General features: G+C 39.1%; 1 protein-coding gene across 1 annotated transcript; it reads right to left on the bottom strand.

Annotated features, from left to right (window-relative positions):
* Nucleotides 1–7,838: 7,838 nt before the first annotated feature.
* On the bottom strand, nt 7,839–37,417 carry SLCO1A2 (solute carrier organic anion transporter family member 1A2; the record flags this gene model as incomplete). Its single annotated transcript, XM_079773828.1, has 14 exons — nt 37,336–37,417; nt 36,866–36,984; nt 34,929–35,070; nt 32,589–32,721; nt 28,847–28,947; nt 25,263–25,409; nt 21,892–21,990; nt 21,011–21,229; nt 17,335–17,499; nt 15,651–15,846; nt 13,886–14,051; nt 12,789–12,961; nt 8,508–8,572; nt 7,839–7,960 (listed from the first exon to the last, which is right to left on the bottom strand). Exons 2-14 carry the CDS (start codon nt 36,920–36,922, stop codon nt 7,839–7,841), a joined length of 1,785 nt encoding a protein of 594 aa, XP_079629954.1. The 5' UTR covers nt 36,923–36,984; nt 37,336–37,417.
* Nucleotides 37,418–72,089: the final 34,672 nt, after the last annotated feature.

Here is a 72,089-nt window from a genome sequence, read left to right on the forward strand (position 1 = left end):
TCTTCACTATTGTAAATAAGGTTGTAATGAACATGTAGGTGCATATATTCTTTTGAAATAGTGTTTTGGGTTTCTTTGGATATAATCCCAGAAACAGAATCGCTGTGTCATAAGGCAGTTCCATTTTTAGTTTTTTGAGGAACGTTCCACACTGTTTTCCATAGTGGCTACACCAATCTGCATTCCCACCAACAGTGCACAAGGTTTCCCTTTTCACCACATCCTCACAACACTTGTTGCTTATTGATTTATTGATGATAGCCTGACAGGTGTAAGGTAACATCTCCTTGTGGTTTTAATTTGCATTTCTCTGATGATTAGTGGCATTAACCATCTTTTCATATGTCTATTGGCCATCAATATGTCCTCTTTGAAGAAGTGTCTATTCAAGTCCTCTGCCCATTTTAAATAGTATTGTTTGGTTTATTTTGGTGTTGAATTGTATGAATTCTTCATGAATTTCATACAACCCCTTATCCGATGTATCATTGGCAAATGTTTTCCCATTCAGTAGACTGTCTTTCATTTTGTTGGTAATTTCTTTGCTGTGCAAAAACTTTTTCGTTTGATGTAGTCCCATTTTTTTATTTTTTTATTTTGTTTTCCTTGTCCAAAAAGATATGTCATAAAAAAATATTGCTAAGAGAAATGTTTGAGGCAACCACTTTTAAGCAATTTAAAAAAATATATGTGTATACCAATTTTATACTAATTTATCAAATTTAAAATATATTTTAACTTTAGGCTATAACATATGAAGAATGAATATTACCTCTCTCTCCTTCCCTTTATATTTCTTTTCCCAATTTATGTGGGTTTTTGAAGTTATTAATTTTTAAGATTCTGTAAATATTGGTTGCATTTATAATTATGATATATTATTAAGATGATATATTAAACTATTAAGATGATATATTAAACTATTTCTAATTCCATTAAACAAGATTTCTCACAATATTAGACAAGAAAATTAGTGACCCTAGATTTCCCATTACCTGTTTTTCTCCTGTTTCTCTTTTCTACTCTGTCGGCCATTCATTACCTCTGCCTTGTATGTGGTAGTACAAGTGATCAAAATAAGAACTGGCCTACCAAGGCCTCATGAATTCTAACAGAGGTCATGGGGGATTACAAAGCACTCCAACACTCACTTTTGCTGATTTTATTTCTTCCACCAAGAATGGTCAAGAGAGAACCCTGGGCTCACAGAGTAAAATGCCATCTTTCCTAACAGGGGATAAGAGTGAGCATGTGGTACTGGGTTCTAAAATAATGTCTCTCTGGACCTACTATTCTCCCCTGAGGGTGTTCAACTAGGCGAACTGTAAAGACTCAGCTTTAGAGAAAGCTGTCTATCACTTTATCAATAGAAGTCAAGATACTCAAGATATTCTGATACTGAAGTAACTTTCTGCTTCTCCAGCTTGCCTCTATAACAAGGAGTCATGAAAGAGCCCAGTGATGATCCCTCCGAATTTTGACACTCACCAACACTGTCTGCCTTGAAATTCATCAGAACTGATCTCATTATGCCAGTCACCCCAAAAGCTCCAGAATTCCAAGTTATCTCTCATTTCCTTTCTTCTAATTTTCATGCATAATTTCCAGGCACCTCCAATTATCTACCTTTTCCTCTCAAACGCCATTTCCTGAAACTTTCTCTCTTTCACTTTGTCTTCTGGTACTTAGAATCCCAAAACTATCTATATTCTCAAAATCATAAATGAGCCTTCTGGTCACCACTGCACCCTAACCCAAATCCAAGTTTCTTCTGGGATGTTGCTTACCCCAAAAAACTTTTTATGTGGTACCTGTTTACTTTTTCTCACAACTCTCTGGATGTGTGGTAAGTTCTTGCTCCTCTTTTAGCTTCCAGGTCATTCTCTCCACTTCCTTCCCTCCAGAAAAAGCAGCTCCAAAATTAATGTCATCAGGTTTTAACCCTCAGCTGGATCTAATTGCTGCAGTCATACCTACCCTGAGTTCCACTGCTCATTTCCAATGGTTTTAGCTCCTCTCTCATATTTCCACACTGTCCTTGTCTTGAATCATGGTTATTTTTAATACACCTAGAGATGAAGTCTCAAACTTCACAAGTCCAAAAATTAACTCTTACTTCTTCCCCACAAACCTTTTCTACCCAGTCTTTCTCATCTCAGTTGCTTTTTCCTCATGTGGAACATCCAATTGTTCAGGAAATCATGTCTGTCTAAAAAAATGTCTGTAGACAGTCTTTCAAGTAACTGGCCTCTATTTTGTCCAGCTACCAACTTACATTCTTCAAACTTTCAACCATAGGCTTCTACCTACATTCAGGGGCCTTCTAAGTGAATTCTGGATTACAGCTTCTACCAGTCTAGAAACTCTCCCATTCCCTTTATAGTTCACATAAGTAACCATAGTATATTGAGACCCTCTTCTCCCGTTCTTCTTTTCCACATTCTTCTCACCATTGGGGACTTATATCATTTTTATATATTGCCTCTAATTTCAATGTGATGAAGAATAAGGAGGAAGATATAGCAGTAGATACACATGGATATTCATTATTAACCCCATTAACCCTATCTCCATTATTATCCATAAGGCTCTTGTGTTATATCTTCTATAAATTATAAAGTAATACTGTGAGTATGTTTAGTTTTTGTTTGTTTTATAGAGTAGATTCAGTTTTAAACGTGCATCTTGAATTTTATTAACTTCAGTTTCGTAAGAAAAGCTACTTTTTAAAAGTTTCATTCTCTAAGATGTTTTATAGAAAATTAGTGCTTGTACACTAACTTAGGACATTGTGAATGGCATAAGCATTGGTCTAAGGAGGGCTCCTGAATCTGAGAAAGTGTTTCTTTGACAATATCTTCACTTCAGTCTTTAAGGACTAGTGTCTTTCTAATATGACCCTTTCATTCTTTGGCTCAGACACTTGTTTTTAAGAAAGAGTAACCTGGTTTGAATTGCTGAAAATAAAATTCCAACAATATTTGCTCCATGATTTTTAATAACCTGATTCAGTTTGTCAGTTTGCTGAACAAACTGAGCAAATATATGGCATGAATAATAAAGCAGGGAATGGGTTGAAAGCATGTGATGGCACATTGATGAGTAAACTATTTTCAAAGTCATGTCTAGAATAAATAGTAGTTAAAGAATAATTTATAAATAAAAGAAGACAACATAGGCTTCTTTCAGTTGAAAGCAATAAATTTGAATAAAATACTTAAATATTCACATAAGCAGGATGAGAATTCCAGTCTCTAACCCCAATACCAAAGCAGATACTCAATGGAATTAAGTAGATTTTCATAACAGGGAATTTTTAGAATCATTTGGAAAAGACAATGTAGGAAATATATTCTTAATGTATGTAAGTTAAAAGAGAAATTGCTGTTTTAACATAAATGTAAAGTTGGCTGTAGGCCTGGCCGGGTGGCTCAGTTGGTAGGAATGTCATCCAGTACACCAAAAGGTTGTGGGTTTGATTCCCAGTCAGGGCACACACCTAGGTTGTGGGTTTGATCACAGGGAGGCAACTGATCAATGTTTCTCACTTTGATGTTTCTACCTCTCTCTCTCTCTCTCTCTCTCTCTCTCTCTCTCTCTCTCTCTCCCTCCCTCCCCCTTCCTATCTAAAGAAATTAATAGAAATATATTCTTAGGCCAGGATTAACAAATTTTTTTAAAATAATAAAGCTCTAATCTCCAGTTCTTAGGGTTGTTATAAATGTCCATCTAAGGAAAACCTCAAGTGCCATTGATGGCTCAGAAATACCATCAGTAAACTTTTTATTTTTTACCCTAAGTAAAAAAAACTTTTTTAGGTTCTTAGACAAGAAAAGGTTACCTACAGTACCTTTATTGGTTTTTACAAACAATTAAGTTATAGTGTGTTCTCCAACTCTGGGAGGATATTACATTTTAGTTTTCAATACATCATTATTCAAAACTTTGGAAGTTTGGTCCATTTCTTGGCACTCAGTCCCTGTAACCTTTGCCTCTATAGGCACAGTTCCTGAAGTGGTATTTTCACCAGGTAGACGATGCTTTCTCAAAATAATTAGGATAAAAATGGCTGGAATATAGCTTAATCCTCTTAATGATGCTGGCAATCCAAGGTAGAGGTGTCTGTCAAAAAACAAAAGTTGAAACATATTAAATTTTATATAGACAGTATGGTGAATACAAACTAGTTTTGTAGATCTTTAATTATCGATATTTTATTCCCATAAGAACAATAGCAGCTAATTGTTTTGCATGTTGATCATACATACGCAACTTTGCTGAACTCACTTATTAATTTTTGTTAAAATGGTTTTCTTTAGAATTTTTCATCCAGAAAATCCAATTTTTTTTCTTTTTTTCTGCTCTTTCAGTACTATTTTTATTTGTTTACATTGACTAGACACTCCAACTTAAATTGAATACTGACAGTGATTGCACTTCTGGTCCAGTGTTTAATAAAAATACTCCCAAAGAATCGCCATTATCAACAGATCATCAAAGATTTGTAAAGCTTGCCTTAAAAACATCTGAACTTAGTGCTTTTAGAGATGGGAATTTTGATTGATTCAGTTTAAATAGCTATAAAATATTCATGTTTTTATATATTTATAGTAAAATTTTGGTAATATATATTTGTTTAGAAAATTCTCATTCAATATGTTTCCAACTTGTTATATCAAAAACCCATAAGTAACTGTGCTTATATTCCCTTTTTCATTTTTAATCCTCACTGGAAGATATTTTTTATTGATTTGAGAGAAAGAGAGCAAAAATGGGTGGGGGGACATTGATGTGAGAGAGAAACATCGATTAATTGCCTCCTGTACATGCTCTGACTTGGAATCGAACTCAAAACCTAGATATGTGCCTTCACCAGGAATCGAACCTGCAACTCTCTGATGAATGAGATGATGCTTCAACCAACTAAGCCACCTGGCCAGGGCCCTTTTTCATTCATAATACTGTTTATTTGTGTTACCTCTCTTTATTTGTCTTTCCAGATTAACTGCCATTATTATATTTTAAACTTTTCAAAAACACAGCTTTTATTTTTTTGTTACATCTATGATATGTAGCCTATTAGTTTCTGCTTTGTATTTTCATCTTTCTACTTGTAAAATGTTATTTTATTATGAAACATTTCAAGAATACAGGAAAAAATTAAACAAGTCTTAACTCACTACCAAGGTTTTTTAAATTAATAAATTTTGTTACTTTTATTTCAGACTGATTTAGCAGAAAATACTAATACATTTAAGTCCTCTGTGTACCCTATAATCCTAATGCTTTCTAACCCATCCCAGATATAACATTATGTTGAATATTATTAATTTTGTTCCTCATTTATTTTTAAAGTTTTACAAAGTATATATGTATACATTCATGATTTATACAATTATTTTATGTGTTTTTTACATTTTAAATAATTGGCATAATACTGCCCCACTAGGAGAACTTAATTCAAATTTAAACCAAATTCTGATATCCAAATGAGAAAGAACACAAAATAGGAAGAGAAAAATGGAAGAGTTTTGTTCAAAAACTGGTTAATATCATGTGTTTTGTTCAAAATCAGATTTTGATTAACAAAAAAAATAAGCCTTTAAGAGACATGAAGAATATTGTGACAGTGAAATTTAATGAGAGAGAACAAGTATCACTTTGGAGATCAGAGGTAGTTGGTGAAAGGAAGTAAGGATTCAAGCTAGTAAGATGCTAAAATGATGGAGGATGAAATGGGACACTTTAGATCAGCGATTTTCAACTGTGTGCCGCAAGAATTTTTAAAACATGCAATTCCTGACTATTTAGTCAAGGGCACTGACCTCTCTTCCCTTAAATTTTCAAATAATAAATTACAACAATCAATACAACAATAGCTATCCAGTGTGAATGAATCAAAATTATCTTTTCTTTTGTCAAACTGGCAAAAAATATATATATTTTTGGTGTGCCACATAATTTTAGTAATTAGTTTATATGTGCCATGAGATGAAAAGGATTGAAAATTGCTGCTTTAGAGAATAAAATAATTTAGATAGGTAACTTATGTATAGCCATTACCTTCAATAATGTATTGACTGCAAACAATTAAACAAACAACATTTTAAAAGGCTAGGTTAAGGAAATCATCCATGTTTATATTTATCAAGTACTTTGAAAATATTGAGAAAATGAAATTCTAGCACATAAATTAAAAGTGGGGATATAGTATCAATATCTATTCTGGAAACAAAACAAAAAGTAGACTAGTCACTTGGCAAAGAAAATATTAGATATTAGAGGCCTGGTGCACGAATTCGTGCACCAGTGAGGTCCCTTGGCCTGGCCTACAGGATCAGGCTGAAACCAGCTCTTCAACATCCCCTGAGGGGTCCCGAATTGCGAGAGGGTGCAGGCCAGGCCAAGGGACCCCACCAGTGCACAATCAGGGCCAGGGAGGGATGCGGGAGATTGGCCAGCCAGGGAGGGACCACAGGAGGACTCCAGGGCATGTCCAGACCGTTTTGCTCAGTCCTGATTGGACAGACCCCAGCAGCAAGCTAACCTACCGGTCGGAGCATCTGCCCCCTGGTGGTCAGTGCACATCATAGTAAGTGGTTGAGCGGCCTTAGCATATCATTAGCATTCTAGTTGCCTGGTGCACAAAATTCGTGCACGGGGAGGGGAGTGTTCCACAGCCTGGCCTGCACCCTCTCCAATCTGGTATCCCTCAAAGGATGTCGTACTGCCAGTTTACAGGGATCAGGCCTAAACCGGCAGTCGGACATCCCTCTCACAATCCGGGACTGCTGACTCCAGCTGCTCACCTGTCTGCCTGCCTGCCTGATTGCCCCTAACCACTCTGCCTGCCGGCCTGCTTGCCCCCAACTGCCGCCCACCGCTGGCCTGCTTGCCCCCAAATGCACCCCACAAGCCTGATCACCCCCAACTGCCCCCCCTGCTGGCCTGCTCACCCCCGCCTCCCCTCCCCACTGGCCTGCTCACCTCCACACCCCCTCCCCACTGGCCTGCTCACCCCGAACTGCCCCCCTGCTGGCCTGCTCACTCCAAACTGCCCCCCACTGTCCTGATCACCTCCAACTGACCCCTACTGATGGCCTGCTCACCTCCAACTGGCCCCCTGCTGGTCTGCTTACCCCCAACGGCCCCGCCCCCCACCAACCTGATCACCCACAACTGCTGTCCCATCCTGGCCTGATGACTCCCAGCGACCCAAGCTCCCAGCCCCTCCTTTTTTTCTTTCTTTTTTTTTTCCAGTGCCTCCTTAAGCAGAGGCCAGGGCTAGCTGGAAGCAAGTATCTGGGATTTATTTATCTTCTATAATTGAAACTTTATAGCCTTGAGCGGAGGCCAGGGCCAGCCAGAGCAGGTGGGAAGCTTGGCTTCCTCCATCGCCGGGGGCAACCCAAGACTCCTGCTCGCTCCAGCTCTGTGGCTGCTGCTATTTTTGTTGGGATTTATTTATCTTCTATAATTGAAACTTTGTAGCCTTGATCGGAGGCCAGGCCTTGCCAGGGCAGGTGGGAAGCTTGGCTTCCTCCATTGCAGGGCAACCCAAGCCTCCTGCTCACTCCAGCTCCATGGTCACCTCCATCTTAGTTGGGTTAATTTGCATACTCGCTCCTGATTGGCTGGTGGGTGTGGCTGGTGGGCGTAGCAGAGGTACGGTCAATTTGCATGTTTCTCTTTTATTAGTGTAGATTACGCTTTGATTGGTTGAACGGCTGATCAGACGACCAGAGACTTAGCATATGAGGCTTTTATTATATAGGATGATTGGTGTCATTTTATGCAGTCTATCCTAAGAAAACAATTCTTTTAAAAAATTATTATCTTTACCTGAAGTTGGTGGAATCATATATCCTGCATGCTCCTGACTCACCACATTTAAAAGTTGCCCAGTGTAAACATGTGGAGTCCATTAAAGCTCCAAAATATATAGGTGCAGGGATTCCAGCTACAATAAAAGAGAGAAAGAAAACTCTATTAAGAAGGTAAGAATTAAGATACATTATATTGTTTGAGAGAATTTTAATTTCCTCTATTTGAAGAACCAACAAAATTAACAATATCTAAATTTAATACTTGACTTTATTTTAGAGAGATTAGAAATTACTTTTACCCTTAAAGTTTCTAGATTATAAAGGATAAGTAATCTTGTGGACAAATGCAACACAAAACTATTGATAGAAAAAAACATTGAATTCATTATTATATTTTTTCTTCAATGTTTTGGGTCAATCATATGTACATTTTATTTTAACATAGCATTTCCTGTTCATTTGATTTTCAAATCCAATAGATGAAAAGTAGAATTAAGTTTAAATAGGACTTTTTTTAAGTAAAAGAAGGAAGTTCTCTAGTTCTTCTTGCACTTCATTCTTATACTAATTACAGAGTGCTATCTAAAGCAAAAGGGATACTTGCTAGACTCTTGCTCTGAGAGAGTGATTTAATTTACTTAGTATTCTGATATAATATTGGGAAAAAATGACTATTTTTACCAAATACTCTTGTGGAAAATGCATGCAATCCTACACCAAGAGACTTCTCTTCAGGCTTAATACACCTAAAAGAGAAATGAATTCACAAATAAAATAATGAGATTTAAAACTACCATATGCAATGGTGGAATATTACTCAGCAATAAAAAATGACTGAAATGTTGCCATTTGCAACAACATAGATGGACCTAGAGGGTATTATGTTAAGTGAAGTAAGTCAGACAGAGAAAGACAAGTACTCTATGTTTTCACTTATATGTGAAATCTAAAAAAATAATACAAATGAATAAACAAATCAAAGCAGAAGCAGACCCATAGATGCAGAGAACAATGTGATGGTTGCCAAAAGGGAGGGGTTGTGGATTGTGTGAAATGTTTTAAAAATAAAGCAACTTTTGGCCTGGTCAGGGTGGCTCAGTGGTTGAGCATAGACCTATGAACCAGGAGGACACAGTTCAATTCCCAGTCAGGGCACATGCCCCCATGTGAGCTAAATTCCCAGTGGGAAGCACGTGCAGAAGGCAGCCAATCAATGATTCTCTCTCATCATTGATGTTTCTATCTCTCTCTCTCTCCCTTCTTCTCTAAAATCAATAAAAATATTTAAAAAGAAATAAAATAAAGCCATTTTTTTAAATAAATAAAATAAAATGATTAATTTCTTTTTTCTTAACTTTTATTTATTGATATGAGAAAGAGAGAGAGAGATCGATTTGTTGTTCCACTTATTTATGCATTCAAGTGTTGACTCTTGTATGTGCCTTGATTAAAGATCTAACCCACAACCTTGTCTTATTTTAGCAATGATGCTCTAACCAAGTAAGCTACCTGGCCAGATACTACTATCATAATTTCTTAAAAGAACTGTTTGTGTGCTAGTAACACACTGAGCATTAGAATTCCCTTGCATGCTCTAGTCTTGGTTATTCAAGGCCTGATTATCCAGTTTGTAGACTATACAGTAAGTAGCCTCACTTCTGGTTCTTGGCATTTTACCCAAAACTTTTTCCTCATTCATTTCTATCAGAAAGTTGTCAAAGGAGAAAATATTCCATATCAGTTCATTTCTATCCTCTCATTGAAGTAATAGTTCTTGATTCTAATGATTCAACCTTTAGCCTAAAACAAGAACAATGCAAACCTAGCTATTTTTAAATTATTTGTATTGGAGGAAACCAAGATGGTGGCATAGGTAAACACCTAAACTGCTGCCTCGCACAATAATTTCAAAACTACAACTAAAAGACAAAACGTCTATCACCCAGAACCACAGGAAAGCTGGCTGAGTGGAAGTTCTACAACTAGAAGGAAAGAGAAAAGAGCATTGAGACGTGCACAAGTGCTGAAAAGCTGAGGTACAGAGGCACGTGAATCGGGCTGGCAGCGGATGTCGGGGTGTGCTGCTTCTTTCAAACCAAAGGGAGACAAGCTCCCGATTACACTGAACTCCAGTTTCTGGGGAGACGCTGGGGACCCAAAATCCAACGGGGATAAGCTGGACTGTCTGCCATCGGGTCAGAAAGTGAGGGTGACTTTCTTGCAGAGGTGCGCACAGCAATCATTGTTTACTGCGCTGGGGCACGGGACGCGGGGACTTGGAAACATGGAGATGCAGAGATGGCTGACTGGCAGCAATCGCTGTTTGCCACACACTAGCCTAGTGACTCCCTGAGACCCCGCCCCACACAATCTACAAACCCACCCAAGCTCCACGTAGCGGCTTTTGCATATAAATGGCCTGCCCTATCGCAGCTTAACCTAACAAACTTCAGATCTAGTCAGACAGCTCCAAAACCTCCAAACCCCAAGCAAAGAAGAGAAAACTGTAGTTCTCGCTGTAGCTCCTGCTGGGTGGCCTCAGACAGTAGCTGACCTGCACCCCATTGGAGATCCAGAAGCTAGTGTATCTAGTGGTCAGTGTGAGATGACACCAGATTTCAACTACTCACATCCATAAGTGACACATTCAAGAGGCAGACTCAGTGAGCACCAAAGCCCCACTGAAGCAAGTCCTGCCCCATAAGCGTGTCTCCAGCACAGCAGTTCTTCCATTATAGACACAGCAGGTCCTCACAGCCAATTGGCCTGGAGGTCGGTTCCTCCCAGTGTACCAACAGCAATCAAGGCTTAACTACATCAAGACTTTGCACTCAGCCCACAAAGGGGTGCACCAAGAGTGTCCACCTCAGGTGATAGGGGAGGCTGAACTACTGGGCCCTATAAGTCACCTACCACAGAAAACCACTCCATCAACACAGGGAAGCAGCAAAATGCAGAGACAAAGAAACATGTCACGAATGAAAGAAATGGAGGAAAGCAAACTACTGAACATAGAGTTCAAAACCACATTTATAAGGTTACTCAAGAATCTTCTAAAAACCACCGAGAAACTTGATGAGACCTCCGAGGAGCTTAGAGAGACCTTCAAGGAGCTTAATGAGAATGCCAAAAAAATGGAAAAGGACCAGTCAGAAATTAAGCATACACTGTCTGAAATAAAGAATATACAGAAATTCAACTGTAGATCAAAGGACCCCAAGAATCAAACCAAAGATCTGAAATATGAGGAAACAAAAAACACCCAACCAGAAAAACAAAAAGAAAAAAGAATCCAAAAATATGAAGATAGTGTAAGGAGCCTCTGGGACAACTTCAAGCATACCAACATCCGAATTATTCGGGTGCCAGAAGAGGAGAGAGAGCAAAATATTAAATACCTACTAGAAGAAATAATGACAGAAAACTTTCCCTACCTGGTGAAAGAAATAGACTTACAAGTCCAGAAAGCGCAGAAAACCCCAAACAAGAGGAATCCAAAGAGGACCACACCAAGACACATCATAATTAAAATGCCAAGGGCAAAAGACAAAGAGAGAATCTTGAAAGCAGCAAGAGAAAAACAGTTAATTACCTACAAGGGAGTACCCATACGACTGTCAGCTGATTTCTCAACAGAAACTATGCAGGCCAGAAGGGAGTGGCAAGAAATATTCAAAATGATGAACAGCAAGAACCTACAACCAAGATTACTCTACCCAGCAAAGCTATCATTCAGAATTGAAGGTCAGATAAAGAGCTTCACAGACAAGAAAAAGCTAAAGAAGTTCATCACCACCAAACCAGGATTATATGAAATGCTGAAGGGTATTCTTTAAGAGAGGAAGAAGAAGAAAAAGGTAAAGATAAAAATTATGAACAACAAAATGACGACAAATACATACCTACCAACAAGTGAATCTAAAAGTCAAGTGAATAAAAAAATCTGATGAACAGAATGGACTGATGAATATATTAGAATCAGGGACATAGAAAGGGAGTGGACTGACAATTCTCAGGGGGAAGTAGGTGTGAGGGGTGCGGGAAGAGATTGGACAAAAATCTTACACCTATGGATGAAGACAGTGGCGGGGGGTAAGGGCATGGGGTGGGGTGGGGAATCAGGTGGAGGGGAGCTATGGGGAGGGGAAAGAGGAACACCTGTAATAATCTGAACAATAAAGATTTATTTAAAAAATAAATAAAATAAAATAAAATAAAATAAAATAAAATAAAATAAAATAAAATAAATAAATAAATAATTTGTGTTAGCAAAATACAGGAAAGCCAATAATTTACACAAGTAAATGCAAGGAGGAAAGAAAGAATAAAAATTTTCCAAGGAAAGTGATGAAAAACTCCAAAGCAAACATATGTTAAGTGATTTGGTATAATTTCAAGAGTCACACTGATTTCTTTTTCTCTCGAGAAATTCTCCCACCTTTTCACTGTCGCCTGAAATGCCTGTAAGTAGAAATGAAGACTATAATTCCCCAGTGCCACTGTTTGCGCCTCACTCGTTTCAGCATCGGCAGTGCTACCTGCTCAAAGAATTCACATGGAGAGCTCCTCTGTATTCCATTTCCTTCTCTGATTAAATCAAGGCTAAGAAAATAAAAGCCGCTTTCTTCACAAAAGGATGCAATACATTTTTAGCAAAAGCATCATCTTATTGGTATTTTCTTGTAACCTTACGACATAGATGTGTCTTTTTTTGTGTGTTAAACAATGAGAATTTCTTAGAAATAAGGAATAAAAGAAACTGAGGGAAACGTCAACAGATGAACATGTGTAGGGCTATCTTTAAAATTTCACAAAATTCAATAATGCTTTAATGCAAAACTCTTAATGAGTGACATATTAAAGCATTGAATTCTTGGGCCATGAGCTCCAACTGGCTTTCTGAGAAAGTTACCTTAATAAATGACCAGAAAGGAATCTAAATAAAGAAAATAATTTGTGTACCTCAGGAGAACCATATATCCAGGTATGGCAGATAAAGAGTAAATGAAACTGCTGACTGACGACAAGATTAAAAAGTACTGGAGCATCATGGAACAGTCATGTCCTTTGTCACACAGCCCAAGAACTGCAGATGAATTTCCTAAGGTTTGAATGCAGCTACAGTTATGGAACACCTGTCAAAAAGTAATACATTATCCTCTTTAAGGAAGAAAAATCTTAAACACAGATCTCAAGTATTTTCTACATCCCCCATTGGATCAAAATGGAGACTGTATATTCCCTTTATTCTCATCTCCTTTATAGTGTCTCTCAGGATCATAACAAAAAGTGAAACATAGAAGGGTAGTTTCAGAAACGTGGCATTTCTCTCTAAATATATGGAGTACATTTGCAATAGTTCACCTATCCTGAAGTCATGCTTTTTAAAAAGACATACTGTTTTGTCACAATACTAAGTATGAGAAACAAAACTTGTTCCAGAATGCTCAGTTGAAATATTTAGATAATTAAGATAAGTAAAGCTTTGTTTTAAAAAAAATATAGTTTATTTCAAAAACAGAGTAAAGTTCATTCTTTTTGGAATTCTTGTATGTTTCCAAGTTTTAATAAGACTCAAAATTTATGTTTACTATTATCACCAGCCAACATTTTTAGGCAAGAAAACAAGCCTAAATCCATCTTACAAAGCTCTCAGGATGTGGAACACATAGAAAACATGTGCATACGTATGCACAGAAAAAAACTCCAGCAAAACCATTGGCTGGATACTTGAGATCAAGCTGTCAACTTTATCTCAATGATAAAAATATTTCAGCCCAGAGTATTTTTAAAACAAATTATCTGAGTAATAATGTCAACTGCTATAAAATTAAAGATCAGTGCTCAGATACTCTAAAATAAGACCTAGGAAGTAAAAGGTAAATCAAGTGAGCATATGAAAAAAATGTTTATTTTTTCCTACAAAATAATTTGGTTTTGAAGACAGACTATAATTGTACTTTTATCAAATGTGGGCCCAGTTCACAGTTGGAAAGTGTCAATACAGTTCATAAATCAAAATTTCTGTTAAAAAAAAAAAAGCCAATAGGTTATGTTACCATGTTCAGTCCTGTTCCAACAAATGTCTCACAACCAGCAAGACAAGCTGACATATATGACAGACCATTGCTTCCACACACGGGGTCCCATGTTTTAGTGGGACAGTGACAATCCATGTTGCAATCATCAAGGATGACATTTCCAATGTGTAAATCTTGTTGCATTCTGAAATGATTTAAAATAATACCATGAATATTGAAAGACTACTAGACCATTTTCTCTTTCTTTTTATCATCTCAGTCCACAGTTAAATTTTTTCTTCCCCAAAATAGAAACAGAAAACTTCCAACCATCAGTGTGAGGCCTGGGTATTATAGATAGGGCATAAAAGACAGCTGCTTCAGTGACCACACAGCCACTTTTTCAATGATTTATTTTACATAAACATACAGTCAATGAACAAGAATTAGTTGAGTGCCTACCACATGGGAGGTGTTTTTCCAAGTATTATTAGAACTCAAAAATAAAGTTGCCCTAATCCCTATGGTTGATCCACATCATGGAAAGTAACAAGAGAGATCATATTCCATTAATGCAATCTCAAGAGCTCACTTTAAGGTCAAAATCCGGCCCTTCTCACTGTGGCTCAGTTAGTTGAATGTCATCCCATGCACCAAAAGGTCACTGGCCCAGGTTATGGGTTCGGGTGCATATGGGAGGCCACCAATAAATGTTTCTCTCTCTCTCCCTTTCTTTTCCTCTCTCTCTAAAACCAATAAAAACATACTTTTAACAAAATCTGTAAGTCCAACATATACTATAGATAATACATTTAGCTCCAGAAACATAACTACAAAATATGTGTAAACAAATATATTCTTCTAGTATAAAAGTGCATCAGGAACAACCAGTGCTGCCATCTTGATGACCACCCATCCTACAGGGAACCTGGGCCCATCCTAATACCTCACTAAGGCAGGGAGTCAAGCTGGTAGCCCTGCTCTACAGTTAAGTGTAGCTTCTGACCCCACATAACCAATAACCCTGAGCATCCTCAAAGCCCAGCATAACACTGCCAGACCATGAAGCCAAGCCTACAGCACTGCGCAGCCTCAGAGCCCAGCCGACAGGCCTACCCAATGCCTTAACACAATCAGCAGCCTTACTCAGTCATGGAATCTAGCCAATGACCCCGCTTAATCATGCAGCATATCCTACAGCCTCACTTCAGTGAGAGAAAGTGGACTGTGACCCTGCTCGTTCAGGGATCACTGTTTCTAGCACACCCAACGTTCCTATAGGCCCAGAGAACCCTCAAAATACAAATCTAAAACTACTGAACAATAATACATAACTATACAAATGAAATACATGAATTTATATGAGTTATTGCATCATGTATCAGGATTGGGTTAAGCTCAATTTAAGCTTATTGTGGAAACATAAAAGTGATTGAGGCTGTATGCTCAACCCTTAATTTTACCCACTTATGAGAGTGTAAAATATTTAGATAACATATCCCAATGCAACCTAAAACTATAGGTAGTTTCTTTTGATATTACTTTAGTATCTAGGAGGATACTACAAAGACCTACACATAGACACACATGCAATCATAAACTCACCAACCCTGTGATATATTCCCAACCTCTTTATTAAACCTGGAACCTGAATACATTTGGTTGTAATTGACAGATGAAGGAAAGGTGAAAGACCATAGATTGCTACCATTAGCAAATGGTCTGGTCGTGGATAATCATTGGAGAAAATATGTTATTAACTATTCAAGTGTATAACATTCTTTAGTAAAAAAAAAAAGCATACCCTTTATAATCGGTGGTTATGCCAGCAACTGAAGAATTATCACAGATCATGAAAAAACACGAAAAGTAGAGAAGAAAGTCAATGAAAGATAACCAAAATGCTATGTGGGCAGCTTGTTTGACAGTAATTTTGAACTTTTTCATCATTAATCCGCCGAATATATATCCAATGCATATTGGAGGTAAGTTGTAAATACCTATAAATGCAAGAAATGTTATTTACAATGTGACTTAGCAAAGGAACAAATATGATATTATTTTTATCTAACTATAGACTGCAGAAAAGATATCTAGCACGTCTTACACAAGAAACCATTTAGGTCCATTTCACAGTAAGTATGGCTGATTGAATTTTATCCCTACTTAGTTACATGCTATCTACAGAGAGCTTTTTAAATACCCCTCAATGTCAAAGTATATTTTGAAGATCTATTATCATTCATTTAATTGATAACAAGAGGATATAAATGTTTTGTAGGATCCAGGTAGGAGTGGCAAGTCAAAGTTGACAGACCAGTAATTTATTGCTTTCCATTTTGGGGGTTTCAATATAATATAAATCATATAAATAATATAAATATAAATATAAATAAATATATATATTTATATTTATATTTATATTATTTATATGATTTTGCTGTTGTTTATTCCTACTTTGATTAAGAATTTGGCACAGTTTAAGGTACTTTAAAAGATTACTGCCTGTGATTGTCAAGTATATTTACAATCTTAGTATCTTGCTGCTACTCCTCCCTCCACACAAGGAAAAAAAGAAGAAAAAGGAAGAGACAGCCTTGGGTTGCATTCTTACATGCCAGGATCTGCTCACTGAATTACACCCTTGGAAGAGATTGTTAAAAATCTATTCCAGAGCCCCACACCAGAAATTCAGTATGTCTGATTCAGTATGTCTAAGGTGGGCACCAGGTATCTGAACTTTTAACTAACACTCTAGGATCAGTGGTCTGTAAACTCATTAGTCAACAGAGCCAAAATCAGCAGTACAACGATTGAAATTTCTTTTGAGAGCCAAATTTTTTAAACTTAAACTTCTTCTAACGCCACTTCTTCAAAATAGACTCTCCCAGGCCGTGGTATTTTGTGGAAGAGCCACACTCAAGGGGCCAAAAAGCCGCATGTGGCTCGCGAGCCGCAGTTTGCCAACCACGGCTCTAGGTTATGTGGATGCAGTTAATTTAGGGAATTTACTTTCAAAACTGTAAAGAGATTCTTAGAGAAACCTAAACGGGGAGAGGGGAGGGTGGTGTAGTCTATGTGGTCACAAGAAAATCAGAATATATGGGCTGCAGAGACACCTGAAACCACCAGGGGGACCAGGGGAACCATGAAATTCATGATCGGGAGCCAAGAGTAAAATCTGAGAGTAAAACATTGACTCCTAATGAATTCACTCTCTTCCTTTTTTTTTTCTTCATTAATGGATTGCCTATCTGAAAATTGTAACTAATTTGTGCATCCTCGAGATTTTCAGAAATATTTTGAATTTGTGTCTGGAGAGAGAGAGCAGAAAAGAGAACCTACCCTTTGTTGATTTCATTGGAGAGAAGACAGAAATATCCTAACATATTTTAATTTAGGCGTTTCCTAGACCCATCATCACTCTGTTTACCATTTCAGGGGGGAGGAGGGGAGTGGGCTACTAATGCTGAGAAGGACAAACATACCAATTAGAAAGATTGCATCTGAAGTTGACTTCCCATATTGCTGTTCCACATATTTAGGCATGAAGAACATCATATTAACAAATGCATTGAACTGTACCACACTTATTAGCATAAAAAGCATGTAAACTGGGTTGCAAAAAAGACTTTTCATGAATGGTAAAAAATCTGAAAGGGAAGAGAGACAACAGTGTCAAACTAACTTGTTTCTGCATTTTCTGATAGACTTTTTCTGAAACATCAACTTCCCCTCCAAACTGCTTTCCTGTTTTATAATGCACACATTGTTAACTCTTTTTACCTCTTAGAAGCTGAAGTTATGCCATTGTTTTTGACAGCTTCTGCAAGTCAGTGACACAGCTTACTAGATAGGTATCATAGCACAATAGTTTTGTCTTCGCTAAGTTACTATTGTGTCTTAAGGAAAAACTGCAATGTGACCAAAATATTGTCTTTCATTTTATCCTTCTCTTTTTCCTTCTAATTAATATCCTCTCTTCTCTAGAGATCATCTGGAATGAAAGATATTTGTCCTATTCTCTAATGTCTGGAAGAAAATCAATTTGATAAAGAAGTTCACACTCTAATATTGATATTATCATTCCTAAACATCTATACTAATAATGGAGGAATATGCAAATTGTCCAGGACACCGTCACAGTAACAACTGAACAGCAGGCTGCATGCAGCGACAAGGCCGGCAAGGGGTTTAGTGAAGGACGACCAAACGACTAAATAACAGGCTGCATGGAGTGACCAGGCCAGCAGGGGGGTTAGTGATGGACAACCAAATGACTGAACAGCAGGCTGCATGAGGCGACCAGGCCAGCAGAAGGGTTAGTGAGGGATGACCAAATGACTGAATAGCAGACTGCGTGGGGTGACCAGGCCGGCAGGGGTTTAGTGAGGGACAACCAAATGACTGAACAGCAGGCTGTGTGGGGCAACCAGGCTGGCAGGGGGGGGGGTAGTTGGGGGTGACCAGGCCATTGGGGGGGGGGTGCAGTTGGGGCGGCCAGGCCAACAGGCAGAGGCGGTAAGTGAGCAGTTAGGAGCCAGCAGTCCCAGGTTGTGAGAGGGATGTTCGACTGCCTGTTTAGGCCTGTTCCCCGGGATTGGGCCTAAACCAGCAGTTGGACATCCCCTGAGGGGTCCCAGATTAGCAAGGGTGCAGGTTGAGCTTAGGGCACCCCCCCATGCACAAATTTTGTGCACCGGGCCTCTAGTTTAAAATAAATATGTATGTATTTGGGAGTTCATGGAATATAAATTTTCTCAGGTACCAGGTATTTTTCTGCTTTTTCAGAACATCAGTTTTGGTGGTTCAGCCAATGGTTTACAACAAAATGTGCTTAAAAACAACGTGGCTATCTTTTAAAACCCACTCCCTGAGATCTGATTCATTGGGTACATACCAAGGAAAAAGTATATAATTTAACCAAAACTTTTCCCTGTTTGTGTTCACTGCCAAAACTCAGAGCCAAATTTTTCCCATCTCTAGCAAATTCTCTGGGTCACACTGCTGCCACTTGGGGTCACTGTCTCACAGTTTCTTTTCACTTTCCCTGTCTTCAATTTCTCTGTCTTGATTACCTTCCTTATTCTGTATTATCCTGGTTTGCTTAATAAGCTACCTAAATCCATTCTGGAACAAAGTATCAATAAAAAAGCAAATTGAAATAAGAGGAAGCATAGCTCCATGAAAAGAGATGAATTCTAGTGGTAGAATTCATATCCTATCTAATAAAGAAGGAATATGCAAATTGACTGTCACACCATCAAAAAGATGGTGGCATCCATAGCCACAAGATGGCAGTGCCCAGTCCCCTCAGCCTCGCCGGAGTCCCACAGTCCTTTCAGCCCAGCCAGGGTGCAGGAGGCACATGGTGCAGCCGGACCCGCCTTTAGCCACCCAGCTGCTCAGGGCCAGCCCAAGGTGCAGGCAAGCCTTGGATGTTGGCTGCCCAGCCACCTAGGGCCAGCCTGAGGCATAGACAAGCCTCGGATGTTGGCTGCCCAGCCACCTAGGGCCAGCCTGAGGTGCAGACAAGCCTCGGATGTCAGCTGCCCAGCTGCCTAGGGCCACCCAAGGTTCAGGTAACCAGGGCCGGCCGAGGCTTACGCTGCCAGCAGTGGCAGCAGCAGACATGTGATGGGGCATCGCCTTCCCCTGATCACCAGGTCACTTCCCGCCCCCGAGGGCTCCCGGACTGTGAGAGGGGGCAGGCCAGGCTGTAGAAGTAGCAACCTCAACAAATAATACTAATACTAATACTAATACTAATACTACTAATAATAATAATAATGTGCCTGGACTCCTTTTACCTTCACACAACAACTCTATAATTATAACTACAATTATTATTTCTATTTTACAGATAAGAAAACAACCCTTCCCTGCCTTCCAAATGAATATTCTCTAAAAATTCCAAGACCCAGGCCATACTAATTAAATGTTTATACTAATTAAATCAGTCCTCTTGGGAATAATACAAAATTTCCAGGCATCAATGTTAAAAATTTCCCAGGTGATTCTAATACGTGGAAAAATTTTAAAATATAAATACTTAGACTCTTTTAACTTAGTTCCCCATAGAAATGCCTTCTGTAAATTATACTTTAAACTTTTACTGATAATCTATACCAAAGGGAGGAGGAGGTGGAGGAGGAGGAGGAGGAGGAGGAGGAGGAGGAGGAGGAGGAGGAGGAGGAGGAGGAGGAGGAGGGAGGAAAAGAAGAAGGAGGAGGAGGAATAGAGGAGGAGAAGGAGAAGGAGAAGGAGAAGGAGAAGGAGAAGGAGAAGGAGAAGGAGAAGGAGAAGGAGAAGGAGAAGGAGAAGGAGAAGGAGAAGGAGAAGGAGGGCAGTTACATGAAATATACTCCTACATTTGCTAGGAAATAACTATATAACTATGGGTTCAATATTGCCTAAATCATAACATATGACAATTATTTCTTTTTTTACAATTTGTTACTCAGGGAAGATTTTCTCCTTAATAACTACTATTCTTCCCTTTATCAAATATAAACAATTATATATCTTATTTTCTTTTTCTTTTTCTGCCTTAATTTCCAGGAAGCTCATAGCTAAGGTAATATCTTTGGATTCAGGACTGTAAACTTATTTGGAATAAGTGTATATTTTTCCTCCTTTTGTTCTTAGATTTAATTTCTTTTTTTAAACATATGTATTTTTTATTTCAGAGATGAAGGGAGAGGGAGAAAGAGATAGAAACATCAATGATGAGATAGAATTATCAATCAACTGCTTCCTGTACACTCCCCACTAGAGTTTAAGCCAGCAACCCAGACATGTGCCCTGACCGGGAATCAACCATAGGTCCACGCTCAACCACTGAGCCACACCAGCCAGGCTTAATTTCTTTTTTTAAAATTTGACCTTCAAGGCAAAACTAAATAAATAAGTTTGTTGAGTTCCCAGATTGATAAAGAATTTTATATAAATACTTATCTGAGATAATTCAGCTTCCACATTATATTACTTATTTCCAAGTAGTAGCACAGGAAGAATCAGACTAGTTAGACATTATTGACTGCTGACTGTTAATGGCAAATTGTCCTAATGTAGCCTAGCATGTTATAGTGCTAGACTCAAATAGAGACACATCTATATAAAACGAAAAGTAAATTATATAGTATTTAAATTTTTTATATTTGCCTTTAGTGATTCCACCGTTTTCCTTCTTGACTTCTTTTTGTTTCTCTTCTTTGTCATTTTTTACAATGTCAGCATTATCCTTTGATCCTTCCTTTGCAAGCGTTTTGGGCAAAAAGAAAAAAGGAATGGCAGTGAGCACATTCACTCCTGCACAAATCAAAATGCCAAACCACCATGCACCAACCCAACGAGTATCAATTGGAGTGATAGTCAGCTCATCTGTAAAAAAAATATACACATTTTTTATTAGCTTTAGTCATTTCTATGTGAACTACAGAAAAAAATTAAAATTACTGTTCTCAGGTTCTATCCAAGTATAGTTTGTATACAATTCAAATATTCATAAAAGTTGTCTGACAATGGACACAGACACTGGGATGGGAATGGCTGGCGGGGGGGGGGGGGCAAGTGGGGAAAAAGGAGACATATGTAAAACTTTAGACAATAAAAAAAATTGTCTGACAATGCATAGTGTTACAATAATGTCTAGCAATAAATTTGTTTGGAGATATGTTCTATCATGTAAGAAATTTATAATTATGTACTTATTAAATAACCATAAGGTCTAATTATCCAAAATGTTTGCTTGATTAAAGGAAATTCAAATCTATATGCTGAAATATTTTAAAAACAAGAAATATGGTCGTGGTGCAGAAGAAAGCATTGAATTTTGTGTCAGAAGATCAGAATTTTATCTTGCTCTCCTGCTCACTGGTATGAATTATTTAAAGATTTATTTAAACTCCTCTACTTTAGTTTAAACTCCTGGACAATAGTGAATCTATCTAATTGAAGGTCAAGTAAAGCAACAATAAACATGGTAGCATACCTGAAGTGGCTTTGTGTACTCTAGACACTATGACTAGATGTTACTGAATTACCTGTGTTTACAGATCCGGTGTCAACATAAACATTTGCACAGAATGACGCTAACAAAAGTCCAAACAAAGGACCAATGATAGCGCCTGTTTCTACAAACCCTAAAAATAAAAGAAAATATAAAGTTATAGTATAGTTATATATCCACATAAGGAGTTCTAATTCCACGAAGAGTCTCAAAACTGAATTGTTTTTGCTTTAGATATTTTTGCCTTAGATAGTCAATTTTCAAGTAACTTAAGTGGGTGTCCATGTAAGTAACAAGATTGATTCTGTAAGCATTGAAGAAGAAGCCTTATAATTTAAAGCCACTTTCTCTAAGCCTCCAAATTCACTTTTGCCAGGTCACAGGTAAAGACTTGCTAGAGCAGCATAGGGTGGGATCATGCTATCATTGAAGCCACAGACAGAGTAAGATTATTTTGAGGCTTTCCATAGCCACATTTTTAGAGGAATTCTAACACAATTCCATGTGATGTTAAATTTCCTATGGCATCTTCCTCATAAAAGCTTTACTCCCAGATCTCCCACTTGAAATTTTCTCTGGCTTTGTCCTCACTATTATTGACACTTCACTTTTATTAGGATCTCCTTTCTTACCCTTCGCATTCTTATCTATTTCCAACAGTCCTCATAACTTCTCGCTCATCTGAAATTTCATCACCAGTTTCTCATAACTTGTCCACAATTCAGAATCTATGCTGTACCCTCCCTGCTCATTGAAAATCCAGACATGAGCTGCTTCTACTATCTTTCTTTACTTCAACATGTGCTTGCTCATTGTCTCTGCCTTCTCTGCCGTTCTATAGGCTAGTTCACCCTATGTACACTCGACGTCTTGACATCAACACCTTCTATCTTCTCTGAGGTCTTGCTCAACCAAATACTTCTTTTGTGCTTGTTCACACTCTGATATCTACTGATATCTGCAATACCTCTAATGCACCCTGCTCTCTTTCTTTTCACTACACTCTGCCTCTCCTTCCTTACCAAGCAATCGCTCTACTCAAATCCTTCCACATTCTACTCAAAACAATCTCAGGTGGTAGCACCAATAATCTCTTCACCACTTATCCAGTGTCCTTTTCTAGCCCTCATCTTCCTAAGTCTCCATTTACTATTTGACATTGCTGGCCAACTTCTCTTTGAGTTTCCTCCTAAGGCTTTCTCAAAACTATACATTTATTGTTTTACTTTTCCCTCTACGACTACTCCTTCCTTGATTTTTCTTCCTCTCACAATTCTATTAAGAAGAAGTGTTCCCTAGTATTTTATTCTAGGACCTCTGGTTATATATAGCTTCACCTAGCAACCACACTTCTCCCTCTCAGTTTCATTTATTGTCTCAGTATAGATAATTCTCAAACTGTATTGCTAGCTTATATGTTCTCTCCTAAACTCCAGAACCCTACATGGAACTCTTTTCTTGATGTATAGCTAATTGAGTTATAGTTATTTAATTATATGCACACACATATTTATTTATTTATTTTTCAAATTAATTTAATTTTTTAAAAATTTCATTACACAGACATATTTATCAAATTTAATTGATTTATAATTACACAAGTTATTTATTTACTAAACTTTATATGGACCATGTCTTATTTATCTTAATATGTATAAAGATTGTCACAATTATTTCTATACATTAAACACCCTAGTATTTGTTGAATACAGAAATACATATTATAACAAGGTGTTTGTTAATTTATTGCAGGTAACTATTTGTATTCTTTCTTCTTTCCTTTTTTTTTTTTTTTTTTTAGTGATTGCATTGGAAAACAGGTGTGGAATTACTGAGCGAGAGAGAGAGAGATTTCAGAGGTCAAGGAGTTTTTGTTGTTATTAATCCTCACCCGAGGATATTTTTCCCCATTGATTTTTTTAGGAAGAGTGGAAGGGAAGGGGCGAGACAGAGAGAGAGAGAAATATTTATGTGAGAGAGACACGTTGATTGGTTGTAGGAGTCTGCAACTGAGGTACATGCTCTTGATCAGAATTGAACCCAAGACCCTTCAGTCTGCATGCAGACACTCTAACCACTGAGAAAACTGGCCAGGGCCATTTGTATTCTTTCAATGAGATATATGAAGGGATCTGAAAAGATTAAACAGAAAAACACTAGGAAAGGTTATTGTGAAATCAGTGAGTCATCAAAAGCTACCCAAAGTTATTTGGGGTAATGATTCCTAAATGTTTTAATTTATTTTGATTAAATAATTCTGTTTCATCTTCTCTCACCTTCTTTGACTTTTCTGGTTTTTAAAAGGTCTAATACATTAATAGAAAAATGTCACTGTACTCAAAGTTATGATTTTTATAAATAACAGATGAAATAACTAAAGAATATAAGCAAGTTATGCATAATAAATTAAAAATATTTAGGGGATCAGAAAATAACACAAGATGGTGAATCTTAATTTGGCTATAGTGGAAGGTGACATTGATTGATTTTAGAAAAGAAAATTTCAAGAAACAACCAAATGTACAAAGACAGACAAATTATGAAAAAGCATAACTAGTGTGGAGAGATTGTGATGAAGTGAAACTATATAGGAAACTAAATAAATAGAGTACAGAGCTATGAATAATAAGTGAAGACATCAGATTTAGCTAATAAAGAGCTAGTATGTTTCATGAACATGGTAGAGAAAATATGATTAAAGCACTGTTTGAGAAAAATTATACTGCAAGAATGTTTATGAAAAAAATAAAATAGTAGAAAGAAAATGACCAATGAAGAAGTTACAATAATCTACATGAAGTAATGAGACCTGAGCAAAAATAGACATAATGGCCCAGCTGATGTTGCTCAGTGGTTGAGTGTCAACCTAAGAACTAGTGGGTCATAGTTCAATTCCAGTCAGGGCACATGCCCAGGTTCTGAGCTCAATCCCCAGTGGTGGGGTGTGTAGGAGGCAGCTGATGAATGATTTTCTCTCATCATTGATGTTTCTCTCCCTCTACCTTTCTCTCTGAAATCAATAAAAAACAGATTTTTTTAAAAAAATAGGCATAATGAAAACAGTGAGGAAAGTTTTTAATATGAGGGGCATTTTAAAGAAACCATTGGTGAATCTCTTCACAGATTGGATATAGAGGGGAGCCAAGGAAAAGAAGGAGTCAAAGAGAACTCCAGGGACACTAGATTAGTGGTATTTTCAACAGCAAAGAACAGATTTAGCAAAGTGGTTTATTGGGAGTTAGCATGTAATTGTTCCATTGACCAAACTCTTACTGATGACTACCTGTGCCACAATACTTTTTTCATCATTCTGGAAATCAATAAGAGTCCAAATAAATAACTAATACCCACCCACAAGGAACTTAATTATGCTGTAAAGAAGCTAAGGCATATTTTCAAACTCACCAATATATAAAGGAGAGTTTTCAGATTTGGCAAAATCTTCTATGTAGGAAATACCCAAAGGCATGATGGGAGTTTCACCAATTCCACGTATCATATTTCCTACTAGTACATACACCCACATTAATGATTTAACTTCCTTCACACACTCTGCATTAAAAAGAAAAAACATATTGCATTAGTGTTTTGATAGTAAAATATCTATACTAATAAAAGCCTAGGTGGCTCACCCTCGTGTCATCACAAGATGGCCACCCCCATGTCGTCACAAGATCAAGGGAGGGCAATTGGGGGCCATCAGGCCAGCAGAGGAGGGCAGTTGGGGCAAGATCAGGCCAGCAGGGGAGGGCAGTTAGGGGTGACCAGCCCTGCAGGTTAGGGCAGTTGGAGGAGAATGGGCCAGCAGGGGAGGGCAGTTTGGGGCCATCAGGCTGGCAGGCGAGGGCAGTTGGGGGCAATCTGGCTGGCAGGGGAGGGCAGTTGGGGGCTATTGGGCTGGCAGGGGAGCAGTTAGATGTCAATCAGCTGGCAGGGGGCGGTTAGGGGGTGACCAGGCTGGCAGGCAGAAACAGTTAGGGGCAATCAGGCAGGCAGGCAGGGGAGCGGTTAGGAGCCAGCAGTCCCAGATTGTGAGAGGGATGTCTGACTGCTGGCATCCCCCAAGGGGTCCCAGATTGGAGAGGGTGCAGGCTGAGCTGAGGGACACCCCTTCCAGTGCACAAATTTCATGCACTGGGCCTCTAGTCTATATAAATAAAAGCCTAAGAGACCTTTACAACCGAACGACCAGTCGACCAGTCACTATGACATGCACTGACCAGCAGGGGGCAGATGCTCAACACAGAAGCTACCCCCTGGTGGTCAGTGTGCTCCCACAGACAATCTCCCACAGTCCCTCCCCCCGGCCGGCCCTGATCGGCCCTGATCGGGACTGGGTGAGACGGCCCCAATAGGCCCCGATCACCAGCCAGGTCGAGCGACCCCACCTGAGCACAAATTCGTGCACCAGGCCTCTAGTTAAGCTATAAGTATAGATGTAATTCTAAGATTCTGGTAAACATTTCATAGTTCTTATGCGACATGGCACCTTATAAATGATTTATATATTACTATGCTAGCAATAACTCACTGGGCCATCTCTCTTGCATTTTCTGAGAGTAGTGAGGTATGGCCAAGTGTAAGTTGTATGCTGGAGCCATTTCTTACTGAACTGAAAGAGAGCTCTTGATGAGTATTATACCCACCTCTTCCCAATCCAATGCTTAATGACAACACATTGATAGTTTGATAGGAGCATTTACAGCACAGAAATTGGCAAATACTAGAAGTCAGAACTATTTTCCCTCAGTTTGCCAACAACTACACCTCTAGTTAGCTGCTATGACTGCTACTCCATTTCTATAATAACTCTAGGGAGAGAAAAAGAAAAAAAAAAAAAACCACACACACACACACAAACCCAGCAGGCCGCAACCTGTGAATCAGAGGTCATGGTTTAATTCCCGGTCAGGGCATATGCCCGGGTTATAGGCTCTATCACCAGTGTGGGGCATGCAGGAGGCAGCCAATCAATGATTCTCTCTCATCATTGATGTTTCTATCTCTCTCTCTCCCTCTCCCTTCCTCTCTGAAATCAATAAAAATATATTTTAAAAAAACACAAATACATCTCCCTAGAATTGACACTATACTTATAAGATTTAAATAAGAGTCTCACTGAAGTTTGAATTCTGCACAGCTATGATTACTTTATAGACACTAAAAATACTTAACTAGGTAGTAATCACATTTTCTCCATAGAATCTACTGTATACTGTAACCACCAAATAAGGTTTGACAAAAAGAAATTTACCCGAATTCTTGGAGCAGAAGCTACTTAGTAGAATAACAAAAACTAGGCCAAAGGGAACTGAAAGGGAGGAAGGCAAGTCTCTGAAGACTTAGCCATTTCTGTTCTAAACCAAAATAGCTGTCAAGGAGAAACTCTATAGAGTCATGTTTTCAGGCAAGTGAATTATAACATTCTCATTTACTATAAACTGGCCAGCTGCTGCCACAGCTGTGAGTCCTGAGCACAGCTGGGTCTGGAAATTTCTTTTGAGGTCTATCTCTCAGTTATTTCTAGTCCAGAAAATTACAGTCTTCATTTCTGAGTATTTATATTTTTTTTCTGTGTTGAGTACAGTGATTTGTGGACAAAACTGAAAATAACAGGTAATCAAAGAATCAATGCACTTTACTGGAGATTCACCAAACTGGGAAGTTTTTACTTATCTTCTACAATGTAAATTTTTTAAAATAAAAAGAAATAGGAAATAAGACCTAAGTCAGCCTTTGGCAGAAGCCAGCTCAAGAAGAGAGCAAGGGCCACTGTTGATGTCACTATTTTCTTTTGTTTCTCCAGGTGGTTCCTTTGGCTTAGGGTTTCTGAGACAGTTTTCTTACACTCCTTGAAACTATTTTGGGTCCTTCTGATTCCATGCTGGCAGTGAAATTCCAAGCTTTGGGGACCATTGTAACTCCCACTGATATGAATCAACCGAGTCACCTCCAGATTAAGTATCACGAGACTACATAGGTCCCTTAGTATATGAAGGGCCAGAGACCTGCATATTTGAGCATGGGATTATGGGGAAGCTAGAAGAAGCACCACTACTGTAAAAAAAGAAAAACAAAGACAAGTTCCTAGTTCAGAAAAAAGAAAACAGAGTAAATGAGAACTATGGCATAATTGCTGCTTTCTCTGGTCTGCTATAGAAGATCAGTGATATAACACAGACCTTTAAAACTTTGTTTCTATCTCTATTTTCTATCATTGCATAGAACAAATTATATAAATCCATTCTTCTAAGATGTTTTCCTCTGTGGAATTAACTCTGCAGTGGCTCTTGAATGGATGTCTCTGACTTATTTTTAAATAACCATTTTAAAGAATAGACAAAGAGTGTTAATATGTATATTCAAATATATAGGAGTAACTAGAGGCCTGGTGCACAAAATTCGTGCACAGGGGAGGGGGAGGAGAGAGTCTCTCAGCCCAGCCTGCATCCTCTCACAATCCAGGACCGCTGGCTCCTAACCACTTGCCTGCCTGCCTGCCTGAGAGCCCCTAACCACTCTACCTGCCTTCCTGATCACTCCTAACTGCTCGCCTGCCTGCCTGATCACCCCTAACTGCCTCTGCCTGCCTGCCTGATCACCTCTAACCACTCACCTGCCTGCCTGATCGCCCCTAACTGCCTCTGCCTTGGCCTCCACCCACCGTGGCAGCCGCCTCTGCTTCATCCCTGCCACCTTGGCTTCATCTGGAAGGTCATCAGGAAGGACATCCAGAATGACATCAGGAAGGTCATTTGGCTGTCCAGTCTAATTAGCATATTACACTTTTATTATTATAGATATGCTCCATTATTAGCCATTCCTCTTCCCCTCTGGGATCCCCTCCAAAATCCCTGAACAATGAAAATATCTTTTGTTCATTTTACTTAGTTATTTAATCAAACCCAATAACTCATTCAAAACCCCTCAGTAACATGTGTTCAGTTTTCAAATTCAATGAACAGAAACAATAAAATGAAGTCAACAACCTGATGGATCTTCTGTTGGTCTGAAAATCTGGGTTTCATTTTCATTACACAAGAAACTGTTTGAGGACAAATTGCCTAAAACTGTAGATTCATATTCATATCTGTATGAACACAGGAAAACATGTTTATGTTAGAAACTAATAAAGGCAATGTGAACATTATGCAGTTTAATTCCTGCTTCACTTAAGATACAGTATCCAAATTTAGTAAAGAACTCTTTTCATCTTTGCCACGTAATCATAAATTCATATCATCAAAAAACTTGCCACTCACTATAAATGTGTAATCCCTTGACAGCTAGCTTTCAGTTATTTGCATGTGAATGATCTACCTTTCAGATTACCTAACATCAAGTTTCTGTAGTTTGTAGGTGATCATTTCCTGGAAACAATTACTGTGGGATACGGGACAAAAACTAATAAAAATAATAGACTCTAGACTTGACAAAATATAATTAAGAAGCAAAGGCTTTGTGGGAGGGGAGGGACACAACATAGCAAAACAAGTCTCCAACTTTGGATTCTCTGAGGTTTGCTCATAAGAAATATACCCCCACTTTCTGAGAATCTAAACAATAATTCCTGCATGGGTTCATTAACCCCTAAGAGAAACAAAACCTTTGCCCATTATAATGAGAGACCGTAGGAGAAACTCAAACACTTGACAGCACAATGTAATGACCTTTACTCTTCTCATAAGAGCAAAGGGATTAATAGACTGTGATCATTAACATTAGGCAAATTACCGTAAGCTCAGCATACCCTGTCAGAATATAAATTATCCTAAATTGTGAAAGTATGGAGGAAAATATGACCAACAAAATCTCTCTTTGTTAAGAATAATGGTGGAAAGACTTGCCCTCTGAGTTTCAAAAGAACTAGGGTATTAAAACACCTTCCACTTAGAACAATTGCCTAGTCATGCCCATGAGTTTAACTGTGAACTGTGGACAAATGCTCCTGTCTCCATACCTGTGATGCCATGAGACATGCCAACTTCAAACAAAATAATACCTTTGGAAGAGGGTAGAAAGAAATGTAAATGTAAACATAACTTGGCATTGAGTTGGAGAGGACAAGAAATAAAAAGTCAGTAAAAACTCTTTGCCTGGAAACTTCTGATCCTTACAGAAATACCTGAGAAGACGAAATGTCTTTTTCCTGTAACTTATCCACTTAACACCTAATAACTCATTCAAAATCCAGTGAATGGATTTTAAAATAGAAAAGAAAAGGACATAACACCACAGGGATAAAAAGAATGAAAGATTTGACAAGAAGATTTTGAAAGTGGGAAAACATATAAGTGAGTGGTCACTGAATTAGTAGATATCAAAAACACAACCCTAAGTAAGTGCCTGCAGGGGAGCAACCAAATGTGTGCCACATATTCCTGGAAAGTTCCAGGCAAGATATAAGACATTTCTAAATTGAAATTGGAGTAGGCATGATCCAAAAACAAGAGGATTGATTTACAGTGTATATAAGGAGCAGTTAACCCCTTACAAACATCCTCTGCCATTCCAATTGAAATGGTCTTTGATTCTAGAGTGTTTGAACAAGCACATTGAGAATAAGAAGGCTATACTAAAAACTAAGGGTAGAAGCCGAAACCGGTTTGGCTCAGTGGATAGAGCGTTGGCCTGTGGACTCAAAGGTCCCGGGTTCGATTCCAGTCAAGGGCATTTACTTTGGTTGCGAGCACATCCCCAGTAGGGGGTGTGCAAGAGGCAGCTGATCGATGTTTCTCTCTCATCGATGTTTCTAACTCTCTATCCCTCTCTCTTCCTCTCTGTAAAAAATCAATAAAATATATTATAAAAACTAAGGGTAGTAGATGTGTTTAAAATGTTCATACTGAAAAGTAAGATTCTCACTCCCACCTGGGTGGTAACCAAGCTTCTACCTCCTAGGCAACAGATTGGAGAATCCCTGTCAAAAATAACTGACAGGTTATGGCTATTCTGAGCCATCTAAAACATAGCCAGTCCCTATATAATCACCATACAAAGAAGTCCTCTATTAATCATGTCCTACACATTTATAGAGAACTTCCAGTTAGTTTGTTGTTGTTATACCACTCTCTGATATATGAACAAAAAGCCAAGAACCACCAGATATATGAGAAAACCCTCTATCAGTAAAGACAGAGTCAAAACAAATAAAACCTGTACACTAGGAGGAAACAGAGACAATAAAGACAGATAAAGGAAATTTAGATGGGAAAAGACATTGCACTTTTTTAAAGAAAATAAAATGTTCCTTAAAAAGATACATTCAAAACACAAGAGTCCTTGGAAATTAAAAATGTGATAGCAAAAACTAGAAACCCACTCAAAGTTCTACAAAAAGAAAAATAGAGGGGTAGAGGAAATATTACCAAAGAAATAATACAAGTAACTTTTCCAAATGTCTAGAGCGAAGGCATCTAGCACAATGAAGGAAAAGGATTTACACTAAGTATCATGAATCCAGACTTTGGAGCTTAAGAGAAAATCCCAAAAGATCCCAGAGAAGGGAAACTGATCACAAGAGTGAGAACGGCACAGAATTCTCAACAGTAACACTGGAAGCTAGAAAGCATTGGAATAATACCTTCAAATTTTCTAGGGCAAATATTTCCAATCTAGAATTTTACACCAGCCAAACTATCAATCAAGGGTGAGTAGAATAAGAATTACTTCCCTTAAACACTTTTTCAGAAACCTCTTAGATAATATTTTCCACAAAAAGAAGTAAAAGTAAAAAGGAAAGCAGAAGATGTGATACCCAAGAAATAAGTAACTGAATAGAGGAAAGAGGCAAAGCAAATTTCCAAGGATTATGATGAGGAAAAATTTCAAGGAAGTCGCCATGTCCCAGGCCTAGAGGTTCCTATTTGGATTGTAGATGATGAGTATGTGGTGACAGGAGAGATTCTCTAAGATGAAAATGAAACCATCTGATATGTATGAGTATATTGAGAAGATGCTCTACCAGTGGAAAGTTTGGTGACAAATAACAAGAAAGTGAATTAATTTTTTTAAGCAATGATTAAATCCAGGGAAAAATTAAAAAGTGATTAAAAATGAATGATAAAATATTGACATAGTCATGCACGTGGAAAGAATGAGTATAATTTTATAGTAGAAAGTCAGTATATAGGACATAACACTAAAGTATCAAAAACTAAAAGGATAAATATTGAGACATTTGGAGGTAAATAGCAGAAGAAAGAGGGAAAAGAGTTCCAAGTAGCTGCCTCTGGAAAGAAGTGATATGGGCAATGTCAAAGGGGCAGGGGCAACTCTTTTTTCAATATAATTTTATTTTTACAACTTTGTATACATATGACTTTAGTAAAAATTAAAATAAAAATCAAACTTCAGACTGGTCTGTATCTTGATGACCTACAATTAAACCGAACCACATTATAATTAAAAGTGTCTCAATAGTCCAAAGAAAGGAGTCATCTCCAATTTTTGCAAGGTCCTAAAAATATTTCAGTCAGACTCGGTTCCATAAAAGAGGTGTCCCAAATCTCTATTATCTCTCATAAATTAACAAAATTTATGTGACTACGTAACTGGAAGCGAGGCAGCCAAGAACACAAAACGGACTGGTGGAACAGAATTTGTGTTTTTGGTTTCTGTTAAGGTGCTCTGAGTTTTGGGGAAGCATTGTTCCTAGAAAGGAAATTCCAAAGCTTCATTTCCTGAAGTTGAAAATTGAATCTAAAAAGTCATCAGAGCCTGAATGCTTACCGGTCCATGAGGAAATGAGGTAGAGACTGTAAGAAACACCCAAGGCCCATAACAGCACATCCGACACCAATCATTCTAGGTCTGTGAAATTTCGTTCCAAAATAACTCACAAATATAATCAAAAAAAGATTTCCTAAGGAGGGAAAGTGAGTTAAAAATAGATATTTCAGTAAGTATGTGCAATAGCTTAATAAACAGGCTAATTCAATCATTTACTATTTAGCATTCATTGTATAAACACTATCTCAACTACTGGGATTGGTGCTAGGGATGCAGGAAACAAATTAGACACAACCTCTGCCCTGAAGGAGGGCTATTTTATGTGGAGAGCAGCTACAGCATTTGGACAGGTTCAAGCCTCAGACTAATAAGAGGGCACGATCCTCTCATGGCAAAGCCACGTGTAAGTCCCAGCATAATTATAGCCTAAGGCTATAGTCGTAAGCTTGACTTTATGGTCTGAACCTGTGGTCCCATGTGGCTGAGTGATGTGGGCTTGATAGAGTTCAGGTGCATGTAATTGAGTAGATTCAAAACCCGCAAGAATGTTGTAAACATCTTGACCACACCCTTAAACTTTGCCTCGTGGAATCTGGCTATAAAATAAAGACTCTGCTTGCAGGCCGTGGCACTGTCTCTCTAATCAGAGGGCAGCATCCCACTTAGCCCCAGCTTTATTCTCTTGTCTGTCTTTTCTAATCCTTCACTGCCCCTCCCCTCCCCAGGTTCACCCATAGCCATGCTGGCATGGCACAATTTTACAATGTCGAAAGACACATAAACAGATCTCTATGCAACAACAACAATTAAAAAGGGCAGAGAAAGGGAAGCCAGAAGAAGGAATAGAAGACCAATTCTGGGAATTTTTAAAGGCTTATTTATGATTAGCTAGCCTTAGGTGTCAGACCATGTGTCACCTCTGGCCTCTCTCTCCATGCCTGCTCCACAGAATATTATGTTTCCTATGCTTAAAAAAAAGAAGCAAAAGTCAAATTCAGATAGATAAATGTTTTCTAACTTATGACTAAAATATAACTTTATATTGGTCAACATAACCAAGTGAGAGGTCTGTGTTCATTTCTACCCCTTTCCTGAGAAGTAAAAAAATTGTGGATTCCCCACTTTCCCAAGTGTTCTTAGAAGTAAGTCTGGATTTGAGGAGTAAATAACTCAATGAAACATTGATGCCCATGTCTTAGGACAAAGAAACTAATCGGGGAAACCCGATTATATGGACAAGCCCTTGATAAGTATAAAGAGCTGCGAGTCAAAAATATTCTTTTTGCATCTGTGCCATCCTTTAGACCAGTGATGGCGAACCTCTGACACGCGTGTCAGCACTAAATATTTAGTTTTTGGTTTATTAAATACAATTATATGTAACAATTATACATTTATGTTATTTAAACTATAAATATCGTGAAATAATGTTTTTTTCTCAAAGTGACACACTACCCGAGTTATGCTCAGTTTTTTGGCGAAGTTTGACACACCAGGCTCAAAAGGTTGCCCATCACTGCTTTAGACCATGAGCTGAGCTATACAAGACTATGTAAAGAGTTATTTCTAACTCCATCACCTAGCATACAGGTGATACAGGGAGCTGAACACTGGGAGACAGAATCAAGAATCACCAGCTTCAATTTTGCCTCTCCTCAATCCTGATTTTTCTTTCAGAGATTGATTAAATATATTAAAGGCAACTCTTATCTTGAAGAATGTAGAAACCATGATAAAACTATAAAGGAGTGGTATTCATATTTCTATGCAGCATGTTCACAATCTCCCTCATTCTTCCACTCTGTCCTCACATCTTCCCAGTCATCCACAAGAAGCAGGACCTAAGAATAGAATTTATTTTTCCCTCAATTCAGGGAGATGTGAAAGTAATTTCTTCTTCCCCTTACACTTAGGAAGAATTGTCAGTTTCCCAGAAACAACAGGAGAAGGTAAATATTTGCTTTTTCCTTTGGAAAACAGATTCCTTTGTTTTCCATTGTATTTCCTAAGTATCAAGATGGAGCCCTTAAGAGTCATCAAATGATAAATTAAATGTAAATATTATAAATACTTAACTACTTATGCTAGATAACCAGAAACTATTAGAATAAAATGTCCAGTGGGGAACATGTGATAATATTTAGGTGTTATTCAGAAGCAATATTTAAATGAATTATTTCTAAGCATACTCCAAACTTAGCTAGGATATTCAATCTGTTTCATAAAATATACTCTTCAATAAGATTAAATGGCCTAAAACAAATAAGGAGAATAAAATTCAGACTAGCTCTATAGATAAAATTAATTATAAAAGGAAGTAATATGGGAATAATTCATTACCAATCTCAAAACTCCCATTAATAAATCCAACTAGTGATGTCGGAATGTTGAATTGTCTCTCTATTTGTGTGAGCATGGAATTCATATAAGATCCAGATAGTGTTTTGGATACAAATGCACATGTTATTGCCAGCAGAAACATCTAGGAAGAAAAGAATATAAGAAAACATATGAAAATTTTATTTTTAAATTGTATGTTTGCCATCTGTTGACAAAATATCTTCTACCACAAGACTGAATTAAGTCTCCAATTTATGTTATCCTTGAATTGGCAATCAACTTTTTGTTGTTGTTGTTGTTAATCCTCACCTGAGGGTATTTTTTCCATTGATTTTTAGAGAGAGTGGAAGGGAGGGAGGTGGGAAGAGAGAGAGAGAGAGAGAGAGAGAGAGAAACATCCCTGTGAGACAGACACAGCGATTGGTTGCCTCCAATGCAACCCCAGTTCGGGGCTGAGAATGACCTTGCAACCCAAGTATGTGCCCTTGACCAGGAACCTATATAATTGTATTAACCAATGTAACCACAATAAATTCAATCATATATAAAAATAAATAAATATTAAATTTATGATATTGATCCCTTCAGGTTTAATATAATCAAGCCAATGTAAGCAAAGCACATTTTAAATTATTACATTTGTTATTCACACTGTTAGAAAAATACATTGTTACACACAAACAAAATCTGATTATTAAGCAATTGCCTCTCAATTTTACCTGATAAACTTCTACTAGCATTATTTTGCCATAACGTTCAGATCAATGTCTAATCTCACCAAACTCAAAAGTGATCAAAAATTAAAGACCAACTTTTATAAATAATGCCTGATTTGACTTTTATCCACAAATGCTATCAATAATAAATAGCTAATATTTATTGAATTTTTACAATATTACAGTCATTATTTCAAGCAAGTAAAAAGAAAAAAAAATCCCATGAGATAAGTGTATTTTATTAAACTTCTCAGATGAGAAAACTGAAGCACCAAGAGGTTAAGCAACTTATCTAAGGGTTGAGCAAGTAAGCAGTTGAACTCAGATATGACCCAGGGAGCCTGGGCCTCAAACCTTATTTTTAACCACTCAGTTTTAGGAGAAGGACATGACAATTGAAGGATAGCTTAAGGGAAAATTTACAAATATAACGAATGTGGCATTTCAAGCAAAATTAGTTTTCTAAATCTGTATCATAATTCCCCACTTTCACGTACATGTGTATATTTTCTCTACACACGTACAAAGAAAAAATAAACTTTTGTAGGGAGAAAATTGCTGGCAGTGTCTTAGTTTGGAAACCGCTTGCAGGCACTAGCTATAGAATCAAGATAAATATCCAGATCCCTTGGTTTAAAATAAATTCAGATTTTGTTTGAAGGCAAGATGCGAAAGGAAATTGCTGTGAAATAGTCAAGATATTAGAAACAGCTAACAAATGAACTTTTTTTTTTTTTAACTGAAAATGGTTGGCATGCTGCCAAAGCTTGAAGTAAATATTGTCTTTACTTGGTCATTGTGGAGTGATCACTGCCTATAGATCAGCCATCATTTCTGCCTAGGAACCATTTTCCGGGGGAGATCCCCACACTCCTCTGGCCCAGAAACCCCTGAAGGGGCGTGGGGGGCATTTACTTGGCCTTTGATCTAGGAAAATAAGTCCTGCTGTAACATTATGTCTAAAAATGTTAAAGACTTTGTCTTCTGTTTAAGTTTCCCCACACTATCTCCGATTAAATTGCCTGAATCAATAACCCTATTTAGACACACTTTCAGTTATAAAGCATACTTCATTAAGGCAAGAAATTATCACCATAACAGGTAGTAGGACATTAATATTACATTACTTCATGAACATATGAACAACTTTATAAGATCTAAGTTTAAAAAACAAACAAACAAAAAATACATATACATACATCCATGCAAAAAATTCCATACCTTCAACTTGGAAAAACATCTTATTCTATGGGTTTCAATTTTCTCAGTTTCTCCCATGTTGCTCTTCTGAGTGTTCCAAAGTATTTATGATTTAAATCTTGATATTTCTTAGTTCTATTCTTTTAAGAAGACAAAAATATATTAAATTACTAACAAACTCCTAAGTCGTCATTCTTTTGAAGAAAGTACTAAATTTGAATAACACAATCAGAATCCATTGTACAAAAATACCTGGAAAGCTTTTGATCTACTTCTAGAAAATAATGACGTTAAAGAAGATTTAGTTAAGTTTCCATTGAAAAAGTCACATCAAATAACTTTAGTTACTCTTTAGTGAGATTAAAGATAAAATTATTTGTTATGACCGCTTACAAAATAATGACCATGTGGTTAAAACAAAACTTTTCCTTTCTTTAACCAAAACAAATAGAACCAAAGTGCACTTTTTTTTTTTTTTTTTTTGGACTTACGTGAAAATGCTGCTTTTAAGAACACACAGACTTTGATTTGTGTTTGTGCTAAAACTCTGTTTCAGCTAGCCTACCAAAGTTCAAAAATCTCTGTTTGGCTAGTCTCCCTCTTCAAGTTCTTTTCATTCCAATACTTCCCTGGAGTTTCAAGAAGGGAAGCACTTTCTGGGGCACTGCTGATTCACGGAAACCTGGGGAGACATGGAATTTTAATTATGGAAATAGCCTAAGTAAAAACAACAAATAGTTCTCTGATCTGGAAAAGAATCCTGCAGTTGCAAGAGATGAGGCTTAGGAGAAGACCAAACATATACGTAAGTGCAGATCTATGTAATAAATGCAGGTCTATGTGTAACTATAAGTATATATATATTAATTATATAGGCATACATTTTTAGATGTAAAACATTACTTAAACTCTATTCAATTTTATTAACCTCCTTTTAAGATTTTGTCTATTTTGTGCTTGAAACTAGGACAATATTTTGTACCAAAACCAAAGTGTTTCACTATGACAATATTTATTCTAGTAATCTATTTTAAGAAGAGAGAATAATATATTAGCATTATTCCCCAAGTTACTTTATGAAAATACTCTGAACAATATCCACTTAACAAATGATCTTAAATGCACTAATTTTTAAAGATCTTACTGCTTTGCCTCTATAAGTTTGCTGAATCCTATTCCCCTACATACATAAAGACAATAAACACTGCACAGTGTACGAGGTTAGTCTCTTTTCTCATGCTATGACGGACAAAATTATATATTGAAAGTCTACTGTGTGCCAGTCATAGTGTTAAGCACAGGATTTTGGAAATGAACAAGACAGACTAGCTATCCTATAGACAATATGAACTAATTAGAGACCTGTAAGGCTCTGTGGAAAGCACTTGTACCCAGATCCCAAGAAACCTATATTTTAATTGGGAATGATAAAACTTTTAAATAAAACACACTGGAATAGAACTAAACAGTGTGTGATCAAATGTTTTGGTATGTAAGAAATGAAAAAATTCATATATCATTAATGGAAATTATTTTTAAAAAAACTCTTGGCAATTCCAAATGGCCCCACAGATGACTGCAATCTCCACATAAAATGCCAAAAATCTTAACCAAAATTCAGGTGCAAGAGCTAGTTTTGAAAAAAATGAGAGAATAGGGTAACTTTTCAAATGAATAAAAACTGCTCCTCTTTGGCCCTCATCTGTAATACATATGCTTTTATTACACATAAACCTCTCAGATGCTCTCTCCTCTTCCTTCTCATGATTTAGAACCCAATCTCACTCCCCTTCATTTTTCCTTCTATCTCTCCTTGCCAATATCTGAGCCCAATATAGTCACTAAGAGAGGAAGAGAACTTATTCCTCTTCCATGTCAAAGTTGTCTCCATTCTTTTTAGTGGCTAAAGACGTGACTCTTCTAAATGCCTATGTTTTCCTATCGGACCAGGGGACAGAGAAGGTAAAGTTAGTGACGCAGAAGATCACCCCATAGTAGAATACTGTAGCTCCTTCTACGCATCGTGACATTATGGAACCATCTTGAGCACATTTTATCACCATGCCTCAAAGATTTATTTCAAAATGTGTTTGCTCTCTTGAAGGATGTTTTATAAACAAACGTGTTGACTGGGATAAAAGGCAGTTTGAAACTAAGCACTTGGAATGAATTCAATGTGATTCAATTAATACTGAACATTTTCCTAATTTGCCAGCTTATACAGTGAAAACATTTTAGCTTTTCATACACACTTTAATAGAGAAAAATAAATTAATTAACAGTAAAATCTATTGTTTCTTTAATAAAATTCATGAAATCCAATAGTTAACATCACAATCACTTGGAGCATTTTGGCTGCAAATCAGGGAAAGCATGCATTGTTTCTTCCTATCCTTGAGAAGGGCAAGTGCCAGCCCTGTGAACAATCCCCTTTTGTTAGCACAGGGTGTTTACATGGTGACTTTTGCTCCTGGGACCACAGTGCCACAGATAAATCCTCATCCATCATCACTGCTAATGAAAGTGACTTGCTGAAGCTTTATTAAGAGGAGAAGCATTTTATTTCTCTCACCCCCTCTCAGCATTCAAGGGGGAGCGGGAAATTCTTCAGTTTGCATTCTCACAAAAATGTGGTTGCATTTCTTCCATGTCTACTGGCCACAACTTTGGGTTTCTTTTTTGTTTTGTTTAGTTTTGTTTTAATTGTAGTCAAAGCACATTACAGAATTGTTAACTATATACGCATTTTGGGATAGCAGGTCTCTAGAACTTTTCATCTTGCGTGACTGGAACTCTGAACAGCAGCACCCAGGTTTTTGACACTCCTTAGTTGCCAGCCTTACCAAATCTCAATCACAAAAGAACACAATTTTTTACAAAACGAATAAAGCACCTTGTTTGTGCTCTTTCCCCTGTGTTAGATATATAGACATCATTTTTCTTAAGACTGGGAAATGCATACATTTAATTTTACATCATAGTATTGAATTAATAAAATAAAGGCTTTACTTTATCGTGGCAAAACTAGTAGTACATACATGAAGAAGACTTAGGAGAACATCCTTTCCCTGGGGGAAAAAGAGAGAGAGAGTCATACCAGCAACATCTTAAGAAAACTGTTTAGTTCCAGAATCTTCAAATGGCTTCTCCCTCTGCAAGAAAAGGACAGCCTCTTGGGAGTATCCAGCTGAAATAATTCAACCAATACCAAACCAAGCAAGCATGTGCCCATGGAGCACATGGAGAACCAACAATGCCTCTTTGTATAATGCCTACAAAAATTATTTTACTTCTATTAGTTCATTTTCTTCAGAAATCAGAGAATAAAATATTGGATTCTGCAAAGAAGCCTTGCAAATACAGGTATTACTTTATTTCTCATGATTAGAGGAGGTAACAGGGATGCATCACTCTAGGCAAAACAAAAGGAGAAACTTAATTGAGCCATATGGCCATGCCTGTGATTTCTCCATGCCAACCAAAGAGTGAAATGCACAGAAACACAAGCAAAATAAATATACCTACTCTGTTACTTTAGATAACTTACTGCCTGACTCTGGTAAAAGACCAAGACACGGAAAAGCCACACTGACACTCGACTTCCCAGTTCTTCAGGAGAACCGGTTGTGAATATCATCAGTGTCATACCCAACACAAATAATGCTCAAGAATGATCAGGTTATTACCAGAGGTGCCAATCTTTGCCACACTGGCAATTTAAACTATTTTGTTTCTTTTCAAAATTTTTCCCAATTCTTTTTGTCCTTTTGCCTGCACACACATAGTTTTGGTTACAGAAACATGTTCCTTCACTTAATTATGCCAAGTAAATACCCAACTCTTCCTTTTTCTCATAGAGAAAGGAGTTTTGATCTGTTTATAAGGCTCCCAAAATAACTGAAAATCCAAAATGTTCAGATCCCCCCCATACCCTATTTATTTGTGTATTTGTCCATTCATATTAATGGATATGGAAAGGCAGCTAGATATAATAAAAAAAAAGTCAGACCTTGAGGCCCAGTCAGCTTGGGTTTAGTCCTAGTTTAGTTGTGAGTTGTTTAAACTCATTGAGCCTTCTTCTTCTTCTTTTTTTTTTTTAACATATCTATGGTCCTGGAATATTTATTCCTGACTTGCAATATAAGTATAAAGATTGAGTTATAAATTTTACATGAGACCAATCCCTAGCATAGCTGCTGGCATAAAATAGTCACTCTGTAAATGGCAGTGATTATTACTCATTCATTTCACACATATTTATTAAATACATTCCAAACACCATAGTTGGTGCTAGTGATACAAAGATGAATAACATATGTGCTTGTTCGCAAGTGGTCTCACCAACTACTGGGAGAGATAGACAATTAAATGATAATAATAGGTAGTTAGTGCCATAACGCAAACAATTGGAGCTAAGTACCGATAATCGGAAGATGATTAATGAAAACTATTTGGATGTTCATTTGGAATATCATTTGGATGCGGTGGAGTAGTGTAAGTATTTGAGCTTTGAAATGAAGCACAACTGGTTTGAAAGCCTATTGTTAAACTAGTTGTGTGATGTTTGTACAAGTCTCTTATCCATCCACACAATGAAGATAGTATCTGTCTTTATATCAGACAAGAAAACAAAGACAGGAAAAAATAGGACCCAGGAAAGGCAATTCAATAGAAGAATTTTACATTCTAGGAAACTAGTTACAAAGGTATCAAAGAATTAAAAAACCAGCAGATTTACACTGGTGGAAAGTCCACTCCTAAGAGAAAAGGCCTGAGATGCAGGGCACACAGCTGCTTACTGACAAAGCACTGCTTAAAAGTGTAGAGGGAGGGATGCCCTGGCTTTCCCTTCTCTGCAACTCCATTTTCACACCAATGCCTCCCATTGATAACCTAACAGGAAAGCAGATGCAAGGGAGCCTGGGAAATTTTCTTTTCCCAGGCAGTCCCTGGGGATAAAGAGAGGATCAGAGGATGAGAAAAAAAACAAAAAACACACATGTAAGGTCAGAAAAAACAAATGACTAACACAGCTATAATCAGTTGGAGTAGAGTTAAGTAATACAATATATGGTAAATATGTAACAGGATGCTAACAATCAACATTCAATGAAGGTAGCTATGTATATTATTGGGTAATATACCTTCAATCCTAATGCTCTTTTTATTCTCAGTAATAGAGAATTCGGGAGATTTAACTAGTTGCAATGGCCAGCTCTGGACATTACATATGTAGATACTGCAATCTCTATGTGATACCAAATAAGACGTGAGATTTTGTCATCAAGTCCACTGATTTTTAATGGACTCAACTGCAGAATTTTCAGGTATTCTTTACTCAGATTCACCAATTGGTTCCATTTTGCATTATTTGCTTTCTCTCTCTCATTCATTCTGTACACAGTTTCGTCCCCTGCTACCGAGGGGATTGGGTCCAGGAACCGCCACCGAGAATACCAAAATCCTACTTTTCTCAAGTCCTTTATATAAAATGGTATAATATTTGCACATAACCTAAGCAGAGTCTTTTGTATAGTTTAAATCATTTCTGGATTACTTATAATACCTAATACAGCATAAGTGCTATATAAAGTTGTTATATTGTATTGTTTATGGAATAATAACAAGAAAAAAATCCATACAAGTTCAGTACAGACCCAACCATCATAGGCCTAACTGCATAGTACATGTCAGTAACAATGTCACATTTTTTTCAAACATTTTTCAAATATCCAGTTGGTCAAATCCTCAGGTGCAGAACTTGTGGAAATGGGATCCAACTTAAATAAGCTGGAGATACTGTGGTCCTTTAACTATTACTAATTTTTTCTGTGTATATTTCCGAAAAGCAAGATATTCTATATTGTATAAGCAGAATGCAATCCTCAAAGTCTGAGAATTAAACATTAGTTCAATATTATTATCTAAACCATGGTCTATACTGTATGTTCTACCAATAGTCCTGATAATGCCTTATAGTTTTTTGTGTGTCTTTTTTTATTTAAATGGCCCAGGATCTAAACCAGCACCATACATTGCATTTAGTTTATTTTGATCAGGAAGAGTTACTCAGTTGTTGTTTTTTTCTTGACCTTGAAATAAGAGTATATATTAGTTGTTTTTGTAAAATATCCCTCAGTAGGAGTTCGTCTGATGTTTCTTCATAATTAGGTTTTGGTTGCACACTTTGGACAGGAATACCATTGAAGTGATATTACGTCCTCCCCAGTTGGTGACATCTGGAGACACATGATGTCAGTCTGTCCCAGTATTTTATTCTCTCCACATCCCTTCCCCCATTAGGAGAAAACTGGGCAGCGGGAAAGCACAGCGTCCTGACCCTGTTCTTTAGAAATCAACTGAAGACGGGAAGGACGCTATTAACCCCTCCATACCCCTGCTTCCCTTTTCCCCAGGGAGAAGGCTCTTCCCCCTCCTCCCCCTCCTTCCCCCCCCTCCTCCTCCTCCTCCTTCTCCTCCCCTTCCTACCCCCCTCCTCCCCCTTCTCCTCCTCGCCCCCCTCCTCTTGGTGGGCGGCCCTGGTGTAAAATGCCAGCCGCCCCAGCTTTGGACACCCTGCCCTCCCCTCCCAGCCTAGGAAGAGGCAAGAGGGAGGGCTCGGTCCCAAGCTGGGTGGAGCAAGGGAGCAAGTCTATCAATTCCGCATGACAATAGGGCAAGACAACCTGGATGCTGAGACCTTCCTGCTGGCCCCTCAGGCCAGGACCGGTTCACCTGCCAGTCTACGGAGTTTGCACTCTCCATCCCAGGTTAGAGTGTGTACCAGTGTTTTCCTTATAGTTCTTATTTTTCCCTTTGTAATGAATAAGTAATTTCTATGGAGATATTTTGAGACTACATAAATATCCTGTTTCATCCTCATTAGTTGTAAATCCATTGATGGTTTTCTCATCCCATTATTAATGTTATATTTATTAGTTGATAGTCTATTATAAGAGCTTCCATTTCTCTCTCAACATTTTTTAGTCATTTATTTCAGTATGGACTCATCATGAGTTTTTATTTTATTCTATGGGTTTTAACCTATTGCCTTTATTATTTACATTCATGCTCAAATTTTCTACTAGAAGCTTCTTCAAGCTGGTTCCTACAGCCTGCTGATAGGTGCTGGTAGACGCCCCTTAAAACCGGTTCCTGAATCCTTTTGCTGTCTCCCCATCTTTGTTTGGGCGCTTCCTTCCTTTCTGAATCCTGAGTATGTTTTAGGCTCATTTTTCATTTACCTTGACACAACTCTCAAATTAACCCTTTTTTTTTTAATTAACCCTCCTTTAGTGATTAATATTTAAAAACTAAGATAGAGATATATATACACTTGGGAAATATGTCTGTATTTACAAATATAGGTAAATAATATAGGTATAGGTAAATGTGTAGATATTAAATATGAGTTTATACTGACACCCCCAATTTCAATCCAACACCATCTCCTACTATGACCAATACTGATCAGTACTGAAATCATCATTTATTTTTTTCCTCTTGGAAAACATTTTTTTTCCTCTATTACTAACTTCAGATAATTTCTTATCATGGGTTCTTATATCAAGAAGATTTTGTTTTGCTCCAATATATTTGACTCCTAATACAATTTCATGTTATCTTTGGATGTGTTTCTCAATAAATTCATGCCCTTTCTTAGTTTAGTAATTTAAAGTTAAACTAAACTTTTTAAATTTAGTGGGGTGGCATTGGTTGATAAGGTGATGTAGGTTTCAAGTGTACATTTCTATGATAAGTGATCTGTATATTGCATTGTGTGCCCACCACCCAAAGTCAGATCATCTTCCATCATCATCCATTTGGCCCCCTTTACCCTTTACTACCGCCCCAACCCCTCTTCCCTCTGATAACCACCATACTATCCTCTATGTCTATGAGTTTTTGTTTGTTTTTCTTGTTTGTCCATTTGTTACTTTCAATTTTATATCACACAGCTTGCATATTTCTAATGATTAACTAGGAATGATGAGATGAGTGTCTCTGTTTGTAGGTGCCTTGTGATTTGCTCAAGTGTATCTGTTCTGAGCACTCTGTGTTCCAGTGGATTGCTCTGTGTTCTCCACTAAGCTGAATCAATGGAAAAGTTTTAGACTTGTTTTTTGTTGTTCTCGCTTTTTGTATATATTGTATTTGTTTTGTTTTGTAATTACTTGTATTTTCTTATGTGCTTTTTGCTAGAAGGTTAGCTTCTAGATTAAGTCCAAGACAAACATTCTTCTTCCACTCAGCAAAAACATGGAGTCTGTTGTAATTCTCCCTATCACTGTTAAACATCCTCCCCAGTTACAGCAACTGATTGTTTTGCTGATGAACACTTTCTCACTTATTAGTGAGATTGGCTATGCACATTTCTACAAGTTTTTATATATTCATTAGAGGCCCAGTGTACGAAATTCGTGCACAGGTAGGGTCCCTAAGGTGATCAGGGCTGATCTGTGGGGTGACAGCGGGGTGATGCGGGGGGGGGCCCACTGGCACCCGCCTTGGCTGGCCTGGCACTGCCCACTCTCAGGCCCTGTCCTCCACCGAACGGTTGTTCCGCAGGTTGTTCCACCATTCAGTCGATTTGCATATTAGGGTTTTATATAGATAGATGTGGGTACTCTTTGTGTGAGGAAGGATGTGGGTTATGTTAGAGCAAAGTTTATCGAAATCTGCAGAAATTTGGGGGTAAGAGGAAGAGAATATGTAGAATGACTATCACATTATCACTGGGAAAGGCATGTTTGTCAGCAGAAAACAAATTGGTCAGGGACATGCTTGAAGACCCCAATAAAATGAAAAAAGTTAAAAATAGTCACAGGAGAGATTAAAACAGAATGTTAAATGGAATTGAGTAAAAAAGATTTGTGAATGGCATTAATTACTAGACTGAGTCAGATTGGATAATATGAATTGATACAGTAGGTCATCAATATCTTTATGTGATTTATGCCAAAAACATTCAATACAAAGAGAAAAGAAGAGTGATAAATAGATATATGTGTTTACCTAGAATTCGGAATTGCAATTTTGATTCAGCAAGGAGTTAAGGGAGTCAAGGAATCTAAGCAGCAAATAAGTACAGAATTGAAATTATAAACCAGGAAGTTGAGTTTGAATATACAAGTAAAGGAAAGATGAAGGAAGTGACAGACTGACACTACATGGAGTGCCATGTTATGAGTAATTTAATACAAATAAAAAGTTGACTAATTGGCAAGGTTAGAAAGCTATACAAATAAAACATTACTGTTAAAGAAAAAAATTCAGATGCATTTCCCGGTGGAAGGTATCCAATGAAGGGTCATTTTTGATGTGATGAGGCCACAGAACAGCTAGTTAAGTAGGCTGTTGTTCTAAGGGTAAAAGTGGAGCTAACTGAAATGGAAGCATACTCAGAAAGGCAATGTCAAGGTCTGAATAGTTGATACACAAATGTGTGACATTTACCCAGGCTAAGCAAAAGAATTTTCAAATGCATTATTCTCCAAAATTTCTCATACAGCACTTACTATCAGTCACTAGTGAATATATAACTTGCCAGAAACAGAGACAAACTCTAAGCCCTTATTATGGTACATGAGAAAACAATCAGCTTTGTGGTGCAAGTTGATTACATTGAGAACCTTCCACCTTGAAAGGGCTATCGATTCCTCTGTACTGGAACTGGTACATATTCAACCTGTGGAAATTACTTTCCTGCTCACAGAGCCTTGGTTTGGACCATAATCTAGGTGCTTATGGAATATTTGGTCTTCCAACATAGGATCCTGCAAAACATTACATTGGGCCAAAGGACCTACTTTATGATAAAGGAGGTTCAATGATAGACACAATGCCATGAGATCCACTGGTCCTATTAAATATTGGACTATCCAGAAGCTACCAACCTGATAGAGCAATGAAATGACCTTTTGAAGGCAAAGGTGAAGAGCCAATTTGGAGATAACACCCTACAAAGATGTGGCACAAATATCCAAACACAGTATACCTTAATGAATTCATTGAATATATTCTTTTTTTGTTGTTGTTAATTCTTACCAGAGGATATTTTTTCCATTGCTTTTCAGAGAGATTGGAAGGAAGGGAGGAAGGGGGAGAGCAAGAGAAACATCAATGTGAGAAAGACACATTGACTGGTTGCTTCCTGCACACACCCCAACTGAAGGTAGGGAGCAAACCCTCAACCCAGGTACATGCCCTTGACTGGGATTCAAACCTGTGACCCTTCTATGCATGGGCCAATACTCTAACCATTTAGCAACACTGTCCAGGGCCATTGATTATGTTCTTATTTATGAAAAAAACAGTATATATCAAACCATAACTCCCAACTATGTGATCTTATATTGGAAAGCTATTATCTACAAAAGAAAACATTGGTAGAATAATGACTATATTTTATCCCTGCTTCAGCAAAAGCCACTGGCATAGCTATCTTCCTAGCAGTGATAAATACCTAGTTATAGATTCCAAAGAAATTTCCCTTTGACTGGAATTTGGCCTGTTGTATAACCCAACATCCAGCATCATTAGATTTTATATCCTACCTAAAAAAAGGGTAATATGAAAATTGACAGCACCTTCACTATGCCCACCAGCCCAAGCCACGCCCACCAGCCAATCAGGGCGAGTATGCAAATAAACCCAACCAAGATGGCTACAGCCACAGAGAGCAAGGTTTCCCAGGCAACAGAGGAAGCCAAGCTTTCTGCATGCTCTTGCCAGGCTTAAGCCTCCACTCAAGCTACAAAGTTTCAATTATAGAAGGTAAACAAATTCAAACAGAATGTTGGCAGCCACAGAGCTGGAGAGACCAGGCCAGGGTTGCCCGTGGCAATGGAGAAAGCAAAGCTTTCCGCACACCCTGGCCAGGCCCAGGCCTCCGCTTAAGGCTACAAAGTTTCAATTATAGAAGGTGAATTAACCCAAACAGAAATGGCTGTGGGCCGTGGAGCATGCAGGAGGCTTGGCTCCACTCCAGGCTACAAAGTTTCAATTGTAGAAGGTAAATAAATTCCAGATACCAGGGCCTCCGCTTGGGTCGCCAGGGGGAGTGGCCAGCCTGAAAACCACCACAGGCCCCTTGTTCAGGCCGCCCCACACCCCAAGGGAACCCCCACCCTGATCCGGGATACCCTTCAGGGCAAACCAACTGGCCCCCACTCCTGCACCAGGCCTCTATCCTACCTAATAAAAGAGTAATATGCAGATTGACCATCACTCCACACAATATGGCTTCCCCCATGTGGTCAAAGATCCTGCCCCCATGTGGACACAAGATGACCAGCAGGGGATGGCAGTTGGGAGGCACCCGGCCTGCAAGGGAGGGCAGTTGGAGGCGATCAACCCTGCAGGGGAGGGCAGTTAAGGGTGACCGGGCTGGCAGAGGAGGGAAGTTGGGGGCAAACAGGCTGGCAGGGGAGCAGTTAGGCATCAATCAGGCTGGCAGCGGAGTGGTTAGGGGGTGATCAGGCTGGCAGGCAGAAGTGGTTAGGAGCAATCAGGAAGGCAGGCAGGCGAGCAGTTGGGAGCCAGCAGTCCTGGATTGTGAGAGGGATGTCCAACTGCCCAGTGGGAACAGGCCTAAACGGGCAGTCAGACATCCCTCGAGGGGTCCCAGATTGGAAAAAGTACAGGCTGGGCTCAGGGACACCCCCCCTCCATGCACAAATTTCATGCACCGGGCCTCTAGTATATATATAAATTCTGAATTCAAAAAATATATAACCAAGGCTTTACTTCACTATGAAAGAAACACCCACATTTTCCAATGCACCTCATTTGGAAATAAGATGAGCTAGTAAGCCATACACATGCTATTGTGCCATCAATAGTAGGCTCATTTGTATGTCATGTGAATTGCCCATGTACATCCCCTTTATAAGATAGAGTATTTTCTTCACTCCTTGTGTGAAACTTTTAGTAACATGACTAATCCCAAGTTCAGACTTATTTCCAACTATAGGAAAAAAGGCATTATTCATACCTCATTGTGAAAGATAAAGAGTGTTTTAAGATACAGAGTGGTTTTATTCTCTTTGCAATTTGAATGGGAAAGAAATTGATTGTTGAAAGTTAAAAAAACTTTAAAGAAAATTTATTTAAAATTTCATTGTCACCTGTTTGGTATGACTCAATGGTTGAGCCTTGACCTATGAACCAGGAGGTCAGGTTTTGATTCCCAGTAAGGGCATATGCCCAGTGAGCGGGCTTGATCTCCAGTGTGGGGTGTGCAGGAGGCAGCCGATCAATGAATCTCTCTCATCATTGATGTTTCTATCTCTCTCACCTCTCCCTTTTTCTATGAAATCAATAAAAATATATTTAAAAAAAACAACTTCATTGTCAATATATGTACATAAATTATCCCAAGTTGATGTAGTACCCAAAGTATAATTTATTTGCTACCTACAGGGTACAAAGTGGTGCATTAGATATTGAGGCCTATGGTAGCCTGAGACTATTTTATAAGCTTTTCTAACTCCATTTGCAATAATTGTCCATACTTCACCATTAGCATGTATTATTGCTGACCAGGCACATTTATTGTTTCTTGTGCATATGCCTCAACAATATGTGTTTCCCTGTGGCCTAGCATGATCTTACCTTATTTTTACCCCTGAAATTACTAATGTTGAATTAAACTATGTTTTGAATGTGTAGTGCATACATGTATCTAGGCAGTACAGTAATGTGGATTCAGTAGATTTCAACCAGACCAAACATGACTAAACTAGAGGCCCAGTGCACAAAAACATGCACTGGTAGGATCCCTAGCAGCTGCCAGCTGCCAGCTGGGGCCTCCCTCCCTTCCCCTGGCTGTCTGCCTGCCGCTGCTGCCGCCACCAGCCCAGACCTCCTGCCACCATCTCCCTCCCTTCCCCTGGCCAGCCCTGCCCCCTTGTCAAACTCCCTGACAACCTCCCAGTCGAGGGTCAATTTGCATACTATGATTTTATTATATAGGATGAATGGCTGGTCTCCCTTTACTGTAATATGTCTTTAGACTGCCAGAATAAGTAGTAATTTACATATATGATCCCCGATCCTCACTCCCAAAGCTCTTTAAGTCTTGTATCAAGCCACAAATGATCAAGTCACATGACTCTTTTATCTCTTTACTAGAGACCCAGTGCATGAAATTCTTGCACAGGTATGGTCACTAGGTCTGGCCTGTGATCAGGACCATCTTCCCTGGCTGCCCGCAGCCAGCCCCGCCCCCCCCACCACCACCCACCCCCATTCCCCATTTGCCATCAGGTGATTGGAGCCTGCAGGTTAGGGGGAGGGACTGAGAGGTCAGCCATTCCACCCACCTCCTAGCCCCACCCCCCACCGCCACCAACCCCAGTTCTCCATTTGCCATTGGGAAACCGGAGCCTGCTGGCCAGGGAAAGGGACCGAGAGGTGGTCAGTGTGCCTCATAGTGACTGGTTGAGTGGTCGTTCTGGTCGTTCCACCATTAGGGTCAATTTGCCTATTACCCTTTTGTTATATAGGGTAGAGGCCTGGTGCACGGGTGGGGGCCAGCCGGCATGCCCTGATGGGGGCCCCAGATCAGGGTTTGGGGTTCCATGCTGGGGGACGGGGCTGGCCTGGGCGAGGGACCACAGTCATTCTGGTCTATGGTCATTCTAGTTGTTCATCCATTTTGGTCACTGGGTTTTCATTATATAGAATGATCAGTTCAACTCAGTTATTTATTATTATTTTCTTTGAGGTAGTTGATTATTATTTTAATACTCATCAAAGGATATGTTTTTTATTGATTTTTAGAGAGAGGAAGGGAGAGAGAGAGAGAGAGAGAGAGAGAGAGAGAGAGAACCATCCATGTGAGAGAACCATTGATCAGTTACCTCCCATACATGCCCTGACTGGGGATTGAACCCATAACTTATGTATGTGGCCTGACTGGGAATCAAACTTGCAACCTTTTGGTGTATAGGATGATGCACCAACCAACTGAGCCACCTGGCCAGGATAAGCCCAATATTTTACATTGAGTAAGGTGCAATTAAATTACAGTCTCTAAAACTTATTTTAAAATTTTCCCATAATTGTTTACTTTCAATAAAATTTTATTGCATATCACATCTATATCAACTCTCCAATCTGTCTTTTAAGAGTTAACAAATTATTTGGAAACAGCCTAGGTGCCCGTCAGTAGATGACTGGATCAGAAAACTATGGTACATCTACACAATGGAATACTATGCTGCCATAAAAAAGAAGGAATTCTTACCATTTGCAGCAACCTGGATGGAACTGGAGAACATTATGCTAAGTCAGTGATGGGCAACCTTTTGAGCTTGGTGTGTCAAACTTCGCCAAAAAACTGAGCATAACTCAGGTAGTGTGTCACTTTGAGGAAAAAACATTATTTCGCAAATGTTTCATCCCCAGGAGCAGCAAATGTTTCATCCTCGGCATGTGGCCGCCTCAGCGGCCGCGTGTCATCAGAAATGGCTACGCATGTCAGTGCTGACACGCGTGTCATAGGTTCACCATCACTGTGCTAACTGAAATAAGCCAGTCAATGAAAGAAAAATTCCACATGATCTCACCCATTTGTGGATAATAAAGAACATTATAAACTGATGAACAAAAAGATAGATACAGAGGCAGTAAAGCATCAAACAGACTGTCAAATTACAGCGGGAAGGTTAGGGAGAGGTAGGGGAGATAAGAGATCAACCGAAGGACTTGTATGCATGCATATAAGTATAACCAATGGACGCAAAACACTTGGGGGTGAGGGCATATATGCGAGTGGGGTGGGGGGGGGCAATGGTAAGATATGTACACATATAATACCTTAATAAAAAAATGGGGAAAAAAGAGTTAACAAATTATTAATGGATGAATATGATATTCAAGGATATTGTATAGAATAGTACACAATTACCAGGAATAATACAAGAAGAATTATGTATAGTAACTTAATAACCTCCATTTGCTGAAGAGTAGAATGTAGTTAGGATGCCTATGTAACTTATTCCAATTGGGAGACTTCTAAGAAGGAAAGAGGTTATTTCATTGATACAACAGATATTAATTGTTGATGTTATTCTAAATTTTATTCATTAATTTTTTTATCAAAGTGAAACATTTGAACAAATCCAGTATTCGTTTCTTAGTTGATGTTTGCATGCCAGTAGGAGACTAAATATATAAAAGTTGGGAAAGCCTTACTGCTATGGAGTTTACCAAACACTTTCCCTGGTTTCTCATGATTAACTAGGGAAAACAATGATGAGTGTAACTTGATGATGTAATTGGAGATATCAACAGTGAGTTTTGATGACTAAATTTATCCCAACCTTTCTCATTATGCCTATGGCAGCTTTTAGTAACCTGAGAGTGAGTTAAGCTTCTAAACACTTACATACACATACAAATTCTATTTTACTGCACAATTAGAAACACAAATGATTTCTCTATCTTCCACATTGCAACAAGGAGCCAGAACAAAGAACTGATTTGGTAAGACCACATTTAAAACTTCTGGAAATTCTGAACATTTTGAGAAGACATCTATACTAAAAAAAAGGTAATATGCTAATTAGTCCAGACGTCTTCCAGACATCCATCCAGATGTCCTTCTGGACAAAGCCACGGTGGCAGGGGCCAAGGCAGAGGCTGGTAGGGGATAGCAGTTAAGGGTTATCAGGTTGGCAAGGGAGGGCAGTTAGGGGCAACCAGGTCAGCAGGGGAGGGCAGGTAGGGGCAACCAGGCCAGCAGGGGAGGGCAGTTAGGGGCGATCAGGCCGGCAGGGGAGGGCAGGTAGGGGCAACCAAGCCAGCAGGGGAGGGCAGTTAGGGACGATCAGGCCAGCAGACAGAGGCAGTTAGGGGCGATCTAGCAGGCAGGGGAGCAGTTAGGGGCGATCAGGCCAGCAGGCAGAGGTGGTTAGGGGCAATCAGGCCTGCAGGCAGAGGTGGTTAAGGGCGATTAGGCAGGCAGGCTTAGAGGTTAGGGGCAATCAGGCAGGCAGAGGCAGTTAGGGGCAATCAGGCATGCAGGCAGGTGAGCTGTTACGAGCCTTGAGAGAGGGATGTCCAACTACTGGATCAGGCCTAAACCAGCAGTCAGACATACCCCCAGGGGTCCCGGATTGGAGAGGGTGCAGGCTGGGCTGAGGGACCCTCTCCCCCCCCCCCCGTGCATGAATTTTGTGCACCAGGCCTCTAGTTATGCAATAATGTCCTATTCCCTGGATCCTGAATATTACCTAGTAGTAGTATGCTTAGATTAAAGAATACCTTTTGGTTACGAGTTGAAAAGCCTGTGAGTCCAAAGATCCTTTGGCTGAGTTCAGGGTGAGCTTTTCATATAAACTATTCTGATCCACCCATTATTTTTCCTTTCACATACACACAACCCAAAGCTATGGAAAGATTCAGCTTATACTCAATGCACTTTTAGTAGGCATTATTAGTGCTCACCAACATTCTTACTACATCAGTCTTTTATGCAGAATTTTTGAAAGGCTTGTTTTTATCAACTAAAATACATCAAATTCATTAGCCTGACATTCAAGTCCCTCTATAAATTAACCCCAATCCTCTTTCCCAGCGTTACTGCACATCATTTCTCTTCATATACTTATGCATGGACAAACTTGTAGGTTGTTTTAGTTATTTCTATTTAACTGGTAGCATAATTTTTTCTTCTTTTACACTCTCTGACTCTTCCCTCAATTCCCTCTAAATTAAGTAACTGTCTGGAGTGCAACCTTTTGAAATCTTTTAATGACAAAGTCAAGAAACTTCCATCATTTCTTCACTGATCATGAGTTCTCCACCCATTGAACTCTCATCATGCTTTGAGGATGTCTTTTAGATTCATATAAAATCAGAGTATTATATTATTACTACTTAAGTTATAATAAAAAATACTATATTGTTATACTATTACTGTATTTGTATGACTGACAGATTTCTCAATTGTTAGGTTCCTAAGGGCAGAAACTAGGACTTAATCATCCTTTATTCCATAAATTTCCTAGTTCATTATTAAGGAGCTTGAGCTTATTAACACAACCTAGAGAACATTAGGCTACTTGAGCAGTTTCTGACTTTGGTCCTTGATATTGTGCTGGCTCAGAGCTTCACAGTTCTTATCTTTTGAAAATAACACTTACCACCAGCATCTTCAGTTGACAATGAATTAAGCAAGTGTGCCATCTAACTAAAAACAATTAATAACTTGCTATAAATTATACACATTTTCATTATACCAGAACATCCTATATAATAAAGAGCTAATATGCAAATGGTCGTCATGCCCTTGTACCCTCGCACCCTCGCGCCCTTGCACCGGGGCCGGGGAACCTGAGGCTCCGTCCCCGACCCTGTGGGGTTTGATGGAGGAGGGGCCGGCCGAGTCTGGGCCAGCCAGGGAGGAACCACAGGAGGGCTCCAGGACATGTCTGACCCATCTCGCTCAGTCCCAATCAGCCAGACCCCAGCAGCAAGCTAACCTACCAGTTGGAGTGTCTGCCCCGTAGTGGTCAGTGCACGTCATAGTGACTGGTTGAGTGGCCTTAGCATAGCATTAGCATACTAGTGGCCTGGTGCACAAAATTTGTGCACGAGAGGGGGGTGTCCCTCAGCCCGGCCTGCACCCTCTCCAATCTGGGACCCTTTGGGGGATGTCCAACTGCCAGTTTAGGCCCAATCCCATAGGATCACAATCCAGGACTGATGGCTCCTAACTGCTCACCTGCCTGCCTGATCACCCCTAAGCACTCTGCCTGCTGGCCTACTCGCCCCCAACTGTCCTTCCCCACCCACCAACTGCTCTCCCCTCCTGGCCTGATCCGCCCTAACCACCTCTGCCTCAGCCACACCACCATGGCTTTCTCTGGAAGGACATCCAGAAGGTCTCCCAGTCTAACTAGCATATTACCCTTTTATTAGTATAGATTATGCTTTGATTGGTTGAATGGCCGACTGGACAACCAGACACTTAGCATATTAGGCTTTTATTATATAGGATGAGATTTTTTTGCATTCTCAAACAGTCATATATTTCAAAATAAGGAGCCTATATCTTTAAAAAAAAATTGAACCAACTCATCCAAGATCACACAGTTAATAAGTGTTATTCCAAAATAGAGCCCAGATTTATCAAACACCAAAGTCCAGACAATTTCTCTACATTATGTCCAAACAAGAATATTTTTCTGCTACTTCCACTGTGCCCTGTGGTTTATTTTATATAGGACCCTGTCAAATAAGTTTGTCTTGGAACTGGACAAATAGGTCAGGCAAAAGAACAATAGGATATAAATATTTTTCAACATGTAAAGAACTTGTTTAATGTTGAGAATAACAGCCTTTACCCAGTATGAGATAGTTTTGCTTTGTTTCATTTTGTTTTTTAAGGCTTCAATAGAAAGAAAATTTGAAAAATCTAATATACGCTTATTAAATATTTATAATACTGAAAGATTGTTGGAAGCTTCTCTTTATTCTTCCCCCACCCCCCAAAAATATCCAACTGAATTTTCACATTGGATTTCTATTAAGACTTCTATTTCTTTGTTCTATATACATCTAAGAAAATTGTCTCTTACTATGAAATGAAAACTTGAAAACTCCTCTGAGAGAATAGGCCAATAGCCAGTAATTAGTCCCTTAAGGCCCCTGCATGGGACTTCAGATTACATTTTACCCGCATTGCTACTGCTCCCTTTTGTGCAGTAACCTCCTATATATTTCACACTTTACATTCATGCACCTCCATACTTTGGCCCATACAATTTTCTCACCTTGACATGCCCTCCTCTCACCCTCTGGGAGTCTATACCCGCATTCCCAAATGCCACATGACCCTTTCATCTCACCTCAGGATTTACATAGACTCTTTTTTTAAAAAAATATATTTTATTGATTTTTTTACAGAGAGGAAGAGAGAGGGAAAGAGAGTTAGAAACATCGATGAGAGAGAAACATCGATCAGCTGCCTCTTGCACACCCCCTACTGGGGATGTGCCCGCAACTAAGGTACATGCCCTTGACCGGAATCGAACCTGGGACCCTTCAGTCCTCAGGCCGACTCTCTATCCACTGAGCCAAACCGGTTTCGGCTACATAGACTCTTTTGATATTAGTTTACACAAACATTTACTCAATCACTCAGCAAATGTTTATTGAGCTCACTTTTGTATTTGATATAATTTTTGTGGTTGGGGTTTGGAGAATACCTTGAAGAAGTTGACAGCTCCTACCTACCTAATAATTTGTTTATGTATGGACAGGTGTTATTTCCTCATCTAACCTGAAAAGTACCTGAGGACAAGAATGTATATGAGTCATCTCTGTACTCCCCACAATATTTAAACCCATTATGGATTCATGCATCAGTGGGGTCCCCAGCCTGGTCTGCAGGGATCAGGGTGAAATCAGCTCTCCAATATCCCCCGAGGGGTCCCAGATTGCGAGAGGGTGCAGGCCAGGCCAATGGACCCCATTGGTGCATGAATCCATGCACCGGGCCTCTAGTATGTATAGAAGATCTTTGGTTAATCTCTTCTCACCCTTCCCCTTCCCCCATTCCCTCTGAGATTCATCAGTCTGTTTCATGTTTCCATGCCATTTGGTTTCTGCTCTTGTGTTGAGCGTCTGCCCCTGGTGATCAGTGTGTGTCATAGCTACCGGTCTGATAGTCAAACAGGCAGCCGGTCACTTAGATTTTTCTGTATATAGACTAGAGTACCGGTGCACGACATTCATGCACGGGGGCGGGGGGGGGGTTTCTCTCTCAGCCCGGCCTGCACCCTCTTGCAGTCTGGGACCCCTTGGGGGATATCAGCCTGCCAGTGTAGGCCCATTCCCCATGGGGAGCAGGCCTAAGCTAGCAGGCAGACATCCCCCAAGGGGTCCTTAGGGCTGCCGTGGAGGTGGGAGAGGCTTCTGCCACAGCCGCTGCGCTTGCCAGCCATTTGCCAGACATGAGCTTGGCTTCTGGCTAAGAGGCGCTCCTCCTGTGGGAGCACATTGACCACCAGGGGGCAGCTCCTGAGCTGAGCCTCTGCCTCCTGGTGGTCAGTGCGTGTCATAACAACCAGTCATTCCACTGTTTGGTCATTTGCATATTAGGGTTTTATTATATAGGATGATTAATACAGTGTGATAAAGTTAATAGAATGTGGTTTTTGTGCTTCCTTTCTTTTTTAAAAAAAGAGTAATTGTAAGATTTTTATTAAATTTATTAATTTATTAAAGAATAGGAATAAAATATTCAAAGTACCTGACAGGTCTTTGGTGTTCAATCAGAGGTAGCTATTATAGCCACAGTAACTGTTCACAAAGGAAAGATCAGCTATAATAGTGGGTATTTTTTCTACTAATAGCACATAAACAGGATTTAAAAAGAGAGTGAGGACAAGAAGGACAGATAGGCAACAAAAGTGGGCTCAAAACAATGTGGAAAAAAGTTCAAAAAAACAAAAAGGAAAATAGAATAATGAAAACAATCTACCTAAATCCTAAGTAGGATTTATATCACTATATATATTTCCAGTTCTAATAACCAATGATGGAAGGACATTTGTCTTACATAACCACTTCTAGAATTACAAGATTTTGACAGAATCATACAAGATAGAGGTTCAGAAAGATCCACCTCTTCCCTGTTGGAACATTCCTTTTGTTATTTAGAACAATGGTTACGATCAGTAAGAAGCAGCCCATAAATCCTAAAAAGGAAATAATAGACAATGTAGAAACAGCATATCTTGCAGAGTTTACCTGGATGGTAAGTAGATTAGAGGAATGAGAGCAAATTCTAAAATTCTGAAAGGATAGAGTAGCCACAAATATTACCACATTTGTAGCAAACTATAACTAATAAATTCAATAATTTTAAAATTGAATACTTCTTAAAATATGGATAAGCCTTATAAAAAGGAAACTTATTTTATCAAAAATTATAGACTTAAATTTAAAAATATATCTTCATCTTATAGGCATAATGCCTGATTATCCTATAAGCATGTGAATATGGGGCCTATGAAATTGAAATACTGAAATAATTAGGGTGAGCTTACATGAAAGCTAGGAGGCTGTGGTCCCACACACAGCTATCATTGTGATAAAACTGTATTCTGGTGTGGTCTGATAATTCACTTCCTTTTATTGAACACATTCCTCTATTTTCAGAAACATAAATGATCTGAACAAGCAATAGGCAATATATCTTGAGCTGAACTCCTGCCCAGAATTAACCCCCATCACTTTCCATAATTTGAAATTCATTCTTTTGCATTTTAAGAGCCATTTAGTTCAAGAGTTCCTCATTAAAAGACAAAAATCCCTCTTGAAGGGAAAATCCTTATTATCAACTAGTGCCCTAGTTAATAGTTAATAGCTAGCTAAGAACAAAGCCCTAGAAACAGGATAGGTACCTGGAAACGAGAAAACCTGGTGAAGGACGGGAAAGGGTGAGCTATAAGGAAAAGAAAAAGGAGAAGGAGCAGAAGGGAAATGGATTAAAGGAGTCCTGGTTGCCTTACAATTTCTCTGTTCGGGCTTTGGAGCCTATATATATTTGCAACTGTTTTCTTGTGCACAGGTAGAAACTATAATGGAAGAATATTACAGAGTAGACTTCATAATACAAATTACACAAAAGCAAAACAAAAAAAATCACAAATCAACCCAGAAAGAAGTGAGACCTGTTTGAGATTCCATTGAGTGTCAGGAAAGGAACTGGCCCCATAATGAATTTGGTAGGCAGTGGAGGGAGAACCAGTGACTTCTTGGTTCCTGGGTCAATGCTCAACCACTGAGCCACACTGGCAGGGCTGAATTCTCACTTTTATCCCAAAAACCCAAGTATCTCTGATGCTTCTGGAACTGCCAAGGGACCATCTAGAACCTAGTTTCTAGGTAGATATCATTAGACTTCCTAGAATCGATTCCACTAGGAGCTATCTAAATCTTCTCTTTCTGGATCCTAAGAAGATTAGACATACAATAAAAAATGAGATACATAATGTAAAGCACTTGTCAGAGAGCCTGATATTGCAGATTTCAATAACTGGTAGCTCCCGTTGCCCCTGTTGCTAGACAAAAATAACTGAAAAGTTATCAAGCTTAAGCTTCATCTTGTCTTTGTTCTGGCTCTAAATACCTGTACTAAGTTAACACCTAAGACATTTTCTACTTTCTGTACTCATTTCAAATACGGGACATGTAATTTTATTTAATTCCTCTCATGTATGAAATAAAGGGCTATTTTTGCAGATTTAAAATGCTATGTAAACTTCTGAAATTATTTTCCTCCCTCTATAGAGTAACCCAAATTTGATTTGCATGCTTTGACTGTCCTTACAAATTCCCTTTCTATGGAATTGTGTGAGAAAGAGTGAAGATAAGGGCCCTGGCCGGTGTGGCTCAGTGGATGGAGCGTCGGCCTGCGGACTGAAAGGTCCCAGGTTCGATTTCGGTCAAGGGCATGTACCTTGGTTGAGGGCACATCCCCAGTAGGAGGTGTGCAGGAGGCAGCTAATCCATGTTTCTAACTCTCTATCCCTCTCCCTTCCTCTCTGTAAAAAATCAATAAAATATTTAAAAAAAAAAAAAAAAGAAAGAAAGAGTGAAGATAAGGGAATACAAAAAGTTCAGCCACTTTAAACCAGCTGATGAGTTTATTAACATTATGAATGTTGAGACATGAGGAAACAATTCTATTCTTGTCCTAACTTGCCAAGGAACATAAACTTCTGACCCTTCTAGTCTTGTGTCCTGTTTAGGGATATATCAACTCATGTGTGTCAGTACCTGGACTTATACCAGACTTCCAGATAACCCTCTGATTATCCTTTGAAGGACTCACATCTCCAGATCTCATGATATTCAACTAACATCCATTGTCCAAAACACCAGATGGGACCAGACCTCCTGCCGTTCATCTTCCAGACCAACTGGAATTCATTATCCAGACTGGCTGACATCAGACTCTGATAACTGTCCTTGACTAATCCTAAACCTAAGAATGCAGGATTGATAATTCTCAATCATGTACTTCTTAGTAGAAGAACTCTTAATTTTCCTTCTTTGGAATACTCCTAGGTTTTTGCCTCGCTGCATTTCCATTTTGCAAACCATAATACCCTTGATGTCCCATGCAACAAGGAGTCCCAGGTTCAATTCCCAGTCAGGGCACATGCCTGGGTTGTGGGCTCAATCCCCAATAGGGGTGTGCAGGAGGCAGCTGATCAATGTTTCTCTCTTATTGATGTTCCCCCTCTCTCTCTATTTCTTCCCCTTCTTCTCTCTCTAAAAAATCAATAAAATACATTAAATAATAATAACAATAAAGACCCTTGATTAAATATTTATCATTTCTTTCTAGCTAAAGCCTTCAAAACTCTTTTTGAGTTTGTTCAACAGATGACATGCCTCAAAAGCTAAATCTATTTCCATGATTCAAACAAAAGATGTCTCCAGATTAAATGGCAAAATATTTTTGTTTAGGAAATATTTAAGTGAAATGTGTATGTGTAGAAAATATTTAAGCAGAAAAACCAATAACAGTATACTGAAATGAAGGGAGGGCTACAGAAGACAAAATTATAATCTTGGTGTCTTTCTAAGGAGAAGGTCAATGTTTACTGAAAGGGATGTGTTCTTGAATAAAGACATTAAAGTTGAAATAATGCAACCTTGTGCTCACAAGCAATATTTGCATGAGGAATGGATTGCAGGTTCAAGTGCCTTAAACAAATAGGAGGTCTGTGGTGATATCAGAAAATAGTCTTATTCTTCTATCAAATTCATTTTATGGGGCCAGTTCCTTTCCTGATAGTAAATGGAATCTCAAACACATCTTACTTCTTTCTGTTGATTTTCGAAAGGTAAAAAAAAAAAAAAAAAAAAAAAAAAAAAAAAAAAAAAAAGCCCTGTGGTCATTTTAGTCCCTCAAAAAAGTTCATTTCAAGATTAATATATCTAACTGGCTTTGAACTTCATTTAAATTAAATTTTCTTTCCTCCTACTACAACATATCCAATGCCTACCGTTGGGACAGTCCAGGTTTTATCTCTGCTTTCTTTCCTAGTCTCTCCCAACCTCTCCCCACCCCACACACCCATCTCTTCCCTCACAACTGAAGGGACTGCTTCTGTCTCCTCCGGAGTTGAAACTTGTAAGGGAGGAGTTATGGAGGCAAGAAATTTCATCCTTGCCTCCTTTGTCAAAGACAAGTATTTAAAACTGACTCCCAGCCCAGCAAGCATGGCTCAGTGGTTGACTGTCAACCCATAGTCATGGTTCGATTCCCAGTCAGGGCACATGCCCGGGTTGCAGGCTCAATCCCCAGTGTGGGGGTGTGCAAAAGGCAGCCAATCAGTTGTTCTCTCTCATCATTGATGTTTCTCTTTCTCTCTCTCTCCCTCTCCTTTCCTCTCTGAAGTCAATAAAAAATAATATTTTTAAAACTGACTCTCATGGCTACTTTGGTGGGTCTTTGGAGATCCCATCCTTCAGTCCTGATGTCACCTGCAGTGTTCTTGGCAGGTTAAATGCACCTTGCACCTCATCTGACTAGTCACACACAACTTCTCCTTCAAATTTTGACATGCAGCACACATCTTTAGCCTCTTTCAACTGAGGTCTCAAATTGCTCTGTGTAATCCAATCAGTCCATAGCTAAGACAACCCCAAACTAGCTCTGGCTGGCCCACCATTGACTGGGGTGCCACTCCTTTTAAAATAGAGCCCTCTGGCCCTAACCGGTTTGGCTCAGTGGATAGAGTGTCGGCCTGCAGACTGAAGGGTCCCAGGTTCGATTCCGGTCAAGGGCATGTACCTTGGTTGCAGGTTCATCCCCAGTAGGGGGTGTGCAAGAGGCAGCTGATTGATGTTTCTCTCCCATTGATGTTACTAACTCTCTATCCCTCTCCCTTCCTCTCTGTAAAAAATCAATAAAGTATGTTTTAAAAAATAAAATAGAGCCCTCTACCCTGGCCAGTGTAGCTCAGTTAATTGGGCATTGTCCCAGGCACTGAAAGGTTGCCAGTTTGATTCTCAGCCCGGGTTGGAGGCTCCATCCCTGGTAGGGGGCATGCAGGAGGAAGCCAAGTGATGTTACACTCTCACATCGATGTCTTTCTCTCTCTCCCTCTCCCTTCCTCTCTCTAAAAATGAAATTTAAACATAAATAAATCAAGTAAAATAGAGCCCTTTCTTCCTTCTGCCTCCCAGCAGATGGATCCACCCACAGCCTTTTACCTTTTAGACTTCTTAAGCGCGAGTCAGATACCAGTCCCCTGTGTTCTCCAAACTACAGAGGACAAATATAGTGCACTCTGGACAGATTTAAAGTCATGCTCACTAGGCTAAAGGTTGGGAGAAAGAACACTTCACCCTGCTCTCAAATTGAAAAGTTTGCAGGTATCCGCCATACCGCTATGAGAGATACTAAACCTTCTGTAACAGTAATCTGCTTAACACAGTAAGTCGTGAGCCAAGGCAAAAAATAAATAAAAATAAAAAAATAGATAAGTCACTGGTACAAAACTGAGCCCATAACTAGACCCTGTATAAGTGAAAATGTAATATATGGTAGGTACTTCAAAGTATATAGCCATATGTTTGTTTGTGAAAAACCAATATTATTACTCTTACATGATCCTGCATTAAATAAAATCGTTGTCACTCTCAGAAAATTATAGACAAGGCCATTAGAAAACCCAAAGTGTCTTATGGCAAATAAGTTTTAAATCTACCTTACATTTTTTCCCCACACAAAAGTGACTGAATTGCAACCCACAACAACCCAAATAAATTAATTTCTTTTACCTTAGTATTCACCATCATCTTCATTCACTGCTGCTTCAATACTGTAAGATCATCAGATTTTTAAAAACTTCCATATTGAGTAAACAATATGAATAAAGCTCTGCACACATGTAAGCCCGAGTGTCTTGCTCCGAATCAGAGCTGCAAATAAAGGGATCTTTGTTTATATAAGTTTTAATCCTTTGGTAAAGTTTCTTTGGCTCCGAGGATTGCATAAACCAGGTTATAGAAAAGATTAGTCACTTGGAGCCAGAAGCTCCTCCTTGCTGGTTTAGTGGGGTTTTTTTGTTTCTTTTTTTTTTTTTTTAACAGTTAACCCTTACATTGCCGTGGCTTATACTATCACATCATGTCAAAAGTCTACAGAAACACTCAGTTAACGAGTTAATGTTATTTAACTTGCCAACCCTCCGTTTTTTCTTTTGTGATTGAGAAGAAAAACCACAGACTTGCTGATTTATTAATTTAGTAAACTAAGATGCTTAAAAATTGAGCCTAAAGTGTCTGTGTAGCTGGATAACCTCAGAAAAGATGACCCCCAACAGACAGACTTGGGAGCATAGGGTTGCTGTGGGCAGGAACATCCCTTCTGTAGGGTGGCGTCACCATTTGGGGGAAGCACTACCATTTTTGTATAGAAGGCTGACGTGAGAAAACCAACGATTACCAATTACTCGACCAATAACTTGCTAGCTGGTTTGGATGAGTGAAAAATTAGAGGCCCTGTCAGGTACTGAGGTGGTCAGGTTCAGGTGGACTTTGGGACGGACTGGAAAGGATAGCCTGGATTGACATTTTAAAGGGGGAAACCGGATCCGAATGGTACGGAATCCTTCAAAGCTCCAGCTTTTAAGAGCCCAGATCCAACCCGGCCGGTATGGCTCAAGGGTTGAGCATTATCCTAGGAACCAGGAGGTCGAGGTTCTCCGTCAGAGCACAGGCCCCCGGGGGGGCGGGGGGTTTTGCGGGCTCGATTCCCAGTGTGGGGCGTGCAGGAGGCAGCCAATCAATGGTTCCCTCTCATCATTGATGTTTCTCTCTCTCTCTCCCTCTCCCTTCCTCTCTGACGTCAGTAAAAATATATTAATAAAAGAACCCAGATCCAGCTCTGACTAGCTGTGATTCTGGACAAGTTCATTAGCCTCCATTTTCCAAGCTATGCTATAGGATAATTACAGCACTTACCTCGAGCAATAGCTGAAGTTATTGTCCTTTCATCCGGCAAATATTTGCTGCGTGTCTTTCATGCCAAATACTATTCTAAGCGCAAGGGACATATAAGTAAAACAGTCTAGATCTCTACCTCATAGGTTTTGTTTGTTCTGACTGAAGGAAGGGGAAAAAAAACAAACAAGTCAGCATAACAAGATCAAGAGGGAATATTTTCCCTTTACCAGGCCTATTTAATAAATATATTTAGAAAGCTGTGAAGGGTGTGTGTGTGTGTGTGTGTGTGTGTGTGTGTGTGTGTGTGTGTGTGTGTGTGTGAATAAATCAGAACGCTTTTTTCTACAATGTATTCTATCTACCCAAGAGAACATCTAGTAATTCTCAGATATTATTTGTACTGCTCCTCGGCCTCTAGGGGTGAGACTTCTCCCACTGTTTTCAACTGTCTAATTTTGGAGAAGGATGGACCCCAAAATGTCCACCATCCTGCTGCCCTGGGAATTATTCAAAAGTGGGCAGGGGGCGGCGGTGATCCCTCCTGTCACCTCCCCAGAGCCCCATGAGGAAGCCGCCCTCCGTAGGGCGGAAGCAAACAAGCACGGTGTGCTTGCAGATTGCTGAGACTGGTGTAGGGGGGGCAGGGGGAGCTCAGGGCGAGGACAGAAGTGGATACAATGAAGCAGGGAGGCTGAGCAGAGGCCAGATCACACCCAGAGCTGTGCGCACAGCAAGGAGTTGAGTTTGTGTTCTATCAGAAATGGAAAGCCATTAAAAGATGTGAGCAGGGAAATGACTTGATTAAGGTTGTGTTTCTAAAAAAAATAAAATAAAATAAAATAAAAATATATATATATATATATCGGTTTGGCCGCTGTGGAGAGAAAAGGGGGGACACAGAAAGCAAGAGTGGAGCCGGACCTACTGCAAAGGTCCAGGCGCGAGATGTCCAATGGCTTGGAGAAGGGCGTGGCGCCAGCCGTGGAGAGATCTGCACACATTCAGAACGTGTGTGGGAAACAGACTAAAGAATGTACCGATGGAAGTTCTCTACGAGCTCTTGCACAAAGGAAATATTTAGAAAACTCTGTGGCAACTCCCTGGACAAGAGCTCTCAATGTGTCTGGCACCCGATTATTTTCTCTAGTACCTTTTCTATTCTGGTAAGATTGTACACAAAATAATTTTCCTGACTTTGATGGGCCTGCCTGACATACATAGCATTAGCTGTTACTGTACAGCTAAAGGACTTAAAAACTACAGGGAAAGTACTTTTGAAACATTGATACTTGCCTCTTGGTCATCAACAACACACTCTTTTCGTTTGTCTCGATCAGCCACCTTTTAAAATTCAGAAACAATGCCTCTACTTTGAATAAATATCTACCCAAGGTCACCATCCCTCCCTCAACAGCATTGAAACGCAGCGCCCTTTGAACTGCCACTGTTCCCCAGCTCTGTTTCCAATGTGTAATGTGATTCCTTACCTTTCAGTAGGTCTTACCCCATGCCATGTTGAACCCGAAGGCCTCTGCATGAGCTCCTCCACACACGCCTGGTGAGTCCACCTGACACCCTAAATTGTTCACTAAAAAAGCATCCCAGTCCCTTCTTTGCGGAGGGAAATCCAGGGTGGTCCGTATCATGCTGAAGATAATGGTCCTATAAGTTGCTAAATAAAAGCTCTAGGCCAGCATCTGAATCAGGAAAGCTGATTTTGGTTAGCTTTTCAGTGGGAGTTTTGTTTGTCTGTTTGTTTGTTGTTGTTTTTTACAGAAGAGACAGAGTGCTAAACTGCGAAGATTGAGCTTGTTATCCACTCTAAAAAAAAAAAAAAAAAGATGGGAAAATAATTTGTCCAAAGATCCTCAAAGCTCTCCTAAAACATTTTCTGAATGATTGGTAGAATAAAACTTACTTCTGTTTTCAAGCAGCTTCAAATTTATAAATAGACAGTGAAGGTGTAGACAGTGTTCAGATCCCCCCAGAAAGGCATCTAAGGTTCTGAAAGCATTGATAATCCCGGCTCCCCGAAGAAAACAGAAAAGCTTCTAGCTCTTTTTACTGTTTGCTTTATCTCAAATCCTCATCTCAAACTGTCAACTGTGGAGAGAGTGTCATTTGATACTATTTCCATTGTCAAGAGTTTCTTCTCACATTAGAAGATGTGGGGGGGGGGGGGGGGGGAGGGAGGAAAGTGGCTACTTTAACCCTAAGACTGGCCTAAACACCATCTCACCACGTTGGCAAGCACGCTGTATTGATATCCTACCACCATAAAAGACTAATCAGTGGATGGATACTATAGAACTGGGTTCAACAAACTAGGTTTGGGGGCCAAGTCTGTTGCCTCTTTCAGGTTTTATCGGAACACAGCCACAGTCGATTATTTAAAATTTACCTGTGGCTGCTTTCGTAACGACATTGGCAGGTTTGAATAGTTGTGGTAGCATCTTACACCTTGCAGAGCCTAAAATATTGACTATCTCGCCCTTTGCAGAAAACGCTACTGCTGACGCGTGATGGAGAATAGGGCTTCTGGGAGCAGTCGTGCCAGTTTGTGGCAGTGTCAGCAGAAGTTCCAGTAAAAATTGGGACGTCTAGCTAAACAGACACCGATGTAAAGCATTGGAATGAATGCATGTGCGGCTGGTGACCCACGACCATACTCACCTTTGAACATAGCCTTTGAGATCGTGGTTCTATGTCTGTGTTGTACTGTACAGAGGCTTTCTTCAGAGGCCGTGTCCTGCTCTTTCATACCCCCCTGAACATCAAACATGAAGCATGTTCTCCTCACCCATGGCACCAGTTCTCTCCTCCCAGTGAGTGCTAATTAGTCAAACAAGGTCCCTTGTACACTTTTTCTGTGCCCTGTTTTTTTTTTTTTTTTTTTTCAATTTTTTTATTAAGGTATTATATGTGTACATATCTTACCATTGCCCTCCCCACACCCCACTCCCATATATGCCCCCACCCCCCAGAGTTTTGCATCCATTGGTTATGCTTATATGCATGCATACAAGTCCTTTGATTGATCTCTTATCTCCCCCACCTCTCCCTAACCTTCCCCTTGTAATTTGACAGTCTGTTTGATGCTTTACTGTCTCTGTATCTATCTTTTTGTTCAAGTTTATAATGTTCTTTATTATCCATAAATGAGTGAGATCATGTGGTATTTTTCTTTCATTGACTGACTTATTTCACTTAACATAATGTTCTCCAATTCCTCCCAGGTTGCTGCAAATGATGAGAATTCCTTCTTTTTTATGGCAGCATAGTATTCCATTGTGTAGATGTACCACAGTTTTCTGATCCAGTCATCTGCTGACGGGCACCTAGGCTGTTTCCAAATCTTAGCTATGGTGAATTGCGCTGCTATGAACATAGGGGTGCATATATCCTTTCTAATTGGTGTTTCTAGTTTCTTCGGATATATCCCCAGGAGTGGGATTACTGGGTCAAATGGGAGTTCCATTTTCAGTTTTTTGAGGAAACTCCATACTGTTCTCCACAGTGGCTGCACCAGTCTGCAATCCCACCAGCAGTGCACGAGGGTTCCTTTTTCTCCGCATCCTCGCCAACACTTGTCGTTTGTTGATTTGTTGATGATAGCCATTCTGACAGGTGTGAGATGGTACCGCATTGTTGTTTTGATTTGCATCTCTCGGATAATTAGTGACGTTGAGCATGTTTTCATGTGTCTCTTGGCCTTCCTTCTGTCTTCTTTTGAAAAGATTCTATTTAGGTCTGTTGCCCATTTTTTTATTGGATCATTTATCTTCCTTTTATTAAGTTGTATAAGCTGCCTGTAGATGTTGGAGATTAAACCTTTATCAGTGATGCCATTTGCAAATATGTTCTCCCATGCAGTGGGCCTTCTTGTTGTTTTGTTGATGGTTTCTTTTGCTGTGAAAAAGCTTTTTATTTTGATGTAGTCCCATTTGTTAATTTTCTCTTTAGCTTCCATTGCCCTAGGGGCAGTGTCAGTGAAGAATTTCTTTTGGCATATGTCTGACATTTTGCTGCCTGTGGATTGCTCTAGTATTTTTATGGTTTCCCGTCTTATGTTTAAGTCCTGTATCCATTTTGAGTTTATTTTTGTGTATGGCGTAAGTTGGTGATCAAGCTTCATTTTTTTGCATGTATCTGTCCAATTTTCCCAACACCATTTATTGAAGAGACTGTCTTTATTCCATTGTATGTTCATGCCTCCTTTGTCAAATATTAATTGAGCATAGTGGTTTGGGTCAATATCTGGATTCTCTATTCTGTTCCATTGATCTATATGTCTGTTCTTGTGCCAGTACCAGGCTGTTTTGAGAACAGTGGCTTTGTAATACAGCTTGAAATCTGGTATTGAGATCCCTCCTACTTTATTCTTCTTTCTCAGGATTGCTGTGGCTATTCGGGGTCTTTTTTTATTCCAGATGAATTTTTGGAGAGTTCTTTCAAGGTCTGTGAAATATGCCGTTGGTATTTTAATGGGGAGTGCATTGAATCTATAGATTGCTTTGGGTAGTATGGACATTTTAATGATGTTGATTCTACCAATCCATGAACATGGTATGTTCTTCCATCTGTTTACGTCTTCCTCTATCTCTTTTTTCAGTGTCCTGTAGTTTTCCGTGTATAGGTCTTTTACCTCCTTAGTTAAGTTTATTCCTAGGTATCTTAATTTTTTTGGTGCGATGGTAAATGGGATTGCCTTTTTAGTCTCTCTGTCTGTAAGTTCACTATTGGTGTATAGAAAGGCCATAGATTTCTTGGCGTTAATTTTGTATCCTGCTACATTGCCGAATTCATTTATTAAGTCTATTAGTTTTTTGACGGAGTCTTTCGGATTTTTTATGTACAATATCATGTCGTCTGCAAATAAAGACAGCTTTACTTGTTCTTTTCCAATCTGGATGCCTTTTATTTCTTCTTCTTGTCTAATTGCAATGGCTAATACTTCCAGTACTATGTCAAACAGGAGTGGTGAGAGTGGGCATCCCTGTCTTGTTCCTGTTCTTAGGGGAAATGTCTTTAGTTTTTGTCCATTGAGTATGATGTTTGCTGTGGGTTTATCATATATAGCTTTTATTATGTTGAGGTATGAGCCATCTATTCCCACCTTGTTGAGAGCTTTTATCAAGAAAGGGTGTTGGATTTTGTCAAATGCTTTTTCTGCATCAATTGATATGACTATGTGATTTTTATCTTTCAATTTGTTTATGTGATGTATCACGTTTATTGATTTGCGGATATTGTACCATCCTTGCATTCCTGGGATAAATCCTACTTGGTCATGGTGTATGATCTTTCTGATGTACTGCTGGAGCCGATTTGCTAGAATTTTGTTGAGGATTTTGGCATCTATGTTCATGAGGGATATTGGTCTGTAATTCTCTTTCATTGTGTTGTCTTTATCTGGTTTTGGTATTAGGGTGATGCTGGCTTCATAGAAGGAGCTTGGAAGTGTTCCTTCCACTTGAATTTTTTGGAATAGTCTGAGGAGGATAGGTTTTAGTTCTTCCTTGAATGTTTGGTAAAACTCTCCTGTGAAGCCATCAGGCCCCGGGCTTTTGTTTGCCGGAAGCTTTTTGATGACTGCTTCAATTTCGTCCATAGTTATTGGCCTATTGAGCTGTTTAGATTCTTCTTGATTGATTTTTGGAAGGTTATATTTTTCTAGGAATATGTCCATTTCCTCCAGATTGTCCAGTTTGTTGGAATAGAGTTGTTCGTAGTATTTTGTAACAATCCTTTGTATCTCAGCAGGGTCTGTTGTTATTTCACCTCTTTCATTTCTGATTTTGTTTATTTGGGTCCTCTCTCTTTGCTTCTTGGTGAGCCTGGCTAGAGGTCCATCAATCTTGTTTATCCTTTCAAAGAACCAGCTCTTGGTTTTGTTGATCTTATGTATTGTTTCTTTGGTCTCTATGTCATTTATCTCCGCTCTGATCTTTGTTATTTCCTTCCTTCTGGTTACACTGGGCTTTTCTTGCTGCTCTTTTTCTAGCTCTTTGAGTTGTAGGGTTAAGTAATTTATTACCATTGTTTCTTGTTTTCTGTGCCCTGTTTTTAAATGTGCACAATAAGCCTTTTAGTAAGTCCCTTGTTTGGGAAAAAAAATTCTTTTATGGAACTCAGAAACACACCATTTGATTAATTATACTCCTTGATTCACAACGTGTGCTCATCACTGTCCATGCCTGGTATGTTTTTATTTATGAAACCTAGACACTTGTCAATAAACTACTTGTCTACCATATGGTTTCCTTCACTGAGCTACTTCCTAGGTCCAAAGTCATCTAGTCCAAAGTAACCATCCACCTGAATGTTGTGTTCATTGTGAATCTTTTGTTCATAAATCCCTGGTTTTCACTTTTATATAGTTTTGCAATGAGAGAGAGGTGGGGTGGGGGAGAGGAAGGGAAGGGAAGGGAAGGGGAGGGGAGGGGAGGGGAGGGGAGGGGAGGGGAGGGGAGGGGAGGGGAGGGGAGGGGAGAAGAGAAGAGAAGAGGATGAATGGATTCATGTGTTTGTTTTAACTTTATACAGAGTTTCAGACTATATGTAACTTGATAGGACTCGATTTTTTCACTTTTTGCTATAATTCATTCATTTTGTTGCACACTGTATCATTGTGGTTCATTTGTTTTTATTGCTGCATAGAACTCCATTGGATGAATGCACTGCACTTGTCATCTACTTTCCCTTTGATGAGCATGTGGGTTTGTGAGCACAGAGTTCCTGAAACCCTTATAATTTCTTAAGGGATAGAGCACTAGGAGCATCTTTTGTTCTATTGAGGGGACTCTGGGTGGGTTCCTGGTTGGCTCCTGCTGGGGGCTGAAAGACAAAGCCCTGGTTGGAAGCTTGGAATTATCAGCCCTACCCCCCGTCCTCCAGAATGGAGGGAGGAAGAGAAATGGTGTTAATAACTGATCGTGCTTATGTGTGGAAGCGTCCATAAAATCCCTAGAATATGGGGTTCAGAGAGCTCCCAGAACACTGCCTGACAGATGAGCCAGTAACCCTGGGGTAAAGTGAGCTCCGAGGCTCAAATTACGGACATCTAAGAGCACAGTCATTTGAAAAGAAAACAACAGATTAGGTTATAGATACAAAAGAAGGAGAACATTAGAACAGATCCACACTGGGAGGGAGACACACCCCAACTCCATAGGAACAGGAGCTCTTGAGCTCAGGACCCTCCCAGACCTCACACTAGGTATCTGTTCATCTGTATCCATTAATAAACTAGTAAATGTAAGTAGGTGTTTGCCTGAATTCAGTGAGCCACTGTAGTAAATTGATTGACCCCAAGGAGGGGGTATTGGAACCTCTGATCTTGGCGTCTGAACGGGGAGCAGTTTTGTGGTACTGAGTGCTTAACCTGTGAGATCTTGATGCTGCCTCTGGATAGGTAGTATCAGAACTGAGTTGAATTGTGGGATACCCAGCTGGCATCAGAGAGAACTGCTTGGTGTGAGAAAAAAACACACAAACATATCTGGTGTCAGAGGTATTATAAATGAGGTCGAACTGTGAAAGAAAAGAAGACACACAAAAGACATGGGAGGAAAAAACAGTGATTTTTCTTACACTTGGAGACTAGCATTTCTTTTTTTAAAAATATATTTTATTGATTTTTTTACAGAGAGGAAGGGAGAGGGATAGAGGTAGAAACATCCATGAGAGAGAAACATCGATCAGCTGCCTCCTGCACACCCACTACTGGGGATGTGCCCGCAACCAAGGTACATGCCCTTGACCAGAATCAAACCTGGGATCCTTCAGTCTGCAGGCCGACGCTGTATCCACTGAGCCAAACCGGTTACGGGGAGACTAGCATTTCTAGTCTCCCTGTCTATTGGGTTTTGTTTTATATTTTCCTTTTATTTTTGTCTTTTACTTCCTTCTGAAGGATTTCCTCAACCTGATCTTTTACCCATTCTACTGTATTCATTCTGCCAGTTATTTTTCAGATTTAACATTCTTCTTTTGTTCCTTTTGTGGCTTATTGTTCTTACTTCACCTTGTTAATAATCATTCTTTATTATTTATCTTTTTTATTTTATTTACTAGAGGCCTGGTGCACGAAATTCGTGCACTGGAGGGGGGCCCTCAGCCCAGCCTGTGCCCTCTCACAGTCCAGGACCCCTGGGGAGCAGGCCTAAGCTGGCAGTCAGACATCCTTCTTGCAGTCTGGGGCTCTTGCAGTCCAAGACCCCTTGCTCCTTACTGCCCACCCATCGTGGAGGTGGGA

Source organism: Cnephaeus nilssonii, assembly GCF_951640355.1.
Source record: "Cnephaeus nilssonii genome assembly, chromosome: 6".
NCBI lineage: Eukaryota > Metazoa > Chordata > Mammalia > Chiroptera > Vespertilionidae > Cnephaeus > Cnephaeus nilssonii.